The sequence below is a fragment of the Passer domesticus genome, chromosome 7 (genome assembly GCF_036417665.1).
Source record: "Passer domesticus isolate bPasDom1 chromosome 7, bPasDom1.hap1, whole genome shotgun sequence".
NCBI classification, from domain to species: domain Eukaryota; kingdom Metazoa; phylum Chordata; class Aves; order Passeriformes; family Passeridae; genus Passer; species Passer domesticus.
The window spans coordinates 5,080,946-5,147,740 of NC_087480.1; the positions used below are offsets into that span (position 1 = coordinate 5,080,946).

The following is a 66,795-nucleotide window of genomic DNA, read 5'->3' on the forward strand; positions in this document are numbered from 1 at the left end:
AGAAAAGCACCTTTTACAAAGTACAGCTGGAAGCCTGCAGACCATGAAGTCAAGTTTAAAACTTTCAGCCCATGATGTTTAAAACCTTCAACCCATGAAGTTTAAAACCTTCAGCCCATGAAGTAAAGTTTTAATCCAGACTACAGCCTGAATTAGGAATTAAAACCACCTCAGGATTCTCATTAGCAAAAGCAAGTCCAAGCAATCCCGCTATTTTTGTCATTCTGTGTCCCCTCACTATTATCAATTTCCTCCTGTTGCTGCTCACTCACAGAGCCTCAGATGGCACAAAGATGGGCAGCACACGGATTTTATTTTATGGCAATATAAATCCCCATTGGAAAAAAAACAGATTTGTGTTTTACCCTTACTGTCAAGTATGACTTTATAATAAAATGCATTCCCAGAGGAATCAGGCAAGAGACAGAAATTATCCCTGTTAATGACACTGGAGAACAGTGGGAGCACTGCTAATTGCCCACGCCTGACATTTGTTTTTGCAGGCGCAGCAGCCGCTGTTTGAACTCCTCCATGAGTTCACCCAGAGCATTGGCACACACGGAGAGCAGCGGCTGCTGCTGCTGCTGCTGCAGGGCTCCAGGTGCCACAAAGCTCCTCCTGGCAAGAGCCACCTGCTAAGGAAGAGCCTGAGGAAAGAAAGCAGGAAGCAGCAGGGTTCTAGATCCCAAGGAGAGGGTTTAGAGCAGCCTTACCTTGGCAGGCAGAGCCGAGCTCAGCGCAGCACAGTGCTCATGAGGAAGTGGAACGTCCCCTGCACCACTGTTTACACGAGCGAGGGGACCTGGGTGACATCACGAGGTGCCACAAAAGGTGCTGCTTTTGCTGCTGCTCGCCTGTGGCTCCAGCCCTGCTCCCAGCCCTGCCAGCTCAGTCCTGGTCAGCTGTCCCCGCAATGACCCCAGAATGGGGTTACGTGCCTTTGTCCCAGGTGTTTTCTGTCCTGTGGCTCTGCTGGGCTGGCTTGGCACCCGCTGGGAAGATTCCAAGTGGAGTTGGGTGCAGGGCACCCCTTCCTCCTCTCCAACTCTTCCTCCCCTCCAGCTCTTCCTCCTCTCCAAGCACAGCTCTGAGCAGACCATGGAAACGCTCCCAAGGTTTCTGCCCTCCTGCCTGGCAGCTCAGCCCTGCTGTCCCCTCCTGACCCTGGGGCTGAGGACCTGCTGGGTGCTCTGCTCCAGCTCAGTCCTCCTGCAGATGAGCTCTGACTTCCCAATGGCTTTTTTTAGCACAGTGGGAGCCTTGCCTGACATTTCTCCTGAACTAAATAAGTCCCCAGCTCGGTTTACACTCATTGGATCTCCCTGCCAAGGGTGGCACTTCTGACATTGCTTCAAGGGATGGGCACAGATCCAGCCTCACTTTATCCCAGGGGATAAATACAGGGCTGGGGCTACAGCTTTACCCCCTCAGAGGATCTCACTGTTTGGAGTTTTAGAAAGCCACCAGGAATCTGCCCTGCTTTGCCTCTCTGGGATCTGCTCTCAGCACTCCACTGTCACCAGTTGAACTCTGCTGTGGTCTGAGAGTGTGAAATCAAACTCCACAGCAGCTCCTACCTGACATGGGGACAATGTAAGTGCTGATGTCTGACAGCTCAGAAACCTCAGAAACCCAAAACTGATGGCTCATCCAGGTAATTCCACATGAGCACCCCCTAAAGTGGGTGCTGTGCTTTCTAGACAGTCTCGCTTCCTCACTTGTCAAAGGAGGTTGGTAGGAGCTGGGAGCTTGCCAGGTGTTTATTTTAAAATTATTTATTTGGACCCTGTGAAAAGCAATAGTGAGGTTTTGGCCAGTGCTGCAGTGTTTATCAGCACATCCTGTTTAGCTGATTTTTTTTTTCCTCAGCAATGGAAACATATTTGTTGGAATTTATCCAATCACAAAATTGTCTTTCACATGAAATCACTGCACTCTGCAGCCTGGCAAGCTGAGAATTTGGGAACAGCAGTTCCCTGACTGACCCCACCAGCATCTGAGGAAAACAAATATTCAGAGAATCACAGAATCATGGAATGGTTTGGAAGGGAAAGGACTTTAAAGCTTATCTTGTTCCACCCCCTGCCATGGCAGGGACACCTTCCACTATCCCAGGCTGCTCCAAGCCTTGTCCAACCTGGCCTGGGGCACTGCCAGGGATCCAGGGGCAGCCACAGCTGCTCTGGGATCCTGTGCCAGGGTCTCCCAACGTCATTGTCAGCACTTCTGCAGATGCTCTTCTCTGCATGAATCTCCATCTAGGACAGGCTTGACTGATCTGAGCAAAAGCCACAACCCATGTGAAAAAAGGAGAGGGAAAAGATGCAGCTGCTGTTCCTGCCTTTCCCCATGGCCATAAATTGCTCTGGTTTGGGGCAGGTTGTTGCATGAGAGTTTTGGGACCATGTAGGAAATTTTAAAGTGCAACTCATTGCACCTGCAGAATATACTGCTGAATTTCTTCTTCCTTAAAGTACAGTTGCAGAGGATCAGAGCCCTGTTTACTGGGGTGGTTTATCAGTTATCCTGCAGACAAGGGCTCAGGAAGTGGCTTTTTCTGCTGATAAACCAGAACTGCCTGGAGATTTTGCAGACAGTTATGCTAGGTCTGATGGAATTTCCCTACAGGGCTCTTTGCCCTTATTCTGAGGGTAAAACTTTGGTTTGTGTAGAGTAAAGGCTGTTTCTCCTCTTGGTTATGACTTCCCAGAAATATTCATTACCATAATTACCTGGATTAAGGGAGAGCTTGGATCCTGCAAGGCCACCTGGACTTCAGTATCATCATCATGTGACACATAATTGAGCAATACCATGGTTTTTAACCCAAAAAAATAGCTCCATCTTTGCCTGTTTGCTGTTCAGAAGCTGGGTTTGATGTACAACAATCCCAAATGGAAGTTTCCATGCCTTTTCCATGCTTCTCTTTCCTTTCCAAGTTTCTTTCCCAAATCCAAAATTAAGTGGCTGCTCTGTGGCTTTTTTGTGGTTTAGTCCATAGAACTGTAACTGGTTTTTTAGAGGTTTTCCACATCTATAAGGGGAGAAATCAAATAAGGGAAAAACCCCCCCATAAAACAGATTACAGCCCTTCAGTGGGAACCAGAGGAAAAGCAGCTGCATTTCTAAATTATTATTGAGATAGGTATGTAATTTATGAAAATATATTATTTAGCATGTAGAAAACATCAATATAGTACATCGTGTAGTATTATTAATATAGCAATATTCATAATAGTGCATAATTATTTAAATTTTCCTAAAATCACAGAAACCCAGGATGTTTGGAAGGGAAGTGACCTCAAAGTCAATTCAGCTCCACCCCATTCCATGGGCAGGGACAGCTTCCACTAGTCCAGGTTGCTCCAAGCCCCATCCAACCTGGCTTTGGACACTTCCAAGGATGGGGCATCCAATAAATAATAATAATAATAGATGGAGCAGCCAATAAATAACATCAATATTTAGATTTCATGCCAAATTTTTTTTTTTTTTTGCTATCAAGTCAAGCCTTTGGAGTGTAGAAAAGCAGACATTCAACAAAAGATCACACCAAGAAATTTATCTAACTTTGGTCAAAAGCTGTACTCTGACAAGGAGAAAATCAATAATTGCATCCTGATTCAGTGATTCTTCCTATAGGGAATATAAAGTATTATTTAAAGGTGAATAAAATGTATATGTGGAGGTTAAATTACATAACGGTGTTGTTTACTTTAATATATCAGATAACAGAAAGAGGAACAGAGAATGACAAACATTTCAAAATTCTTCCCTTTTATTTCTGTTTTTTTCCTCAAACTGTTAACAATTTTTTTTTTCTTGCAACAAAGAGGAGCAGGAGGCACAAGGAAAAAGTCAGAACGGGCTGTTCTGGGAGAAATAACTTCTAATTACCTGCATTTTCTGGCCACTGAAATATCATTGCTCATTAGTGCCTCTCTCTGTGCTGTTACAGAGCTTCAATTGCACCGTGTCGTTAACGATTTCCTCTGCCCCCAGTACAGACACACACGTTCCTCCTGTCCAAAAGAGAGGCCGATTCTGTTCCAAAGAAATGGATTTTTAATTCAAACCAGCTCTTTTCCTAACAGAGCTGCCCGGTAGCTGTGTCTCAGCCCATCCCATGTCCCACGACAGCCGTTCCCTCCCGTGGGCGCTGGGAATGGGGATAAGGAACGAGCTGAAAACAGCAAAGGTTTCTACAGGAACCAAAATATTCCCCCCTGACAGCAGAAAGAGAAAGGAGATCTTGGAATGCCGGTGGCCAAACCCTTGGAAGGTCGCCCTGGGTTTTATTCAGAGAAGCTGGGATCCCTGGAGCTGGAGGGGAGTCTGAGGAGCTTTTCCAGTGGGAGAGCCAGGGTTTGGCAGTGCTGGCCACAAGGATTTGCCCATCAGAACCATTGCTCTTTGTCAGAGTCATTTACTTCCTAAATTCTGGGTTTTTAGCAGAAACTGAAAAGGAGAAAATGTGTCTTCCCCTCTAACCAACCAGAGCCTCTGAGAAGTATTTTCCATGCAGCTGATGCTAAAAATAATCATTGGTTTTCTTTGCTGAAACTTCTCCTTCATCCCTTGCAGCTCAGAATCCCTTGACAGACAGATTCCAGCAGCCTTTTTGGAGGGGATAAATGAAAATTTTGAGGGAGAGGGACCTGGGGAGGAAGATGAACTCTTAGTTTTGCCTGTGGTAGTCTTAATTTCTTTGCCCAGTTTAATTTCTTTACAAAAGTTGTGTTCCCAAGGGGGTCTTTGTAGTGGTGAGTTCCCCTGGAGCAGCTGCCACAAGCTGGCACATGAAATTCCTCTTCCTTACGTGCACAGGGAATTGAGCTCACTGTTTGTGTTCCTTCTGGAGCTTTATGCTAAAGCCATTGCTCTTGTTTTCCTGGGGGAGAATCATCAGCACAATCTGGTGAGGTACAGCTAAGTGTAAAGGTTATAATTTGTGAATTTAGAGCTTCCAGCAAAAAGAACTACTTGTTTTGGAACATCAGCCTCAGGGAACCAACTCAGCCTGGAAGTATCTCCTGGATCTCTGTCACCTCTGGCCCACAGGTGACTCACCCTCTGCAGAGGCAGGACAAGTCTGAGAGTCGTGGTGTGAGCTTGGACACATCCCAAACCATCCTGGGATTCCATGACCCAAAAGCCAGTGTCCCAAATATTGTCTGTGACACTGGTGCAGCCTCCCCATGAGGCTGCAAAGAGAAGGGTGAGAATTTTCATGAGAACTGGAAGGCAAACCCAATTAACTCCGTGGGGAATTCCCGAGACTGGAAAATCCCCTCCCAACAAATATGATCAACCCCAGTCATGTTCTTCATCACATTTTCTTCATGAGGCTCTGCTTCCCCTTTCACTTCGTATGGAAACACCACCAAAGACTCCAGCAAAGAGAGAACTTGTTTGCATTTAAAATTAGGAGACTTTTAGATGAGATACTGGGGAGAAATCCTTCTCTGTGAGGATGGGCAGGCCCTGGCACAGGTTGCCCAGAGAAGCTGTGGCTGCCCCATCCCTGGAGGTGTCCAAGGCCAGGTTGGACTCATTCTTGGCAGGTTTTTCATGGAATCACAAGACTGTTTGGGCTGGAGGAGACCTTAAATCTCATCTCATTCCAACCCCCTGCCATGAGCAGGGACACCTTCCACCTAGACTAGGTTGCTCAAATCCCTGTCCAACCTGGATTTGGAAGCAGTCAGTGCCATGCAGGACACGTGTGGGGTGTGTTACAAACATGAACACAGGCTTAGGCCTGGCCCTAAGATATAAATCTGGTCAGAGAAAAAAATTAATTCTGCACCATCCACAGCTGACAGCAAGAAATCAACAGCAGCAGTTGTGTCTCAAGTCTGCTCTGGGTGCTCCTGGCTGGGGAGGGACTCCAAGGAAAATGATTCCTGTGAGAAAACAGCCTCATGAAACATTTTATCATTTCAATAAGATTAGAAAGACTGGCAGCACGTTCAAATCACAACAGCTACGGCCCACATTTCACTGGCTGATTGGAATAATGAAAAGCCACGAGATGGCTTTGCTCTATCTCTGCTTCCCAGGATTCTAAACGAGCAGGACAAAGTCCTGGGAGCTGGTTTGACTTCCTTGCCCAACAGCAGAGGTGCACTGATGCGTGCAGATGTTGATGGAACAGCTTGATTTTAGCTCTTCCTGAGAAACATTGGCTCAGCACCATCTGCTTGGGGGTTTTTGGCTTATAAAGCTCTTTTGTCAGCTCAGTCCTGCTCCAAGTGCCTGGATGGGTCTGGGCTCTGCTGAAGCTGAGCCCCACCAGTCACAAACTCCAACTTTTTACCCTCCAGAGCTACAGCTGAACACCTCTAGTTCAGCAAGTTCTCAGCAACAGCAAAGGAGAGCTGGGAAGGAGCTGTGCCATCCCACAAGGTGGGTTTGTCTCCTGGAGCCGGTGGGAGGAGCAGAGCAGGAGCCAGCAGCTCCTGGAGCTTTCTTCCCATTTTGGAACACACTGTCCTTCGCTCACATCCCACAAGGATGTAAATCCAGCTGAGTGTTGGAAAGGATGAGTAAGTCTTTACTCTCACAGAGTTCCTTTGGATAGAGGAGTCAAGATTTCCTTGGCAGCCAAAATTCACTGGCCCTGTTGGATTTTGCTTCTTGTTTTGACGGTTTCTCCAGCAGCTCTGTGTTTAGGTTCACTCCTTGTTTCTATTTTCTCTTTCAAATCTGTCTTTCACTCCTCAGTTTTCTCTGACACCTGGGGAGGAAATGCAGCACAATCATGTCTAAGCTGTGTTTGCAGAATCCCAGTCTTGCAGAAAGAACCCTTCAGATTCTGGGATCAAGCAACAGTTAAGCTACACCCTATTTCTCCAATGTTTTTCCTTAATGTTTTGCTTTTTAATTTCATTTTCTATCCATAATGTGGATTGCATCAAACTACCATTTCCTTGGATAGTGTTTCTGAACAGGGGGTATCAGTTGCTATAAGGGATTTACTCTAAATGGATATTTTTAATAATGTTTTCCCAGATTCAGGAGTTGGGAGAAGAAATATTTGTTGCCTTTGAGTCAGTCTGAATTGATTTTCCCCCATATTCCAGCTGTAGTCAGAGGGGGAAAGCACAGCTTCCAGGTCCACTCCCCTTGAACCAGTACCACAAATTTACTGGGGCAAAATCCCTTTTTTTTTAGGGGCATTTTCTGCAGACACATCCCACAAACAATTTGCAGTTTAGATGAGATACCTCCTCAAAGCACCAGATCCCTGGAGTCCTCCCTCCCACAAAAAAAATAATATCCCACCAACTTTCAATGGGTTTTCATTGGATTGGAATTCTCAAATCTTGCTGCTTTTAAATGAGAACCTCTGAGAATCCATTTGGAAGTTTGAGAAGAGCCATTTGGGATTGGGATAACTCTTTCACCTTTAAGATCTGTCGAGAAAATGGAGCACAGGGGAGGCTCCACACGTAGAACATTCCCGTGAGAAGTGAGAGAGAAAAACCATTCAGAATTGGCTTCTTAAATCAACTAATTTTAGACTAAAAGCAAAGTTCCTTCTTTCCCTTCCTCCCTGAAATCAGTGGAAAAATCCACAACAGTCCTATGATTCCCTCATAAATCAGGCCATAGATAATCCCAGTTAGCACTGGGCTCTGACTGGGAAATCATAATGATTTGTGAATTAGAACTGGACTTTTCCCTTTCTCATTTCAGGCTGAGTTATTGGGGTTTGGGTTTTTTGTTTGGGTCTGGTCTGGTTTTTTTTGTTTGCTGAGTTTACATAAAACTTTGGGGTTGAGTTTTTTCCTGTCTTGTCTTCATAAGCAGAACCCAGGTGTTTCCCAGACTCGTCAGTAACTCTCAGGTTCCTCTTCCACCTCGATATCAGCCCCATCTCTGCTTTTCCCAGGGTGTATCAGCATTTTGTGTCTGGAAAAGAAACCTTTGTAGCCACCACTTGACCAAACACCTCGCCTGGAAGAGCTGCAGCTCATAAATTCATTTTGCAATCGTTTTATTCTGAGAATTCTTGTACAGGTGGAGGAGGAAAAAAAAAAAAACAAAACAAACTGCTGGTTTGTGGTCGAGACATCAGTGAAATTGTGTAACAGTGTCAAGATGCAAAGACCAGCTCTGCTAATTCCTTTTTCTTCTTTTCTTTCTAGCTGGAAGGAGAACTGAAGCCTGGAAGAAACACTGGGCAGTCGCTGGATCAGGGATTTTGAATTAGCCTCATTAGCATGCATTAATTAGATTTCTGCAGAGCCAGAGACAGCAGGCTTCAGGAAAACGATATCCTGCCTTTTGTCAGCAGCCTCACAGATGCCCCGGAGGAAGGGGAGCTGTGCCTTCCCTGGGGACAGCAGCTCCGGGGCACAGGGACATTCCAGAGGGAGCCCCAGCGGATGAGCAGCTGCACCAGCTGGGGATGCTCAGGCAGCCCAGACAGCAAGAAGTGCTGGAAGATGCTGCCGTGGGAGAGGTGTAGGAAAGGGATAATCCTGTCCTGAGCAGCCCTGGGCTGGCAGGTGGCAGCAGGGACACGGTGTCACCACGGCCCCTGAGCAGTGACAGACACAGGGTCAGGCGCAGGTGAAGTCAGGTGGAAGCTGCAGGCAGGAAATGCCCATTATTTGCTGGAAAGTTGCTTTTTCTCTTGCCAAAACCACCCTTAAGAATCCCAAGTCCTTTGTCCAGCTTCAGCCTGGGAGTGTCCTTGCTGAGGACAAGGTCACCAGGGAAGACAGCAAAGGATTCCCCACAGAGGTCTCCAAAAGCAGCTTGGAGGGGAAACTGCTTTTTTCTAAAGAGAATAAACTTGGGCAAAAAAGAGACTGAGACTGGCACAGGGGTCTGCCTGAATTCCCTGGGGTTTCCCATTCCCTCGGGAAATACTCCCTTTGGAGTGGCAAGCTGGAAATTCTGTCCGTTTATATAAATTTGGCTGTTCCTCCCCACTGCTCATCCTGATGGGTTTGACTGGAGTGTGACAGCCTTGGCCAGAACCCAAGGGCTAATCCCATGGGATCCAAATCCCACATCCCATGGGATCCAAATCCCACAAATCCCTGTGCTGCAGCTGCTGCAGCACCTTGTGAACCTCAGAGTGCTCAGCACTGAGCAGGAGCTGCAGAAGCACACAGAGTAGGAGGTGTGGAGACATTTCTGCAGCTTTGTGGGCATTTCTGCAGCTCAGAGCCTGTTCTGGTTTCGTGCAGCTGTGGCTAAACTGCCATTAGCTCCCCAGGTCTGTGGGCCACTGAGCTGTGACAGAAGTGTTTGTACATTAGATAAAGATTCTGATTAATGATCTGAGCATCTCGTCGCCTCTCACGAGCTCAGCCTGCCCGGAAAGGCTGTGGGGTGAGCTCTGTTCCAAGCACAGGACCAAGAAACAGCAAGGGCTAAGATATTCCTTAATTCTTCTTCTAATTCCTCATGTAGGGCTTGGTCCCTTTGTCCCCTGTCACTGCTGGTTTGGAGCTGCCTGTCCTGATGAGACCTGTCTGCCAGAGGCCTGTCTGCCACGGGCCAGACCACAGCCCCCAGAACATCCTCATGGATTTTAGGGTCTTTTAACCTTCCCAAAGACCACAACAATCCCAAATTCCTCCCTCTGGAACAGCAGCAGGTTCTCAATCTGTTCTCTGCCCCATCCAGAGAGGGAAGCAGGGATGGATCCCGAGCTCTCCCAAACTTCAGTCCCTGGCCCCATCCCCAGGCACCTCCTGCCCTGGGCCTGGAGGAGCCCAGCTGGGACCTGCTGGAGGGCAAGGACCAGCCCTGGCCCCACAGGACACATTCCCAGCCTGGAATAGCACTCAGGGTGGTGGTGAGGAGAGGAAAGAGCCTCAGTTGTGCAGATGGGACATGGGTTTGCAGGAAAAGGAAGGAGGGTTTTTAGGAGACTGCTGGAAGGAAGGAAGTTTGTGTGGGAGAAACTCTTCTTGTGGAAAACTCTGGAAGCTGCAGAGCTCCCCAGACCCCAGTCTGCCAACAGGGCTAGTCAGCAGCTGTTCCATACAAACCTTTGCAACCTCAACACCCCTAAATGGTCCTGAGCAGCCTCTCCTGGAGCTCCATGTCCCCTTCCCTGCCTTGGGCACACTCAGCTCTGACCCTGCCTCCAGCACAGACCTTTCACAGGTAATTTCCCTCTGGGATGAGCCCTTGGATGCACATTTTAATTTATTTCCAGCCTGGGTTTTGATCCTGACTCTTGGAGGAAGTTTTGGGGTTTTGTTGTAGCCTTGTCTCCAATCCTGGCTCAGTTTGCTTTGATTCTGGAATTCCTGGTTGGACCCTGGCTGGGATTGCTGATGGGCTGAGCTGCCCCTCCAGGAGGGTTTAGGGAGGGCTGGGGGTGTTCCCTGTGCTGGGGTTTTCCCAGGATCCCAGGTTCCTGCTCTTTTGGGATCAACCACCCTCCTGCTCAGCCCAAGGCTGCCCCCAAATCCCCGAGGGTGCCTGGACCTGCTGCCTCCTAAAGAAAGTGCTTGGAGCAAATAATGGATTCCAAGGCTGGTGTTAGAGGGGGAAATTTTAGGATTTGGAGTGGATGCAGGGCTTGACGAGGTGTTGGTTCTTCCCACGTGTTCCCAGGGAAAAGGAAAATATCTTAAGATTTCAGCTCCTTAATTTCCCTTTTCTTGAGCTGCCAAAATCCTTTCAGGCTCTCTCCTGGCACATTTGGCATGAAAGTCAAAGCAGGACCCCTTCTCCTTCAATCCAGGGCCCATTTTATTATTTTTTTTCCCCTTTTAAGCATGAAACCCCCAATAATGCAGTGATGTGGCTCTCCCTTCTTCTCTGCCACCCATTTCTCCCTTCCCTGGAGTTCATCCCAAATTCAGAAAATTGTATTTCCAGGGTAAATAATTTCTCTGACAATGATTTTTAGCTTCTTGGGCTGCCTTGCTGTTTTACGTTTATTTTTCAGCTCCAAGCTCTGTCTAAATAGACTTTCCCTTGCTGAAAATGTGCCTTCAGAGCAGGAAGGAACTTGACTTTGTGAAGATTTATGGCCCTTTTAACCTCATTATGGGACTATTTGTAACAATCAGCTTCAGTTCCACTTGAGATAGTAAAATTTCTGTAAGCCCTTGTTTGCCTCAGGCTGGAAGGTATCAGCTACTGAAAAGCAATGAAATGAAGGAATTTATCCACATAAAACATTGCAAATGTGCTGTTAAAAGCTGGATTCTGTCTTGAGTTTTTAATGCAGGAGTCTAAAGATGTGGAGTTGGGAATAAAATGGAGGTGGAGAAGTAATAGAAGAAAATGTTAATTGCTAAAAATACCAAACCCAACCAAATAATCACAAAAACCCCTCCACCTGAAGTAGTTTTAAATGAACTTTTAATGTTTTCTAGCTGAAATGAAAACAAGATGAAAAGGTGTAGGGAAAGAAAAGTTGTTATTAAGAGGATTTGAGAGGAGGAAAAGATGTTTTATTGAAACAAAGAACCTGAGGAACTTTTGATACAAAGCACTTTCACCACTTTTGGTCTGACACTCTTCCATCCAACCTGAATTTATTTGAGCAGCAAATACAAACCTGAGGGGGTTTAAGGAAAGACTTCCCTCAGCAAGTGCTTCATTTTTCCCTTTTTCCTTCTTCTCTGCAGCTGCTGGTTTATCTTTAATTAAAAATAGATTTAGAGGTGTGCTGATAACGGGTGCAGATAATGGGATGCTTTCCAACCCAGGAGAGTCCATGACACAATTCATTTCCCAGGATTTATCTGGGACATCCAATGTCATTATCAATGCTTTCAATTTAGAATTAAATAACTTTCCAAATGGTGTGAAAGTGGTGAGGAGACAGAGTTTTCTTCTGTAAACCTCAAGGGAGAAATAACTTTGCTTGGGCTGACAGTTTAACAGGTGTGTTTGGTGTGTTGGTTTGGGTTTGTTGGGGTTTTTTTTTGTAATTTTAACCACTTCTTTAAAGCTGCATCTGCTTTGAAGGTCAGAGTGTCCATGGGAAATGGGATCATTTTCAGGCTGTGTCTGCCTGGATGCTCCTGATTTATTGTGGAATTATGAAGATAGCAAAGGTTCAGCCTTTGCATGCCCATAAACTGTTTTTAATTGTTTGAAAAATCTGTTACAACAACCAAGGGAATTTGGGTTTGCTTTGAGGGCAAGGACAGTCTGGATGAGGGGATTCATGAGGAGAATCACAGCACCTGTATTTTTAGGGTCTCACACTAACTCCCAGCATTTCTGCCTCTGGGATTGTGGCTCTGCTGTCTCAGTGCCAGGGGTGACTCTGAGTTGCAGCTTTGAAGAGATTTGATATCTGTGAGCAATTTCTCATGGGAGGGGGATGGAAAATGGGCCCAGCTGGGGCTTGTTCCACACCTGAGCCTCATCCTCAGGTCAGAACCAGATGGGGACAGCAGGAGAAGAGGAGTTTGTGTGATAGGAGTGGTTAATAATTGGATTTAAGGTAGCTCTGGGTGGTTTTTTTGTGCTCTGACCACCTTCCTGTGGATTCTCTCAGTGCCATTTGAGGGGAGGGTTTGCTCCACACCCTGAGGAAGTACAGCAGTGTTGTTGGGGGGAAATTTTCTTTCTGAAGGGATATTTTAGAGGTTATTTGGACAAACAGAGCTGCCTGGGGCAATAAACCCACAGCAAACACTGGTGCCAGGGAGTAGCTGGTGGCACAGGGTGAGCTGAAGGGGTTCTCACCTCCACTTTGAGCTGCTTTGAAAGTTCCTTTTCTTGCCTGGAGCGTTTTCCTCTGGCTGTGGGATGGCAGCAGGTGCCTCAGCACTGCTTGTGCCAGGTCTCTGTGGGAATAATGGAAAACAAACTTTGCAGGCTGAAGGTGCTGGGTGTGTCCAGCCTGGGGGAGAGAAGCTCCAGGGAGAGCTCAGAGCCCCTTGCAGTGCCTGAAAGAGCTCCAGGAGAGCTGGAGAGGGACTGGGGACAAAGGATGGAGGGACAGGACACGGGGAATGGCTCTGGGCTGAAGAAGGGCAGGGATGGATGGGATATTGGGAAGGAATTCCTGGCTGTGAGGGGGACAAGGTGCTGGCACAGGATCCCAGAGCAGCTGTGGCTGCCCCTGGATCCCTGGAAGTGCCCAAGGCCAGGCTGGACAGGGCTTGGAGCAGCCTGGGACAGTGGAAGATGTCCCTGCCATGGCAGGGGTGGCACTGGATGGGCTTTGAAGTCCCTTCATCCCAAACCATTCCAGGATTCTCTAACTCTAATCCTTCCCCTTGCAGTAGCTTGGAAGAGATAAAGCAAGGATTTATTCCCCCGTGCCTAAATCTCTCCCTTTCCCTTAGAAAAATGCAATCCATCCCTTATTTCCCCCCTTTAATTAATTAGTGCCCTTACCCCTGACACTGCTGAGCTTCCTGCTGGGGCTGTGGCTGTTTGAATCCCGGTGGGATTTGGGTAGGATCCCCTGGCAGATAACTCAGATCTGGCTCTGTCTGCAGCTCAGGGCACTGCAGTGGCAAGAGCCACTCCTGGCACAGGAATAACAAACCTGTCATCAAAGGAATCTGTCAGTACGGAATAAAGATGATGTCCCAGGGGAGCAGGACCCTCAGAGCAGCTGGAGAGGGAGAAATGTGAATAAACAGCAGAGGATTTGCAGCATCTCAGGCTGCCTTGGATAAGCAGCTTTTGCATGAGCTGGTTTTGAAGAACCCTCATGATTTTTTTTTCCTTATCTTCCCTCTGCTTACAGAGCTCATGTGGATGCTGTTCCTACACAATACCCTCAGGTTGTGGTTTGTTGTTTGGGGTTTTTTTCTGCCAGGGGATGAAGGCAGCTCTCTCTGCTGTTTTCCTGGTTCCTGTGAGCTCCAAGGAGATTTTTTGTGTTCCACGGCTGCCCTCTGGTGCTCTCTACACCCGGAGCAGGTCCCTGGCTGTCACTCAGCACATTTTCATAGGGATTTCATGGCCTGCAGCTACAGAGGGCTTGTTTCATGTTGCTTCTCTCGTGCAGTTACTGCATTTGAAAGTATAATTTAAGACTTTAATGGACAGCACTTAATGAAAAGAGCCCCTAATGTTATAACCATTTTGTTATAACAGATCTTTTTTTCCATAAAATGTGGTTTCTTCCAACTACATTTGTGTTCTTCACTAAATGCCTCTCAGTTTCTGCACCCCTTTCCTTCTGATTTAACATTTCTTTTTCATTTCTGTCCTCTTTTTTATACATATAACACTTTTGTGATGCACTGAACTTCACACAGGAAAAAGCCCCACAAGAAGTGGCCCTTTTCTTTAATTATGCAGCAATTAAAACTCTGTTCCCTTGAGTGGGATGATGCTTTTGGTTTAGAAAGCCAAGCAATCAAATTAAGGAATTTGGGAGCACCTTGGATTTGCCCTTTCAAGGTGACTGAAATGAGAAGCAAAAAACCTGTGAAATTCAAGGCTTAAAAGTGAGATTTTCGTCTCTGAGTGCACATCTTTACCTAACTGTGAATAAATAATATTTTTTTCAGAAGAGTGGGAAAATAAAGACTGTAAAGAGCATATTCCAGATTTTCTAAGCCCCAGAGAAGAACTGATGGTGTGGATGGAATTATTCATCACTGGAGAAAACTCTCCTTGTACTCAGAACCCAAATCATGACATGGGTAAAATTGAGGAGCATCCTTTGGCACCTTCAGGGGTCAGACTTTTACAAAAAATGCCTTAAAAAAGGAAAGTTCAGTGGGGTTTTGAGATCTGTCCTTTGGGAGTGGGAGCAGGGATTTGTGCCTGCCTTTTGGAGAGTCCTGAAAACCCCAGGATGTTGAGAACCAGGTCTCAGCACAGCACTTTCCACCCTGAAAAGGTTAATTAATGAACCCAAGTCCTAATGACAGGGAGGGCAGAGCTCCCAGTCCCTCCCAGCCTGTGGAGTTTATTGACACAGAATTCCTGCAGCAGGAGCGGGACAGGGGACATGGCACTTGTGCCTGCTGGGAATTGAGGCAAACAAAGCCCCAGTGCTCCCACAGAGCCCTGGCCACCTTCCAGGCCCCTGGTGGGAAAAAATATCGATTGAAACTCGCCAAAACTCCTTTCTGGCATTGCTGAAAGGGGTCTCAAACAGCCCTGGTTTCTAAGGTTTAATGTAAATTTCTTGTTTCAGTCTGTAATTGTGAATTAAACGTGCTGCACTTTGGAGAAGAGGAGTTTGGTTTGCAGCAAAGCACAGAACACATCCCTGAAAATTCCCTGCCTTTCCAGGGCTGGGACTGGTGCCACCCTCACCTGCAGACTGCAGGAGGGAGGGGGAGATCAGAAACTCTGAGTAATCACCTCCTGAAGCTTTGCTGAGCAGAACGCAGGATAAAATCCTTGGGGAGGGGAGCTGGCAGGAGCTGGGGTGAGGGAGAGCCCCTTCTCCCTGGGAACCCCTCCCTGGATGCTGCTGAGTCCCAGAGAGCTGCAGGGGGATGAGTTTGGGTGGGACTGGGTGTCAGTCACTCCCTGACCCACCCTTGGCTGTCAGAGCTCTCCTGATGGATCCAGGAGGTCCAGATGGATCCCGAGGAGTTTGGAGCTGGCACAGCTCTGGGGCTGCTCAGCAAGCTGGCCCAGGAAGGCTCCAGGAGAAGGATTATGCAGAAAATGGGATCTGGGGATGCTGCCTGGGCCCTGAGTGATTCCAGAGCAGCTCAGAGTAAATCAGCAGTTTCAAACCCGAGTAAATCAGCAGCTGCCCTCCCCAGCAGTCTGCTCTGTGCAGTCTGGGCTCTCCATCAGTCTCATGAGCAGGGGTGTTGTAAACCTGTAGTAGCAGCAGTTCAGCAGAGTTCTGCTCGGCAGAGCTGTGCCAGGCTCTCACTGCCTCGTGCCTGGCAATTATTTAGGGGTTGTGTCTGTGACAAGCAGTGCTGGGAGGTTTCTGCCTGCCCCACAGCCCCCCAAAAGCAGCTGCCCTTGGCTGAGCTTTGGCACAGGCTCTGGTGTGGTTTTGATTCCTGCCCCGTGAGCCCTGCACAGGGGAGCAGGATGGGCTGCTGGGCTCTGGGTGCTTTTTGGGCTGAGAAATGTCTGTGTAGGAGGTGATATCATCAGTGGCTCTGGCCCTGCAGCTCTGCCCTTTGCGTGGTGCCTGGGAGAGGCACTTTCAGCCTGTGATGGATGGGCTGACGATGGCAAAGTGACTCACGCTGGTTTAACTTATTTTGCATTTTATGCTTTGTTTAGGGTTTTTCTTCCCTATCTGTCCTACATCACCTTCCTCTTCTGCCCTGTTATATTTGTTTTCTAGCCAGCTCTGTCCTTCCCTCTAGCTCTTAGAGGTTTCCTTTTGATTTATCTCTTTATTTTTACCCTTCATGTCTTTCCCCCAGTTGTCTGCACATCCTCTTTTCATCTCTCTCCGTTATTCCTTGCATCTTCCATTCCCTTGGGATCACAGAAGGACTTTGAACTGTCTCCTCTATTTTTTTAATTAGGTAAAGCCTTCAGCCCAGCCTAGCTGATCCCACCCTCTGATTTTCCCACAGGGTATCACATTTAACGGGTAAAACCATGCTCAGGGTAGGCTGAGGAGATGGTTGGGGAGCAGCAGGTGCCAGGCAACATCCAGGTGGATTTCCAGGGGCAGGTGGATGCTGGAAAGGTAGAACCAGGGCTGCTCATACCTATAAAAGTGCCCCAGGGCTCTGTGAGCAGGACCTGAGGCGACTGCTGGGCTGTGCTCAAACCAAATGAATTTGAGCAGCCGTGTGGGTGGTTTTTCTTCTTTTCTGGGTATTTCTAAGCAATCAGTACAAATTCCAGTCCTCCAATTAACAGAGAAAATCTAGATTATTTAAAGGGAAATCAGGTTTTTGTCAGCAATCTGCCCTGGCCTTTCCTCTGTCCATCAGTGTGACCACAAACAATAACTGCTTTAACATCAGGGACTACAGCAGCGAAGATTAATTAACAGTATTTCTGCAAGATTGCCTTGGAAATAAATCCTCATTTACTCTCTTGCTCTACATCTTCACCAGAAAGATTTCCATTTCTCCTCTTGCATTAGGAAGCACAAGTGTTAAGTGATGTGTGGATCTAGAGCCAGTGGGAGCAGACCAAGAATTTGCAGCTCCCAAAAGGAAGGATTTTCACATTGGGTTTTCACCTTAGAAGGGTTTTTACTTTTAGCCCAGGCTTAAAAAGAAGTTGTTCTTGAGTGTTTGGCAGCAGCTTTGCTGCAGAAGTCAGTAATCAGGTATTTAAATAATGCCCTTTCCCCTTTGCCAGCTTTTCCTGCTTAAAAAGAGTTGCTATGGGAATCCCAACTGGCCATAGGATTAGAGTTTGACTATGAATCAAGAAACAAAGGGAACTGGATGAAAAGTCTTTTTTATCTGAGTACACATCTTCAGCAGTGATCACTTGTAATCAAAATTCCTGCCCGATTTCCTGCTGCAGAGCCCAGGCTGGCTGCAGGACAAGCAGAGCTCACAGAAGTGATTTTTGGTCGCCATGGAGCTGGGAATAAACAACCTTTTTCTTAGGATGGCCTCCAAAACACCACTGGGGCTTGCTGGCTAACACACAGTTCAACCCCTGAATTATTTGCATCCCTTTGTGTTTCAATTCATCCTGGGTTTCCTTAGTTAAAATGTTGATTTTCATGTGGGGATGGAGCTTCCTTCCTTTTTCAGGAGCAGAAATCTGCACTTGCCACCAGCTTTTTTTTTTTCCCTGAGGAATTAAGTGGCAGCCTTTGAGCCCACTTGTTTTTAGCCGTGTGGAATGTTGGGATGTTGAGCTCCAGTGTTACAAAAACACCTGGACAGGTGGAGGTTTGGGAGGAACAAAATGATGAAAAAAACAGTTATAACTGAGGAGGGAGGATTTCTTTCCCCTGGTGTGAGACTGCAGCTGGGCTCTGCTGCTCCATGCAGAGCAAGATGTGACCTTGAGCTGCCCAATCTTCCTGGATGTGATAAACCCCCCTTAGGGGGCTTAGAGGGTGTTACAAAGCTGAGCCACAGCTTTCACCAGCTCCAGGAGGTGTCTGCAGGCTTCTCCCAGAGCCCAAAAATGAGCTGAATTCTTCCTGGGAATGCATCCCTCAAACTGGGACAGGCTCAGTTCATCCAGTGTGTGTCACTGATCCAGACAGACACCACGCTCTGGCTCTGGGCTTTATCCAGAGCTTATTGCAAAAGGGAAAAAAAGAAAGAGGGGGGGAAAATGAGTAAAAATATGCTTGATATGTTTTCCTAAGAGAGCGCTGTGGAATAGGATCTTTCACTTCAAACCCTGCAAGGAAAGGAAGTAAATTTGATCTCTGCTCCTTGCCTAGAGCCCTTGGGTTGCTTTCTGGAGCAGTCAAGTGAGACAAAGCCAGGAAAAATAGATCCTGTTGAAGCCATTGGTCTCCCCCTGCTCCAGCTGCAAGTGCCTGTTCAGCCTCAGCAGAGGAGATTTTCCTGCTGGAGCTGTGAAACTGAGCTGGTTTTATGGGGAAGTGCTTTAAATCTCCCGTGTTATCCATTTTCCCCCTGAAATACTGAGCAGAAGAGCAAAGGGAAAGAGCAGCCCAGGAGAGGTGTGAAAACCCTGCTGCTGGAAAAGTGCCTGTTTGCTCTGGGCCCTCGTGGTGCTGACTGGGATTTCCTGTTTGGGGCAGGGACGGAGCTCTGGGGTGATCTCTGGAACCAGATAAAGGTTCTGCTCTCATCTCTCAGGGTGAGGCAGCACTCAGGGTGCTCTGCAGGACTCAGGAGAGGGCACAGGCTGCTGCTTCCCTGGAGGAAAGCATCAGGCACATGGATCAGAGGATGTGCTCCCCTTATAGGATCCCAGGGGATTCATGGGGCCCTAAAGCCCACCCTGTTCCATGGGCAGGGACCCCTTCCAAAGCCTGGGAGCAGCCAGGGAGCCCCTTTGGCTGGGATTGGGGTTTTAGCAGCTCTCAGCTCCCAAACAACTCCTGTCAGAGTGGAAACTCTTGGATTCCCCCTAAATACAGACAGAGATGTAAAGGTTGCACAGAGCTCCCACACACGAGATGAGATGCTGAGCTCAAGGGGAATTCCAGCCCTTCCCCACTCCACACACCACAGGTTTCTCTGCCTAATCAGGATTTTTTCCACCTCTTTGCAATTTAGATGCACTCCTAGCACTCCCCTTGTACCAAGATTCCTTTTTGAGCCGTGGCACTTCAGTGTGTCCCTTCCTGTGAGTGTTCCCATGGCTGGTTGTCCTGCAGCACATTTCTTGGGGCCAGGCTCCGTGGGATCCCTGCCAACTCTAATCTGCAGCTCAAGTGACTTGGCACCCAATTCCCACAAAGCCCCTCGGCATCCTACACCTCCAAACACATCCCAGATACTCAGATTTATCTTTCCCTGATTAGGGCTCGTCTGTTGGGGAGTTTCTGCAGATGTTTCTTTATTTAAACCGTGCTGGATGAAGGGAAGGAAGGAGAGAGAGACCTCTGAGGAGGAAGGAGAGATTTCACAGCATCCTTTGCTCTGCAGCAACTCCAGTGCCAGGAATAAATGTCCATTGCTCATAATTCTTTTTGTCTCATTTGTTCTTCCCTCCAAAAAAAAACCCCAAACAGGAATTCCCTGCTTCCTCCCTTCCTAATTAAATCTCCCTGCCTATAACCAAGGAGGTCTATCCATGTGGTCAAACGATGGTTGGATCAGCTCAGCAGGAAATTTGGTAGGAAAATTCAGCTTCAGCAGCTTAGCAGGGTTTATTTTTAGGGCCCGTGAGCTCGTTGAACTCTGGGATGCAAAGTGCCAGACTCCCATTGTTGTCAGATGGCTCCTGTCCCACCAGGCTGGGTCAAACCTGTGACTCACAGGAGAGGGGGAATGGCTTTGCAAACCACCTGGGATTTTTTTTTTCCTCCCCCAGTCTCAGATGTTGGCGATAAAACCTCCAGTTTAAGACAATAAAACTTGTTTGCAGAACACGTTCCCAGGTTTTTCTGATTAAAAATAAAAAGGTCCTGCTTGTAATCAAACCCCCGTGGCAGTGTTTGAAAAGCACCTGAGGTTTTGGGGCTGGGGGCTCCTGCAGATGTTGGGGCTGCTCTGCTTGAGGCTGGCCAGGTGTGAGCCAAGCCCCGAGTGGAAACAACAGGGCTGTGTGAGCTCAGCCCTGCTCCCTGGCCAGAAATCCTGGATTTATTAAACCTGGAGCTGTGCTGAGGCAGGATGAGGTTCAGGTGTGAGCTGCCGGGCACCTGGCCAGCTTGGCAAGGGGAGGTGACCCCTGTGGAAGATTCAGGTCCATGAGTTATTTGGGGAGATTTATGATCTAGTTCTGACACACAGCCTCCCTCCTCTCCCTCAGCCTTCATGCTTCCAAATCATGGAATTGTTTAGGTTGGAAAAGACACCTGAGATTGAGTCCAGCCATTAACCCAGCACGACCATAAAGCATGCTCCCAAATCCTCACCCTCCTTCACAGGACAAGCTACTCCTCCTACAATCCCATGGAATAGTTCCTGGAAATGCTCATGGAGTTATCCTGGACTCCTTCCTGCTTCCCTTTCTGCCCTTGTGGCTCTTCCAGCACTGTGTGGGACACAAGCAAGGATGTGATTCCAGGCCATCCTCCATAGGGATGGGAAAAGCATGCAGCATTTCTGGTGAAGTTTTGGGAACAGACAAGTGCAGGTGTGATTTTCAATCCCCAAACACCCAAAGTGCTCTGCAGTTTTAACATCAGTCCCAGTCTGGCTCAAGGCTGTGGCAAGTCAAGGACTTCTCAGGAATTCAGACACTTATTCTCACTGCTGGACTGGGGTTATCCTGATTATTTTTTCCCTTTTTGCCTTGTGACTGATTCCCTCAATCTGCCCTGCTATGTCTACCAGGAATCCAGAGATAACTGTCCCTCCTCAGCTGCTGGCTCCCAATAACCAAAGGATGTTTTTAGCAGTATTTTTCATTTCTTTCCCAAGGGCACAGTGCTCCATTAGTGGAAAGACTCTGCTGTTGTGAGAGCTGGAGTGCAAACCCAAACAGGTTCAGCTGATGAAACAGAAATGAGAGTAAGGGGTGAAATCACGTGGGAATCACCCTTCAATTCTGATTTAAACCACAGGTCTCCAAGGTTGAGGTGGCTTTGAAGGGCTGGTGGTGTCAGCCAGGCAGTTTCAATGTTCAGGAGTTGTATTCAGGACTTAATGTGGAAATAAAAGTCCACCTTCAGCACCCCCCTGGTGTTTGTCCTGGAGAGGGGCTCTGTGGGGCTGCAAAGTTGGCTTAGAAGTTCCCCTTGTCCTCCCTCCATGGGCACCTTCTCTGTGCCAGCACAGGGATGGATGGGATAAAGCTGTTCCCAGGAACCTGGTTCATAGATCCAGGATAAAAAAAAAAACCTCATTCTGGGGGAGGTGGTGGAAATTAGAATTCTGTTTAATTTTAATTTATTTTGCTGAGATCTGGGGGACAATATGCTCTCCCAAGCAGGTGTTGTACAGCTCAAGGCAATATGGAGAGGAGAAAATGAGGCAGCCTCCCAAATCAATGTCATTGTCCTCCCCTCCTCAAAAAACAGAGGGACAAATGTTCTGTGAGCCCTGGATTTAGAAAGTATCAATGAAGGAGTTGTGTTTAAAGGGGGAATTGGAGGATAAGTATTTGGGAAGGAGTGGCTGTGGCAGGACAGTGTTTTACAGGTGTCTCCTCATCCTCAATCCTGCCTGTGATCCCTCACTGCTCTGCCAGTTTGGAATGATGAGGTAATAGATGGAAAAAGACAGGAATCTGAACTGCCAAAAAGTCACTTTTATGCCTAAATTATGACAAATTTCCCCAGTATTCTCCTTTCCCTTGGATCAGGATGTTCCATCATCCGTGTCATCTCACAAGTGGGAATGGGGTTGGAAAATGCCAAATTATTCTCCTGAGTAACCCTGGGGGAAGGAGCTTTTCAAATGAAATCATTTGCAAGGCAAAATCTGGAGGTGAGTGCAGGAATTTCAGTGGGATCCTCTGGGCCCCTGTCTGTGGCCTCCAGCTGTCCCTGTGCCAGGGGGAAAACAGCAACCCTGAGCCAGAAAGAGAAAATTCCTCCTCCAGGTATTCCAGGATGTGATTGTTGGACTTAGGACTGAAATTTGTCCTTTAATAAACCTGAACCTTTTTCCTGCCCAAACCTGAAAATGAGGCAAGGTCTCAAATCCCTTCCTGGGCCTGTCAGGCAGTTCCAGGCCAGGCTTAATCCTGGTTTTAAGAGGACTTTTTGCTCATTTGCTGGAAATTTGGGCTCTGATGGCTCCACAGTTGTGTGAGCGAATCTCAGCTCCACTGTGACCTGGAGCTCTGAGTGGTGCTGATCATGTTATAAATAACAAAATATCCCCTGGAGCTGCACAACCAACACCTGGCCCTGCTGGGTGATGACCTGGGCTTATCCCAGGCTTATTTTGGGGGGTTTTCTTTAGTCCAGGCTTTCAGTGTGTAATAGACAGTTACAGAGCAGCCAGAATTCATCATGCTAATAGTGCCACAGTGCCACTAAAACAGGTTGTTTTTTTTTTTTTTCTTTGTGTGACCTATGTAAATTTTGTAAATTATCTCCCATCTCTTTATCTGTGCAGCAGGAGATCTGAGACACCTCTTGCACAGCACTTTCCTCAGCTCCCTAATGCAGCTAATATTGATTTAGGACATAAAACAACACCTCCCCTGGGAGTCAGCTGCTAATTCAGTGTCATCCATGAGGTTCTCAGGCTCCCTGAGTGAGATTTCAACCCTCCCTGGAGCTGAGAGGGCTTTTATTCCATGGCACTTCCAGGGGTAACACAAAGGCCAGCTTTGGAAGCAGCACAGCCCTTCCAGGGGTCAAAAGATATTTTTAAGGTTAATTTTATTCTGCTAGCAGTGTGTCATCCTGTGCAGGAAAGATGAGAACTTGGGGAAATATAAATTAAAATGGTTCAGTGCAACTGCTTGGTTTTTTTTCTGTGTGTTGTGGTCTTAGAAGTGATCTCAGGAATGAGTTCCAAGAAATTATTCCATGACTGCAGAGGTGATTTGGGTTAATGATGGAAGAAATGGGGGGATTTGTACAAACCAAGGAAAAGGCAAGACCAGTTTCCATGCTGAGGGTTTCCAGGAAAATCTCCATGTGTGCTGGATGTACCCAGGATTTGAGAGGGCTACAGAGAAAGTGAAATTTAAATATTATTCCAGCTAACACTATGTATTTATGTAAGTCAGGGTAAATGAGAACACTCACACGTTCTGTTTTTGCAGAAAAAACTTTCCTTTTTCATTATCCACACACATCCACAGAGATACAGAAAAGAGCAAACAGTGCAAAACATGGGCGTTGGTCACTTCTATACAATATTTACATTGCTCAAATCCCTCAGGCAGGGAAAAGCCAGCCCAGGGTTTTCTTAGGAACTGGACAGTTTTCTTGGAAAACATATGCCAAGTGATCCCAAAAAGAAACCACCCCACTCCTTGCTTGTCCCAGTGGTTTAGGGGTGTGAAGGTCCTGGTGCTTTGCATGGAAATTAAATTTAAGGATTAAAATCAAGGACAGCCAGCAGTGTTAAATGTTAGTCTTAAGTGATGTTAAAGTGTTAGCTTGAAGTGTTGTTTTCCAGAGGGAAAAAACAGGAACAGCTCCATGTTTTGTTGTGAAATGTGAACATTTTATAGGGCTTAAAATCACTGTTTTAAATCACGGAATGGTTTGGGTTGGAATTGGCCTTAAAGACCTGGGCAGGGACACCTCCCACTATCCCAGGTTGCTCCAAGCCCCATCCAGCCTGGCCTGGGACACTTCAGGGATTTCACATCAGGCAGAACGAGCCTTTAAACACAGCCAGGTCCTGACAGAGCAAACAGGAAAGGGAGAACATTCCCATGGTTGGAATCTGTACCCAGAGAAAAGGAGTTTGAGCACTCTTGTGGGAAGCAAAGATGTCCTGGGTAGATCTTCCTCACCTGCTTGAACCTCCCACAAACCTGAATTTCTCCAAGTGGCTTCTCCATGGCACAGAATTTCAGGGAGATGCAGGAGATATGTACAAATGTCACAACAGCATGAGAGGGAATGGCCCCAGGTTGTGCCAGGGGACGTTTAGATCGGATATCAGGAAAAATTCTTTCACCAAAAGGGTTGTCAAGTACTGAAACAGCAAAGTGATGGAGTGTCCATCCCTGGAAGAGTTCAGAAAATGTGTGGATGTGACACTTGGGGACATGGATTTGTGGTGAACATGGTAGGGCTGGGTTGATGGTTGGACTTGATGATCTTGGAGGTCTTTCCAACCTTAATTCCATGATTCTAGGGGTGATTTATGGTCCTTGGAGTGTCAGAGGGCACACACACAGCTCAGACCAGCCTGGGCTCTGGGGTCAGCCTGGGGGCAGCATTCAGAAATAAAAATTACAGCTTTCCTGGAATTACAGCAAAAACAAGGCTTGGGCTGCTAATCCTTGGAGAACAGCTCTGCCTCTCTCTTCAGTTAATGCTGAGCACCAAAACCTGCTTAGTGGAGTGAGGGCTGCTTTGTTCCTGCCCCCAATTCCTGCCCCAAGAGCTCTGTGGACACACCAAAGCTTTGGGGCTGCCCCAAAGGACACCTTCACAGGAGAATTTCCTGCCTGGACAGCAAACCTTCCCACTGGGAATGGCATGGAATGTCTGGGGAGCTCTGCAGGGCCACAGCTCCTGAGGAGGCTGTCAGAGGTGCTGGGTCTCTCCGGCACAGGGAAATTCCTTCTGGGTCATCCATTTATTTTTGCTGGGTGAGGAGTGGAGCCTCCCTCCCTCATCCATGGAGAACTTCAGGGAGAACCACCAAAAAAACTTCTCAGGGTTAGTTTTAGAGGTATTTCAAGGCTGGATCCGTGCAGGGAGCAGGGACAGGAGGAGAGCCTGGCTGATGTGCATGTGCAGCACAGGAACTTTCCCTCCCTCTGGCTCATCCAAGAGCTAATCCATGACTTTTATACCTGATTTGTGCTGCCTCTTTGCCCTTGTGGTTCACAGAGGTGGCTCTGGGTAGTTTGCACTGATTGTGCAAAGCTGGTGGAGATTTTCACAAGATTTACCCAAGACCTGGCACCTTTCACCCATTGTAGGGCCCGTGGTGGCACCGAGAGGAGCTTCCCTGGGACTGTAGAACAAAGCCCTGCTTCCCCCTGTGGATTGGCACAGAATTTCACAGGTGTGGGCAGCCCAGGGTGGGTTTGGGCTGGGCAGAGGGCCCAGGAGCCTTTTGGAGCTGCAGCTTTTCCAGCTGGGCAATGGGTTGCAAAGCTGGTGAATGAATGTTGTGGGAGGACTGGGGAATGGGAACAGGGAGCTGGCTGGGAGCAGGGAAATCCATGATTAATGTTTGTTTAGGATCTCTGGGTCCTGTCTCAGCCTCAGCTGAAGGCAGTGACGTTTAATTAATTTGATTTTGTTTTTAAACTTGAAGTTGTGGTGTTGTCTTTGCTGACAGCAGCCCTCTGTCAGGGGGAGGAACACTCAGCTGCCCCTCAGCCAGAAAAGCTGGGAATCCACTTTTCTGCCACCCTCTCCTCCCAGCTTGGCTTTGCTGACATCTGAAAAATGACTTTTCCTCTCTCTGAATACATAATTGGTTATTTATCCACAAACCATGGAGTGTGTACTCGGTGTACCTGACCTAGAAAAAACCAGATTAGTCAAGACCTGTCCCAGCAGATGTGAGTGTCAGTCATTATGTGATCTCCATATAATTTATGAGGTCTTAAATTACAAAATAATGGATCTTTTCAGTTGGCATTTTGGCACGGGATGATAGGATTACATTTTATGTGAGAGTATCCACCACAGCTCTTGCCACATAAAACTGCAAACAGAAATTTGTAAGCATTGGCACTGGTTTGGCTCCCAAAAAGACACCCATTATGCTGGGATTACAGGCAGGCCATGGATGTGGGGCCTGGAGCTTGTCCAGTCCCAGGCAGTTCTTTCCCTCCTCTCTTTCCTTCAGAAGCCCAGACAGTGGTTTCTAGCCTGGATTTTTCTTTCTTCCCTTGGATTTTACCAGAGGAAGGGCTGTGGAGCACACCCAGAGCAGAAGGCGTCTCAGGACTCTGGAAATGAGAGATTCTGCAGCCACCAGGCATGAGAACAGCCCTGTCCCACAAAGCTCCCAAACCCCACAAACTCTAGAATCTCTTCTTGCTTTGCAAGTGTAAAGCAGTAGCTTTAAAATAAGATTTCCAAGCTGGCAGTTGGATGTTTCCTGCTGAGAACAAGCTGAGGGTAAACAGGTTTCTCATCTCTGTAAATCTGAATTAAGCAGGGCTTTGCCTCAGAGAAGAGCATTTTCTTATGTTCCAGATATTTTTCTTGCAAGGAGGGAGATGTTTTTAGGCACAGGGTGGGATTCTTGGGGCTGTCCTGTGCAGGGCCAGAAGTTGGACTTCCAGGATTCTTGTGGGTCACTTCCACCTTGGGATATTCTGCGGTTCTAAATGCACCCTCAGTTTTTTAGTGAATTCTTCTCAGTCTCGTTCCTTCTCTCTCCCACCCCTAGAAATGAAACTCGTTAGTGAATTCTTCCTGCTCTTTTTCCTTCCCTCTCTCATCCCTAAAAAATGCACTTGTGTCTCATGAAGTCCAGTTCCTGGCAGGGTTTGGGATGGGGTGCCCCATTTCTCACAGAGTCTGGGGTGTGTCAGAGCTGCTGATGGTTCCCAACCCTCCTCTCTGCCATGGGATGAAGGATTTGCTCCTCAGGGAGAACTCTGCCTGTAGGGAGCCTGGCAAATCCCTCTTTGCCTTTTGATCTGAAGGGAACAACTTCTCTGAAATGCACACATTTCATGGCGAGGGTTGAGATGGGCTGAACAGCCAAAGGAAATATGGATTTTAAAATTCTCTGTGGAGAGTTTGGGTGCAGGAGGAAAGGGGCACAGGCAGGAAAAGTGACAAGGCACTGGTTAAATGGCAAATATTGCTGCTTCCTAAAGCCCAGCTCATCCCCTGGGCTGGAGGTGAACCTTTCCCAGCTGCTGACAAATTCCCTGTCATTGCCTGTCCCTTGTCCTGCCACACTGACCTCATTCCACCAACTTTCTTCAATGATCTCTCCCTGTTTTCACATTCTTCTGCTCCAAAGTGCAATTGTGTGTGGGTTTAATCTCCAGAACAGCCTCCCAAGCCAGTCCTGTGTGCAGGTTTCCAGTAAATGTTGCTGTAACTCGGAGCTGAAATAGAATATTTTGGCTGCTCTCATGTTCTCTGTCTATAATGAGTTGATCATATGCTTTTCTCCAGTAAGTGACATTTTAGGGCTGAAATAGAATCATTTTTGGGGTCTTTCAACCTTGGTTAGCCACTGACTTTTTTATTCAAAGTGAATGCAGTGCTAAATAAATATTCCCTTGGAAGCATTAACATTTTACAGCTGAATTCTTCTCACATTTAAACCTCTGTTGTTTTAAATGATCACATTTGAGGTCCTGCTCTCATATCTCATGAGGCTTCATCAGAGAGACTTAAAATAGAGTTGACTGGAAAACATCTGCTCAATTAATAATTTGTCTCTTTTTTTAGCAATAATTCCCTAGAAGTAGCTTTGCCATGGTAATGTAGCTAACAAGTTGTAACTTTATATTTTTTCAAATGAAATTGTTCTCCTCATTTCTGTGTCTTACACTTAAGAATGAACCAGCCTGGGAAGGGCTGTAGAGCTTCAAACACGAGCCAAGAGCTGGAGAAAGGAACCAGGTGGTAAAATGCAACACATACAAATAATTAATTTTCCATATATTTCTGTAATCTATAAAAAGAAAGGTAATAAATTAATTGGAAAACAAGACAATATTGCTGTAACCAGCTAAGAAAAGAGTGCAGCAAATTGGTTTTTGAGTTACCTTGAGGCCCTAAAAACCCATTAAGCAATCACAGATCCTCCCTCAGTTGGGTGCTGTGACACCACTTGTCCATATTTCAGTGGGGTCAGCATTTCTGGGCTTCACCTGCCTCAGCTTCTGGATGGGAGCTTTGCCCTTGGAAGAACTCTGGGGTTCCAGGCCCTTCTCCAGCTGACTTTACAGTCCAGCCCTTCCCAGAAATAGTAATTTAATCCTCTGGGATATAAAAGCCCAGGTGCAACAGATCATTAATGAGCTCTTTACTCCTCCCCAGATGTGGCATTAAAAATAATCAAATAAATTAAATGACAGCTTAATCTGATAAAAATGAAACTTCATCTTTCAAAACTGTAGTAATAATTATCTTTTTTTTCTTATTATCTTTTCTGTCACCAAGCAACTCTTTTGCCTAATTGCTAAACAATTATTTACACTTCAAAGCTCTCCATAAATTCCAGTCTCTAGGAAAACCAGGCTCTGCACTCTGGCAGTGGAGTAAGGAAAAGCCACAAGCTTTTATTATGCCTTTGTAAGCAAACATACATATTGTGGGAAGTTACTGAGTTAACATATGACGATGAGGATGCACCTGCAGAAGGCAGAAATATTGGCAGTAATCTCTAAAAAAATGAAATTTTCTATTTCCCAACTGGTCCCATGTCAACTGCTGAGGGGAAAAAATGCCAAATGTTGGCATCTTCTGGTTAAAGAAGCTGTTCTGTTCCCTCCTGAGTTGATGCATGTGTTGTAGCCTATCCATAATCTCCAAAGGGAGATCCATTGGGATTTTCATGCTTTGTGTTCACCTGTGGAACGTGGTGGGACCATCCCAGTGCGAGGATCCGTCGTCCCCCAGCAGCTTTTCTTCATTAACCCCACGTGTGAGCCCCCGTTTTCTGGAGCTGCTCTTTGCCACGTGCTGTTAATCAGGAGTTAATGGGGGGTAACTCCCTGTGTAAACATCTCCCTAGAAATGGGATTCAGATGTGGGATCTCCCCCGTTGGTGATGGCCTGGTCACTGATCTCATCCTGCGGCGCCGGCAGCGCCGTCTTTGTGAGCGGCATCTCTGTCTTGAAGAGAGAATCCATTTTGATCTGGGTTTTGATGTTGAAGGACTTCTGGAAGGACTCGGAGGTGAAGTAGTAGATGAAGGGGTCAAAGCAGCAGTTGAGGGTGGCGATACACAACGTGATGGGATACATGGTCCTGGCAAACCTCTCCAGGGAGCAGTTGGCGATGGCCTGGGAGCGCACGAGCGCGTACAGGAACAGGATGGAGTTGTAGGGGACAAAGCACACGACGAAAATGGCCACGTGCACAATGATCATCTTCAGCACTTTCTCCTTGTTCGTCCCAATCTGGGACAGGGTGGCCGGCTTCCGTAAAGTCCGGAGAACCAGCGAGGAGCACGTGAGGTTGAGCAGCAGAGGGATGATGAATCCCACCACCTCAATAAATATGGTGATCTTGGACAGGTAGGTTTTCCAGATCCTTTTGGAGAACCCTTCGAAACAGGTGGTGCTGGTGTTGGACACGTTGGTCGTGGAGAACAGCGAGGCCGAAATTCCGCCGCTGAGGACCAGGATCCAAACGCCGGCGCAGACGATGGCGGAATTCCTCCTGGTGCGGATGGTGCGGGAGCGGAAGGGATACACGATGGCCAGGAAGCGATCCACGCTGATGCAGGTGAGGAACAACATGCTCCCGTAGATGTTGGTGAGGAACGCCGTGCCCGAGATCTTGCACAGGCTGTCCCCGAAGGGCCAGTGCCTGTTGAAGTTGTAAAAAATCTTGAAGGGCAAAGTGAAGACAAAAAGCAAGTCTGAAACCGCCAGGTTGGTCATGAAAATGGCCGTCTCGCTCCGCATCTTCATCCGGAAGAGGAAAACGAAGAGGGAGGCGCAGTTTGTGATCAAGCCAAGGATGAAGACCACGCTGTACACGGCTCCGTACAGGTTGTACTTGAAGGAATCATCTGTCAGGCAGGTATGGTTGTTGCTGTGGTTTCCCATGCCAAGTCTGGGATGGGCTTCCAAAGGCCTTCAAAGTCTACTTCAGTGACATCCATAAAATAAGGCAGGGAGCTCGTCCCTTCCCGAAGGAACACATTCCAGGGAGGTGGCTGGACTCCTTCCTAGCGCATCTCCCTCATGGATCCTTTCATCCTAAAGGAGAGAGACAGAGCTGCCATCAGTCTTGAACCAAAGTGGCTGTGCAAGAGAAATTCCCAAATTAATGGATGTGCAAACAAGAGCAGGAACTAGTTTTCAAGCTAGTCTTTACAAATTCCACTATTATTGGGGTTTTTCCCAGTTGGAGACGGAATTTATTGAATCTGGCCTTTCCTTCCACCACTCCCTCATCCTCCTGTTTGAAGGAGAGTGATCTGAGCAGCCAGGTCTATGGAAGGTGTCCCTGTCCATGGCAGGGTGTGGAACAATGGCTTTAAGGTCCTTTCCAACTCAAACAGTTCTGTGATAATTCCAACATTTCCCTTGGAAAGGTTTTTCTTTAAAATCTGAGATGGAATTGGCCCATTATATTTGGAAAGAAATTTAACAGAATTAAACATATGAAATTTTGCCCTAAACCTGTAACAGGAGGAGAAAAGCTGAAAGTTGTAATGTTTGCTTTAAACTGTGCACAAAGGCGAGTTCTGGATTTTCAACCTTTTTTGATGCAAAGTATTAAAAAACCCACCAAAATCTATGATAAAGAAGAGCTGCTTTGCCTTTTTTCCCCAGTTGAAAATAGGAACATCCTTACAGATGTTTTCCAAAGTGGAAAACTGTTGTAGTTCAGAAATATTTACCAAAAACACTTCCCAAAGCCATGTTTCCTTTTTTTCCCCTGCTTTAAAATGTCTGCAAATATGGTATTACTTCCAAAAGGAATTTTTTTGCAAGTGTAAAACTTTCCCAAGAAAGATTCCCCTAAGCTGTACCAACAGCTGCTTTTCATTCCTACTCTTTGTCGAGGTTTGGAATGTGAAATTTGGGAAATGTCATGGACTACACTCTTGTAAGACTTTGTCCCAACTCAACAAGCTTTGGAGACAGGTGAAGTGAGCATGTTTTTTTACTTGGACATAGGTGCTTCCTGAACTCCCTGGATCATCTCTCCTGGCTATTTTAAGTATTTTTAATGCCTGTGGGAATAATTCCTTGGAAATTCTCCTCGAGGAAAGTCCCTCTGGAGCAGGAGGGTTTGTGAGTTGGATCATGAGCTCAGCACTTCTTGGAAATGTGGAGCAAAGTTGGGTCACGAAGGGAAAGACCTTTTCCTTACAAACTCCAGCCAACCAAATAAGGACTAGTTTGGAATCTCCTCGTAATCTAAGAAATTTAGGAGCTACAACTGGGAGTAGTTTGGAGGCGAAACCCTTGTGAAGAGTGGGATCCTTTCCAGAGTGAACCCCTGACAGAGGAGTTTCAGCTCCAAACCTGTCACTGAGTTGTGTTAAAGGTTGCAATGGCAACATATAAACAAATAAAATGGAAAACAAATCATGTTTTCGAGACGATTTGGGATGCAAATTATCAAAATCAGATGTTTTCCGTATGTTTTCATCCTGGGAGTTCTCGCATGCAAGCTGACAGCCTTGCTGGTAAAATGGCAAGTGTTGGGAAAGCTGGGATAGCCACGGCTTTGCCAGGTGGAAGGGGCAAATTCCTCACCTGGGAATGCCTGGAGAACCACAGGATTCCCAAAATCTGGTGCTGTGACCCCGGGAGCAGGCAGCACCTCACCTTTGCACCTGGCAAAGTAGTGAGAAAGGAGGATGCCCAGATCTGCCTCCTCAGATGACTCCATCCTTTGGACATCCAAAAAGATGAACTGGAACTTGGAGGTCTCTCCTGTGGAGAAGGTTTCCTCCTAAATTCATAGTTAAATGAGCTTTATTGAGAAACAAGCTAAAAAACCAATATCAAACATTTAAATTTATGGGAAGAACAGGCGCAAAATCTTAAACGTGGGATTGAACTCACTTTCTTTGGATCTGGGGTAAAAGGAAAAAAGGAAAGATCTTGCCTGAAAGTTCAAATGCCTTTAAACAAGAGCAAAGTTGGATTGGAAAGCTCACATGAACTCCAACAGGAATAGCTGAGCTTTGGCTTAACCTTCAGCCCAAAGCACTCAATCCTTGGCTTGGAGCTCCCTCCCAGTGCAGACACTCCCTGTTATCTCCATCAGGAGTTTTGTTTATGGAATGTGACTCCCTGGGTGGGTGAACCCCAGGTGTGCCCCACTCTCCTGGTCCAGGGTCCACTCTGGGTCCTGCTGGGGAGATCTCAGAGGGGTTGGGTGTCCTTGGGAACAGCCTGGGAGCCCAGTGGAAACCTCACTTTCCAGCCTGGCCTGGATTTGGGCAGTTCCTCAAGAGCCAGGTTTGCAAGGTGCCTTTGGAACTCTCACCTTTGCTCCTGACCAAGTGCTGCCAGCAGCCTGACACAGATACTCCTCACACAGGAAAAAGGATGCTCCATCTCCTGACTCTTTTCTCCCTGCTCTGCTCCAGACAGCCCCAAGGTCAAATCCCGTTTTTTCCAGTGTCTAATCTCTGGGAATTGCCTGCCAGCAATTGTCTAGTTAACTTATGGGCTTTAAAATACAGCCTGCCTTGTTTACCTATGGAACCCTGAGGTGTTTAAACAAGCTGACAAGTGGCTTTGAAATCCAGCCATGTGCTTTAAATTCTGTAGGACGAGTCCACAGATTGAGTTTTCCGAGTGAAAAATTCCCTTTCCTTCCTTTCCACTATGGATTAAAGCAGTGGGATGTCTTCATGGACACCACGGTCACTACTGCTGTTGCCTTGCTGGGAAAAATAAAGCAATATATTTTTTAAAAACTCAGTAAATACAGGATGACAAAGTAGTGGTTTTTTTTCTATTTCAGGCAGGGCAAAGCTTTAAATCCTATATTTCAACTGGAGGCTGGTCCAGGAGGGGAGGAATGTAATGGAATAAACCCCCTGTTTAGTGTGATAAAATTCAGAATATTCTCTCTCCTAGCAGGGATGGTATCAGCAAACCTCCAGCAGCCATCCCTCACAAAACCCTGTAACTCAGAGCAAGGTTCAGCAGAGTAGCTCCAGGCTTTGCTCTTTTACAGTACAAATATCCCATCCTCCATGGACTGAAAAGAGAGGAAAACTTGGTGTTACTTCCTATGGTGCCTGAGTATCCTGTTTACAATTCCTGTATTTCCTCCTCCCAGCACCCCAAGACACCTCCAAACTGCCAGACTGCAGCTCCATCCAGAGGAGCTGTTTGTTAGAACAGCAATTACTGCAGGGGAAGAACAAATTTAAAACCAGCCCCTGTCATTCCATTATCCCATTCTTCCTGCTCCACACTGATCCTGTTCTCCACATGTGCAGCAAGCTGAGGTCAGAAAAACACCAGCGTGGAGTTTGGGGCTGGCATTTTTGGCATCATCACATTTTCTTTTAGTCATGTGAGATGTCAGATGAGTGGAACTTTATCAGTCTGGACGTGAAGGACACCCTGTGTGTTCATCTGAGCTCTGGGTTTGGGGGGTCTGGCACAGCCCTGATGGGAAAACCTCCCAGAGCTGAAGGATCTTTGCTGGATTATCACGGTGTGTACTCAGGTTATCTCTTAGATCTTGAGAAACAAAGGTTTATAGGTAGAGAAGGCAAAACCTGCAGGACAGTGGGGTTTGGGGAGGTTTGTCTGGGTTTTCTGTCAGGTCGTGGCACCACTCCTTGTGTTTTGATAGAATCTCAGCCTCCAGCCTTGGAAATAAATCGGGATTTTCCTGGGGCACAGCAAGAGCTTTATTTCTGCCTTCTCCTGACAAGAATTCCATTCACTCCAGGGTTTGCAGCTCCCTGTTCCTCACCCCTTGCTACAACGTCTGCGGGATGGGTAACTCACTCCCACCACGGAGCCCAGGGTTACAGCTTTACAACAAACTCAGCTCTGCAGCTTCTTGGCGTTTATTTCCTTCCTTTGTTCCACTTTAATTAGGCAGAAGGTACAAATAAGGGGTTTTTTTTTGTGGGGAGATGTTTGGGGTTTTGGCAGATTTTTGCAGAGATGATAATTCTGTGTAAGTCTGTAGGACTTGGGTTCTTTCAGACTGGTGACTATAGATAAAATAAGATTAAGTGCAATTGTTTGAATAGATAAAATCAAAACTGTTATATATTTTTTAAAAAACAAAACCTTCTTCTATCTGAAAAACTGAACATCTCAGTTCCTGCAATGGAAGTTCCACTTAACTTCTACCTTCTTTTTTCAGTAAAAGTTGGTTTTGTTCGGGAAGAGCTCTGAGAGTGTGAACTGGCAGCAGCTTTAAGGACAAACCTCCAGTCTGGGGCAATCTGGTGGCTGATTTTTCCCTGTTGGAGGTTGCCAGGGCAGGAGCTGGTACTGCACAGCGATGTTTTCCCAGCGCCAGCAGCGTGGGTTTATGGAAAGCTGGAGCAGGTGATGCTGGGTCTGGCTCCTCCAGAGCAAGGTGTAGGGATGGGAAATAGCTTGGGACACCAATTTTGGGGTTGGGCTCAGCTCGCTGAGCGGCCGTGAGTGCTCCATCCTCCCCGGAGCTCCTGGCACATCCCCAGTTTTCCTCCCCGGTGCAGCAGGAGCGAGGGAAGGCCGGGATTAGAGGGTGGGAAGCGGAGCAGCTGCCTGTAAACAAAGCTCCATTGAGGATCCGAAGCGCTGGGAAGGAGAAAACGCTTTAATCTCTTTCATTTCCTAATCCTAAGTGATGTACTGGAGAACAGTGGGGAGAGAGCAGACACAAGTGGGACTTTGAAGTCCACGGAGGTTTGTGGAGCTTCAAAGGGCCATTCTTGCCGGGGGAATGGGGACGTTTGCGGGTGATTAGCCTAAAAAACAGGGCAGGAAGGCTCTTATTCATGGCTTTGACACTTATTGTGCTCAGTGTCGCCGGACCTGGCGGTCCCCAGCCCTCGCTGCCACATCGAATCCTGTACCTGCGGGAAGCTGGGGTTGGGAGCCTCGCTTCAGCCAGGTTCCAGCAGGTGGTTTTTCGGAGAAAAACCCGAAATGTGGGGTTGCTTGGGGAGGCACCGCCTGTCCCCGAGGCGGGAGTGAGCGCAGGGATGGAGGGAGCCGGCGGGCGCTGCTGTGCCCTGCTCTGAGCTCCTGGGACCCTCACAGCCCCCCCGAGCTCAGCAGCCCCTCTCTCCTGTGCAGCAGGACCCCGATTTAATTCTTGGGATGGAGCAGGGAAGGAAACCTGAGCCTCTCAGCCCGAACCCTAAAGGCGCTCTCCTCTTCTCTTCCCTCATTTTTTCCCCCTCTCTTTTAATTGCTCAGCACCGCCGTTGTCTCCTCGCTGTCCTCCGAGACTTACAAAGCATTTCCTGCTCGTGGTGCCTTCCCTGGGCTGTATCTGTTTTGGATTGAGCTAATTAAAATGTTTCCTTCAGCAGAGATTCGCGAGCTGCCTTACCCCACATCCAGCCACTGATCCTCGGGGCATGACTCTCCTTTTGTTTGCACTGAGAATGTCTCTCTCCATTTACATCACCCTTTAACCCTTGGCGTGCTCTGCCTCTCCCCATCCCCTGCAGCCCCCGGAGGGGCTGGGCCGCAGCCAGGAAACGATGGGATTCACCCCAAACTTCTCGGCGAGGTTTGCATTATTTAACACTTGTAAGAGCGGCTTTTTTTGCCCGGCCTTTGGTGCTGGAATGCTGCTTGTTTGGAGCCCCAGGGATTGCTGGATAATGGCAGCGCTGGCTTCAATAGAGAAGATTTAGATGCAAAGAAAAGCTGATGAAGTGCTGAAAAGCAAAGTTACCCTGTCTGACCAGGTTGTTTTCACCCAGGAATAATGTTTGTGGTAAAGGTTGCCGTGTCCTTGATGTAGCTCTGGTTCATTACAAAGTGTGGCTAATGAAAAAAAAAAAAAAAAAGGAAAAAAAAAACCAACATAAAAAATAAGAGACTCCTGTTTCCCTGAGCCACTGGGGACTCCAACAACAGGCCTGGGTTTATTTGCTCACAGCTCCGAAAGGTTCCCAGTCAGCAGCCTGCCCAACAAGCTGCCTTTCTTCGCTTTCCCTGACACAATTTCCAGTGGTTCCTCGGCCATCCCTTGGCTTTTTGGCTCCTTGTTGCCTTTCCTCGGCTCCTCCGAGCCACGCAGAGCCCTCCTGTCACCCCATCCTCATCCCCCTGGGCTGCATCCTCTGCACTCCCTCTGCCGGAATGGGAGAGCTGAACCTTCTCCTCCCATTGTCCAGAAATTATGGGCTTTTTCTGCCTTGCCTTGCCCCAAGAAGGTGCCAGCACAGCAGCACAAACACCAGTTTCACCCTGGCAAGGTGGCCTGGCTGGAGGGGCTGGCTGGATTCCTTTGGGTGCTGGGCCAGTCCTCCCATGGCTCTGGACAAAATCCGTGTTTGGGACCTTGAGGGATCTGTGCCCTGCATTTATTTACTGCAGGGAGCTCATCTAACAGGGCTTTTTTTTTTTTTTTTTTTTTTCTCTTAAATTGCTTTATCCTGAGGGGAAAAGGGGAAATTTTGAGGATTGTAGAATCCCAGGATGGATTGGGTTGGAAGGGAACTTAAAGCCTATCCTGTTCAATCCCTGCCATGGGCAGAGACACCTTCCACCTCCACACCTTCTCCAACCTGGCTTTTTCTGTAAAGTGGCAAAATAACTAAGAAATTACTCCACAATGCAGAAATATCCAATCTCAGCTGGTCAGCAAAGCTTCTGCAGTGAAACTTCTTAGAAATCAGATTTCTAATTATAAGATGAGGGCAAGGCAATGACATTTTGGCATCGTGCAAGGGCTGGATGCTGCTTTTCCTGCTAAATATGGTTATATCCATCTGTAAAATGTGCTGGGGAGGAAGAGGGTGAGTTGTCTGCAGGTTCAAGAAAGGAAAATGGGAATATTATGAAAGGAAAAGAAGAGGTCTGCTGTGGCTGTGTCTTTACAGCATCACAGGGTCTCTCAGCCTGATGAGCTCATGTTTTGACCAGAGAAAGGATCTGCTCTGCTGCCAGAACACACCTTTGTCTCAGGGCTCAGGGACTGATGAATGTCCCTTCATTTCACTTGCCAGGATAAAGAGATCTTCCTTTTCCTACCTACCAAACACATTACAAATAATCCAGCAAATTTTCCTGCAGCCAGGGTCAGCTCAGGCTGGTCTGGCTCCGGAGCAGGGTGGATCTTTACCCCTTTTATGGGGCTGAACTGGGAGCTGGTGCAGGAGGAAGCCTTGCAGAGCCACTGTCTGCTCTGGGAATAAAGAGCTCCTCTTTTCAGGGAGAGAATTTCCCTTCTGTGCAAAGTGGTGGCTCCCCTTCCCCGGGACTAAATCGGATCCTTATTTAGGGAGGAGGAGCAACGCGTGGAGGAGCAGAGTGAGGCTCTGCACGCAGGCTTGACCTGGAAAGACCTGCTGAGGGTGGCTGAGTGCTCCAGGAGCCATCCCCACCCTGCCCTGCCGGCTCCTTTGGGATCCTGGAGCACCAGTGCAGCCACACAGGCTGACCAGCAACGCCCAGCCATGGGGAAACAGAGCCCCAAATCCCAAACATGCTGTAAGCAGGGCGAGGGGCACGGATGGATCATGGATGTGGCATCCACCCAGATGGCTCCAAGTGCCACAGTGACAGAATCCCAAATTGCTTTGCCACGTCCCCTCCAACAGAGCAACAGGGCACCCTGTCCCCAGGATCTGGCCCAAGCTCTGGATAAAACTGCTTTAATTCCTGCTCCTGTGCTCCAGCCATGAGGTCACTGCTGGAGGACTGATCCATCTTCCAGCTGGGAGAGCATCCTCTCCCTGCCCAGGGAATGTTCCCATCCCTCCTCCTCAGCCAGCCCAGGTGCAGCTTTGCAGTTTCGTGCCTCATTGCAATGCCCTAAGTGAAGCTGAGTGCAGAACTGGGGCGTTTCTTGGGTTTGTCTGTGTGGAGCTGAGCTCTTGACCCTGGAATTTGGAAGACTTCGATTTTTATCAGTTGAGGAGGATTCTCATTTTTAGCCTCAAAGGATTCCAGTGAAATGTTTGCTCAGCCTCCTCTCCCACCCCCTTCCTCCCTCCTCTGTCTTTCAGGACTTTCTTTTAAAATGCAGAGGCTTTGAACCCCCCAAAGTACCAGGGTTTCCTGCCTGTTTTGTTTTTAGGGAATGCTCCTAAGGGCAAGAAGATGGAAAAGTACTACAAGGGGGGAATGTCCTTATCACCGAGCTGTGAACTTTGCACTTCCCATCCTCTGGATTTGACTGTTCTGTTCCTATAGGGCAGCAATACAAAAACCACACACAATTGTCTCCTCTCAAACAATGATTTGGGAATGTCATTAAAACCTCCAAACTCTTCCTGCAAATTTTTCTGCCATGTGCTTATATTGTGTTAAATCCTCTCTCTTCCAAACAGCAGAATCTTTAAATGTTCATAGTTCATTTTACTTCAGACACCCTGTTTTTTTTAGAGCTGTATTTGAATTTTCCTCATAGAATTTTGCAGCTTTAAGGGAGTAATTTTAGTCATGAATGGAGGCTGAAGCGAAAAATCAAATTTTTAAAGTTTTCCGTATAATATTTATAACTTAATTCCTATTTTTTTTAATATAGCTTGTGGGAGCCAGCCCTCCATTAAACGAAGGTGAATGCCACATTTCTATCCAACCCATTACAAGCCTGAAGTGTCTTTATGACACTGACTTCAAGTACAAAAGGAAGCTGTAACCAAGGCATCCTTTTCACAAACACACAACAAACAACAGGGCAGGAAAGTCCTAAACTTGTCACCTGCAGTGCCAAAACGGGAATCTCGATGGCAATGGAGAGTTTCGCCGGGAGTCAGAACCATTTCCATGCAATCTGCAGGAGCAACTCCAGAATTACTTTCCCAAAACTTGGAGCTCCTCTTTCTGCCTTTAAGCAGCCATGGCAGGGCTGGAGCAGGAGGAAGGGGAGTCTCCAGAGCAGGAAAACAGTGAAACCCGGCGGGATTCATCCCTCGCATCCATCCGAGCCTCCAGACCCCCACCCGGAGCTGCCCTGAAACCCGGCCGCTTTTCCTGCCCCGGGAACGGGGGGAACTCACCGGCACCGCCACCATTCCCACGGCTCGGGGCTTCCTCGGGATCCCTCCCTGACAGTCCTTTGTGTCCCTGGCCCACGGGCCGCGTTATTCCCCCGCGGAAATCCCACTTTGTGCGAGTTCAGCCGCTCATCGCCAAACTCCGCGCTGCTGCCCGGCCTTTGTTCCGAGCGGGATCGGGGCTGCCCAGCGCCGCTGCCACCGTGTCTGGGCAAAACGGGACGCAAGAATGGGCCCAATGTCTGGGCAGGGGCTGTGGGCAGGGGGAACTCCTGGGGGTCTCCATAGGAAACGCTTTCCATTGGGCAGGGATGTGTTATTAGCGCCGGAGCCCGCCCCGCCCCGGCTCTCCGCTGGGTCCCTCTCGCGGGGCTCTATCCATGGATTCCCTTCCAGAGCCTCTCCCAGCTCGGAATTAGCAGCTTAAGGACAGCCCGACAATGAGCAGCGCGGATTTCCTGAGCAATTAGCCGGGGGACCCGGCCTGGGAGAGCGTGCCCGATGGGAACGAGCAGGGAAAAGCTCCTCACTGCTCGGATTTTCCTTCCCGCGGCCGTAATTGTTTTGCCTTCCAATTAAAAAAAAAGTGAGGAACGGAGGGGGGAGCTGAGAGTGGGGAGAGCACTGGGTAAGATTAGGAAGCTGCAGAGTTGCAAAGTTGGAAATAAAATAGCAAACATTTCCCTGGGCAGATTTAGAAAGGCGCTGTTTGTTAGGCTGGGGGTTGTTGTTTTGTTTTAAATCTTCTCGGAGGAGCTGACTGGAACAGAGCCTTGCCCCGAATCGCTGGGCTCCTGCTGGAAAGCCGGTCAGCTTTCCTTCTCCATAATTACAAATACTCAGGGAAGCGTGGCTGCATCTGCCCGGGGGCTGCCCCCGAGAGCCGCGCGGGGAATCTGCCCAAAAACTGCTTCTTTCCCCCTCTTACCTTCGCTATCAGCCCTTCAGGTGGGGACGAGGCTCTTCTGGCAGCAGCAGCAAGGAGGCGGACGGTTCATTTTATTCCCTTTTCAGCCCTCTGTGCCTCCACGGGGCTGAAACGCCGGGGCTGCCGCTGAAGCCCAGCCTCCCCCCTAACGCGTCTCGCTCGCATTGTGTTTGTCTCTCCTCTTCCTCCGCTCTCCTTGGCTCTTCCCACAGGCAGCCAAGGCCAGTAAACAACTCATTGTGAGGCTGCGGTGGATGTGACTCCCCGGGCTGGTGGCCACCGTGGCTGGGTCGCCTCTGCAGCGCGGCCGGCTGCTGCCACCACGGGCTTTTATCCCTCCATGCAAATAACTTCCTGAATATCTCATGTAACAGCCCGGCAGCTCCGGGTGCTCAGCCCCAGCCTCCGCGAGCCCCCGCTTCCACGGAACGCAAAAAACAGGAGCGTGGGTTCGGAGTGAGAAGGGCGGCGGTGCAGATGTTTCCTGCTCCCGATGGGCAAAGGTCCATTTTTATTTGTTTAGTAAAAATAGAGGCAGGAAAGTGTGGGGGAATGGTGGCGGCGTGGCCGAAGGCATCGCTGTCCCTGAGTGTGGGGTGGCAGAAGGCTCAGGGTGGAAAACCCTCCAATATCACCAGTGAATTTACACAGAACCCAGTTTCGTGGCTGGTGGGCATTTTCAGGCGGCTGCATGGGAATGCTGATCCCTGGGGAGATGCGGCTGCTTTTCACACCCATTCTCATGCGACGGTGAGAGCTCTCAGTGGGAACCCATTGACCAACATTCGAAAGCTTTTTTTTAGGGGAAGAAGGATGCCAGGATGCTCTGACACAGATTAGGATGAGCTCCGTGAAACCTTTTCTCAGATTAACATCTTGAGTCTGACCTTCAAATCTGCCCGGTCTGGACAAACCCATTAGACAGGAGAGTGATGGACCCTTAAAGATTAAATGCAGCATAAATCTTAACCCAAAACTTCTGTGCCTCTTAGAGAATTTAGGCAGAATGTGGTGATTTGTGCCAACTTTGCTGCTGCTGGAACGGACCCAGGCAGCTGTGCCTGGCTGGGATGTTTGCTTTCTCTCCGGAGTTATTGGTTTAATTAAACTCTCCTGACAAAAGTCTTCAGCTGTTGGGAACTTGAAGGCCTGGAAGAACAACTCCTTGAAATGTTACAGGAGATTGGAAATGGGATTTATGCCCTTTGTGAAGTTCATCCTTCTAAACCACTGTAGTGATTCCAGCTTTGTATCCATCCGTGGTTGCCACTAAATCCAGAAGTTGTAGTGAGCAGGTTGTTCAGTCACCACTCAGTTTAGGGTTTGGGTTTTTTTCTTCTTTTATAAGAAGCATTTTTTCTGCTACAGCCAGAACTAGAAGCTGGAAAAGTGCAATCTGTAGGTTGAGCCATAATGGTGTTCTCTAACCTGTAGAGATCACATAAAAAAAAAAAAAAAGAAAATTCCAATTTTGTCCCTATGGAACATAAAATTTTTGGTATTGATGAGAAAGAAAACATCTCCAGAGCAATATATTCCTGCTGCCCTCCAAGGCATTCAAAGTAATCCATGGATGCCTTTATCCTTCTCCTAAACAGGCCAAATGTTGTGCTATCAACCCACTCCGTGTATTTTTATTTAAATAAAAAAGTACAAACATTTCCAACACAGTGCCCTTAATAGAGGTTTATTTGCCAAACATGAAGAAAGGAGGAGGCTGCCTCTCTTCTTGGTTCCAGTTACAGAAGAGTGTTTGCTTTAAAATGGAAAAACAAGGAACAGACTCTGGGCTCTTCATCTCTGCACAACCCGTTTGGTGTCCCCACCCTGATCCCATGGTGCTCGTCCTAGACTTGGGACAGGGTGGGATTTAGTGAACCCTCCTTGTTAAAACATTGGCAGGACATCAATAATCTGGAGTTATTTTGGAAAACAAGGGAAACTGGGCTGTTATCTTGTTGGAAAGTGTGGCTGCTGAGAAGGCACAATGTTTGGAAGCAGAAGTTTTGCCCCCCTCTTTGCAGAATTTGCTGCCCGTGCACAGAAACCCCATGGAAATGACACTTCTGGGCTGTCTCTGGTTGTGTCAGGGCTGGAGTGACTTTGGGACTGGGATGTGCAATTCCCATTGATTTCAGCCAGCCAGGAACACCTGAATTTATGGGATAATTTTGCCCGGAAAACGAGCATATTGCATTTCCCGGTGATTAACACTTAATTCTTCTGCTGTCAAACCTGATGAGTATTTTCAGTCAATTGAGGCTTTCTTGTGCCAATTTTCCTACTTCAGGGCACTTAGGAGCCCTCCAAGGAGCCAAAGAGCAGAACCCAAATCCAGCTGGCATTTGGAGGCCACTGGAATATACATGACCAGGGCATTAATTTTGTTCCTTTATTGCTCCTTCCTTTCCTGCTCTTTCCTGCCCCAGCAGAACTCGTTTGTCATTTGGGCCTTAAATATTGCATGGCTTTGGTTCATCCTGAGGCTTCCATGGAGCCTTGCATCCACAGAATCCATGAACAGGCTGCTGTGGCACAAATGGAGCACCCAGGGGTGGCTTGGTGGCATCTGAGTGGTTTGGGAACCCTGCCTGGGGAAGGGGGTGCCCCCATGAACCCAAAACATCAACTTTGTGCCTCAAATGGTTGTATTTGGAATTTTTTGCCTGTCTGCAATGCATTCATGATATCCTGTCTCGTTCTCTCATCCTGTGGCACAGCTTCTAAAGGTCTCACACTTTTAAAGTATCAGCTTTAGGACCACAACTCCTGTGGAATAATGTTCAGTGTCTGGGTGACCCCAAAGGATCATTATTGGGGTGATTAAACCAACAGGTTTGATTGTGTTTGAACAGGGTGTTTCATTGAGGGTTTTTCCAGGAAAACTAAAGGAAAAGATCAGTAATAGTGGCATTTTTCTGGGGGAAAAGAGAAAAAACATCACTTTACAGAAACTAAGGTTGGTGATGGAAAAAAAATTAAAGGAAATTCCTGAACAGAACCAGATTGGCTGGGGCTTGGAGCAACCTGGGATAGTGGAAGGCATCCCTTCCCATGGCAGGGTGAGATTAAAGTTCCCTTCAGCCCAAACCACTCCACGATTCTGTGATTCTCTAAATCATTAATGCTGCAGAATTCCTAATGTTCCACGGTTTGTCAGGGCTTCCACCTGAAACATTTTCTGAAAAGTTTTATAACACAGCAATCAAAAATCTCTTTGGAATCAAATGGAAGTGCAAAGCACCATCTTTTTTCAATTTTGGGGGTTTTTTTAATAAGCATTTAGAAGAATTTTTAAATAATTTTAAGTGCTGTAGAAAGATGGCAGAGAATAAAAACAAAAGGGAAGCGCTCATTTGAAGCCGTCCCCTTGCAATTTTAAAAAGGCCTCATTTAAAAATCTGGGTTTGTTTATTTACCAGCACTTAACGTTCCATTACTTTCCTATCCAACAGAACTTTTTGCCAATAGATGCCAGGATATTTCTTCTCCAAATGTTTAGACCTTTCTGTATTTAATGCACTTAAGCAAAGGCAGGATCATGAGCTGCTGAAATTGGGGAAAAGGTAAAGTAAAAATTTGTGCTCTTTGCTGGGTCAGGTGGCACCAAGGCCTGGACTTGAATATCCCTCCAAACCTCCCATATTGTCCTCAGCCTTTGTTTTTATTTTATCCCTAATAAGCCAGGAGAGTCATCCCTGCAGACAGAGTCTTTCCGTCTCCAGCACTGATTGCTCCTTTGCTTTCCATGTCCTGCAGGAATTTCAGCTGGCTCTTCCAAGGTTGTCTAAGTAGTTTCAGAGCCTTTAATTCCTCTTGTTGATGGAGAAGGGATTCATTTTGCAGACTTCTCTCTCATTCTTCATCTTTCCCATAACATGGAGCAATTTCCAAGCACGACCACATCAAGCCCATGGTGTCTCCCTGCAGAAATCACATCCAGGAAAGAAATTCCTGGTTATTCTCTTCTCCAGAAACTCCCCATGTCTGTATTTTCTGTGGGATCTGGCTTTGTTGGCTCCTTTTCCCCAGCTCTGCCGGGACAGATCCCGGTGGGAATGGACACTGCTGTTTTGACAGGAGGATCCAGCTACTCCGAAATCTTATCCCCGGCAAAGGGAGCAGGTGTTTTCCAGCAGAGCCCGTCTGCTCCAGCTGGCCAGAGCCTGATTCCCAGGCTGTGACATCACTCCTGCCTGACGGTGCCCAAAGGGACACCAAAACACTTCCCTTGTTCTTCCCCTCCTGCAGAGTGGGGTTTTAATGAAAATTGGGAGAAGTGGAGTTGGTTTATTGGGTTTTTTCCTGAATCCTGGTGACTGCTCCTATTCCAGATGTGGTGGAGCCAGGTTTTTAGGCAGGGACAGTGGGTTGGAAGGTGATGCTGCCCATGGCACAGGGGTTGCCCTGGATGATCCTTGGGGTCCCTCCAAGCCCAGCTGTCAGTGCCAGCAGGAGGTCCCATATCCACATCTCATCCCCCACAGCTCCCCTGGGCTGAGGCTGTGGGATGGCCCTACCTGGAACATGACATCAGCAAGTGCTGCTGTTTTCCTAGAGAAAAATTAGTGTTTTATCACAAAAAAAAACCCTGGCAAATGTGGAGAGCCAGACTGGTGAGAAGAGCCACCACAGGGCAGAAATGGAGGGAGAAGACACCAACAGAGTTCATGCCCAGGGCTGGCTGCTGTTCCTAGGCAGAAGCACGGAGGGAGGTTAAATTTCAACAAATCCCGAGGACAAGAGAAATCAGGGAATTTATTCTGTGTTCTGACAGCAAAACCTCCCAGTTTAAGAGGGCTGGGAGCACCCCAAACAATCGAGGGCACAGCCAGGCAGGAGCACAATTCTGCTGGGCATGAATAGAAGGAAGAAGCAGCTGAATATCAGGAAATGTTTGGAACAATGCAGAGATTGGGCTTCGCTGGAGGCTCCCAAGGGAAGTGGTAAAAGCCACAAGGGCTGAATAATGGAAAACCAGACAAAACCATGGTGTGTATGTCATGGAGAGAAATCCTTCAGCACAGGCCTGGGGAATTGTCAGTCCGCAGGGAGCACAGCAGTGCTGTTGTGTTAATAAAATCTTTAAGTTTGAGTCACAGATTGGAGATTCCTTGTGAAGGAGGGAGGTGGGGAGGCCCTGGCACAGACTGCTCAGAGCAGCTTTGGCTGCCCCATCCCTGGAAATGTCCAAGGCCAGGCTGGAGCAACCTGGGACAGTGGCAGGTGTCCCTGCTGATGGCAAGGGGTGGGACTGGATGAGCTTTAAGGTCCTTCCCACCCAAACCAGTCTGGGATTCTGTCTCTTAACTCCAAAAATGAAGCAGTTTGCAGCCCAGGGCCCATAGGGAACTGTGTGCTTGTGCCCAGCTGGGCTCAAATGACCAAACTGTGCCTCACTTGTAGGACTTGGATTAGCAAAGCTCATTAGCAGAGCTAATCTTGCCCAGCCTGAGCTTTGCTGGTGCACAAACTCCCAGTGTTATGCAAATCCAAGCAGGTTTATTTGTGTTATGCCACCACTGTTTCTCTCCCGCTCTCCAGTTGTTGCTGGGACTTTGGCCTCCCCTCAGCCTCACTAATGGCAATTAAGCTCTTGGCAAAGCAGTCAAGGCTGTCTGCTCTGGGTTTGCTCCATATCCCTGAAAGATACAGAGAAGCATTTCCTTGTGAACGGCCCCAAAATGCCTCCAAAGTGCCCATCAGGGAGTCCTCACACCCAAACCCTGGTACACCAGGACCTGACCTTCTTCCTCCCAACCCTCCCTTCTCCAGCCTGTAATAAACACTTGGCATCCACTGGAAGTCCAGCCTGAAGTTCAGGTTCATCCCAAAGCTTGTAGTTCATGACCCAAAATTCCTGCCCAGGCTGACTGGTGTCCCACAGGATCTCCTGACAGGAGATGTGTATTTCTTCAGGACCACCAGGTTGGAAATGGAGCACCAAGCAAAGAAATCCAGGGGATAAACCAAATAAAAGCTGCTTTGCTAAAAATATTTTGACTCCTGAGGGAAGAAGATCTTCACCATGGCAGGGAAAGGCCTCCCTGTCCAGGAGCTCCCTAGATAAGGATGGAATTCCTTGTATAACCTTTCCCTTTGTTACCAGAGCTTTGTTTTAAAGAGGAAAGCAACCCCAACAGGGCAATGCCTCTATTTTTGTCCTTTTACCTTTCCTCCTGATGTCCTTCCAAGCCTGGGCAAGGCGTGGCTGCCCCGTCACACCCCTGTAGCAATGGGGAGCAAAGACACACAGACCTCCTTGTTGCTCCAAAGAGGATCATTTATTGAAACAAACTGAGTCTTTTTGTACCCTAATCTTAACCAAACTTAACCAAATTTAACTGAAACAAGCACTCACTGGCTGCCTGCCACTGTGGTGTTGTTGTTTTTGTGTCCCTTTATCCAGTCAGGTCCACAGGTCTCCCATGGTGCCTCAGGTTTTAACTTTTATATTTTTCATGTATTTGTAATCCTGCAGTTCTTTAGTGTATAACTCTAAACTCCATGTACAGTGTTAGCTACTGTTCTCCCATTTTGGGCAGACACAACAATTCCTCTCCAGGCCTGGCAATCAAGGACACCTCGCTGCCTCAGGCCTTAGAGATGGAAACAAAAGTGAGTTGGGGGGAGCAAACTTGGGGTAAATGACTTCATTAACTGAAGCTGTAATTGGGACATTAACCCCTGATATGCAAATGGACCAAACTTGTAAAAGTGTGAAAAGCTGTGACCCATCATCCATTTTTGGGTGTAGCCCCTCGGGGGCTTTGTCTGCCTGAAATGTACCTGAAGGCTCTTCAATAAATATAACTGCTTTTTATTCCTTTAATTTTGTCTGCCCTCTGCTTTTGGGTAGCCCCAAAAAGGCATCACCCCAACCAACACACAAGGCAATAATGAGCTGAATCCTTCCCAGAGTGCTTTCTGGGGAAGAACAGTGAAAAAGATCCTTAGTCTTATTTCCCACACATCCCCACTCTGGGGAACAGCTCTCCATGAAACGTGAGACCCTCTCTCATAATTCATGGGCTTCCCATTTTATCCCCACTAAGTGACCAGGGAAGGACAACTGCACCTCCTGTGACTTGGAGCCAGTACAGGATTTTCTCCTGGGTTCCTGTCTTCCCTCCTTCACTGTCTTGCTTTTCCTCTGGGAAAGGATTTACCCAAAGCAAGGATTTTACTCGACATGTAATAGTGGTTGTATCAAAAGAAGTGAATAGACTGAAGGAAATCAACCCCTCTAGCTTTACAGAGTCTGATTGAAGTCTTTCCTGCTGGTTTCTTGTTTCTGGCAATGCAATTTCATGAATTATTAATCATGCTGGACTCCCCCAAGCCAAACTGGCTGTGGAATGGGAGATAATAGGATGCTTTTCTTGTTAAAAACAGCACCTGCAGCCCAACTTCCATGGGACCTGCTGCCCTGGAGTGTGTCCTCTGGGCTTGAGGATCCTTTCATCCATCCCTTTCCCATCCCTGCCCTGTCACAGACACAGATCTGCCCAGCAAGAAGAAATCTGGGAGGATTGTCCCTGTTTTCAGCAGGACAATGACACAGCCATGGCCAAACATTTGCTGAGGCTTTGATGGAGCTACTCTGGATCTGTTGGAAGAGGCTTGGATTAACCTCATGCAGCCAAAAAGCCAAATGGCCAAATTCCAGACTTCTCCACCCTGGGCCTGCCTGTGCTGGGAGGGGTTGGGAAGGTCAGGGAAGTGCCTGGTGGGCTCCAAGAGGCCGTGGCTGGTCCCCAGTTGGACTCAAGGTGGGTTTGGAGCAGGATGGGATGTGGAGGAGCAGGATGTGCTGAGTCCTGTCAGTGCTGAGGGCAGAGCTGAGGGCAGATCCCAGCCCAGGAGCCCCCAGGAGCTGCAGATGGAGTTTCCTCTCAGGGCTGGAATCCAATGAGCTCCCAGTCACAGCAGCACCTTCCAGCAGCTCCCACTCCATGCCTGGGGGCATCCAGCTCTGGCTGCTCTGGGATCCAGGACGGGAAGCACAAACCATCACACCCAAAGGGAAGCACCAGAGGAGTTCAGGGAGACAGAAAAAACAGCCTGGAATGTGTCCAGGTCCTTGGGGTGGTCACCCCATCTCCTGCAAAAGGACCAAGAGTGGCCTTTGTCCCAGTGCTGTGTCCCCTGGGAGAGGTGCAGGGAACTGGGACCAGTGCTTGAGGCGTTCCTGGGTGCTGGGCCAGCTCCAGCCCCAGCTCCAGCCCCAGCTCCAGCCCCAGTTCCAGCTCCAGCCCCAGCCCATGCAGAGCAGCTTTCCACAGTGGCACAGAGAGGTTTTCCCTTGGGAGCTCTGGCAGTGGCTGCACTCAGCTGTAGCTCACAATCAATGTTCCCATGAGAACTCAAGGTGACTTTTCGGACCGTTCCGAGCAGGTCCTATATTTATCCTCACCCTGACACATCTTTAAATAGCACGGACACATGGCAGGTCCCTGGTCAGAGAGTTCACCACTGCCAGCTCCCCTGAGCGGGGTCCCTTGGAGCACTTTGTAAAGGAGCAGATCCTCCCAAAACACAGTTTTGATCCCACATTTTTCTGACCAGCAGGAATTGCCAGAGCCTCTCCCTTCTCTGTTAAGTCATTGTTACACCTCTTCTGTAAACATTCTTTCCCCTCTTTCTGTTCTCTTTCGCATTCCCAAAACACCCCTCCTGCCATTGTCCAAAATCCTACTGAGCTTCTCACAAACTCCCAGAATCGCTGAGGTTGGGAAAGCTTGGGAAAGCCTTCCAAGGCCATGGAATCCAAGCTGTGCCTGATCCCCCCTTGTCACCAGCCCAGAGCTCTGAGTGCCACCTCCAGGTGTTCCTTGGACACCCCCAAGGGATGGGGACTCCAAACCTCCCTTCCAATGTTTCACAACCCTTTCCATGGAGAAATTCCCGCTGATCTCCAACCTGAGCTCACCCTGGCCCAGCCTGAGGCCGTTCCCTCTCCTCCTGTCCCCGTTCCCTGGGAGCAGAGCCTCCCCTGCTTCCCCCCTCCTGTCAGGAGCTGTGCAGAGCCACAAGGTCCCCCCTGAGCCTCCTTTTCTCCAGCCCTGCCCCTGCCCAGCTCTGGAGTTAAACTTTCCCCTGGTTCCAGGAGAACACATGGTTTTGCTTAGCTCTGCCGAAGGAATTCCGAGCCGAAAGTCGAGGATGTGGCTCTGCCAAGGTAAAGTAACCTCTGCTGTGAACTTGGACAATCAAAGCTCGGCCCTGTTTGTTTTCCTACGTATGGATTTACCAGCTGCTGCTCTCTGACATTCCCTGATGTTTTCTTTATCCCAATCCAGACGTCATTGCTGGGTTTGTCATCCCTCGTGCAGCGGGTAGCCAGGTATCCCAGGAGGCCTCTCCTCCACCCAGGGATCCAGCAGGGAATCCCAATTTACTCTTTGGACCAAAGTTACTGGCAGGGGAACAGGTACAAGCAGCGTTTTACACACTCAGCCCCCAGAGAAAGGCTTGCAGAAATCTTAACAGAAGATGTGGAAAATGCCAGCTGATCCTGGAAAAACTGATGGGTATTTTATATTAATTTTTCTAAAATGTTTGCTTTGAGAAATTTATTTCCTTGGAGATTTCTGGGTTGGATTAGAGAAAACAAGGGGAAACCTGACTGTAAAAGTGTGTATTTTCTCTTGTGAGACATCTGACTATTCCTTGGGATTCATTTTGTTCTATTCTGAGGGAAAGCTTAGCTCAAGGAGCACATCCTGGAGCTGCCACAACCACAGCTTGAAGCTTGTCATTGGCAGGTGGGCATTTGTGTTCCCAGAGTTTAGGATACCTCCCAAAGGCTCCCTGGCTTGCTGTGTGTCCCTTGTCCCTGCCAGGGGATGGTGTCACTTTATCCACACCCACATCCATGGATTGGCCACACTGGATAAGGACAACTGGCAACTCTTTGTGCTTTTGGGATTCAAACCAACAGCTCCCCACACACCTTACACTGAAATATTGAGGTTTGAGCCTCAATTATCCAATTTGCACAGCCTGGGCAAGAGCTCAGGTGTGGTAGCATCCCCCTGGAAAAGGATAAGAAAGATTTTATAAAAAATATTTGTGTTTTACAGAGCTGCCTTGACGCAAATGAGGGTTCAGGACCATTTTCTTGGCTTGTGCAAGTTGCTTCTACCAATGACAATGACTTCACACAGTGTCATTCAGAATTTGAGCTCAGCCTGGTGTCTGAGAGAGCAGTGGAATCGATTTAGGCTGCAAACAGAGCCCTCCAAAGTTCAGAAATGCCACAGTTTCAATTGTGTGATGGATTTTTGCACCACAAAATGTATTTTCTGTATATTTTCCCTATATTTTTTCATCTAGTTTTCTCCACAAGCTGCCACTCTGTTTGGGTGCACAGGATGAAAAACAGAGCTTGAAAACCTTGCAAAGTCTTTGTAAAAAAAGTTTCTCCAGTTGAGAGCTTTTTATAACTCGCCAGGTGTCAAAGGGCTCCTCAAGTGACACCAATGCAGATTCTTGGGTCAATTTGAGAAAATGACATTTTGAACAAAATCTGGGAGCTGTTATCAGTGACCCTTAGAGTGCAGAGAAAAAGAGGTTTGAGATGTGGGTCCCAGCTCTCCCTGCTGATTTCAGTGACTGTTCCTGTCACTCCTGGAGATATCTGAAACATTAAATACAAGGAGCACGTCCAGGGTCCCTGGAGCCCCAGGGAAGCATCGGGAGCAGCCTGGCTGAACCCAGCTCCTCACCTGGAAAACCTCAGCCTGTGCTCCTGGCGCGTGGCTTGTCTTTGTTCCAGAGATCCACAGCAAAAAAAAAAAAAAAAAAAAATGCATCTGGCACCAAGCCTGGTATAGCCTCAGGGCCAGAATCCAGGGAAAAGCATCTTCAGGGAGCAGAGCTGGGGAAAGGAGCCTCTGAGGGAGTGGGATGTAATTCCCAGCTCCAGACAGAGCTGCCTTCAGCCTGGCAGAAGCACAGGGGACAACGCCTGTGTCCCTATTTTCTGAAGGGAGGCTGGAAACTGGGAATGGAGAAAGGAATTTTCTGCTCCTTTTCTCCCAGGGAGAATTTCCTGGGGAAGAGCCAGAAGGGAATCCTACATAAACCAGCACAAATGAGATAAAAACCCTACAGAGAGAGCCATGGAACACAAATACAGCAAAATCTCTGCCCACCAGAGCTCCCCATGGCACGACCAGGAGCAGATAGGCTGGTGGCTGCCCTTTGTCCCCAGGCTTTCCCTCAGCCCAAACCCCTTTGGGTTTGTTTATTTGGGTGAGTTTTCCTAAATCTGGAAGGGTTCTGGAGCTATATTGAGCACTGAGGCTGCTCTGGCTCAGGGCTGAGCTCCACAAACACCAGGGCACGGAGAAGTGGCCGGGCAAAGGCTCAGCCCTCCGACCTGAGGGGTAAAAATAACCCGAGCAGAGTCTGGGAGATGAAAGCACCCACAGCACGTCCCCAAACACAAACCCTTTAATGAGGTCGAGCCACTGGGGCTGGCCCAGCCATTTTAGGGGCTCTGGTGGCCAGGGTCCCCATGAATAGAGCACTTGTGGAAGGCCTCCTGTGCCACAAGAGGGGAGACGGCGCAGGGGAGAACAAGGCTCAATGAAAGCTTTTAGAAAGCTCTGCTTTTCCAGGCCACGTTTAACATTTAAACTGCTGCGAACTTGATACCTCCACATTCAAACACATTTCATGACAGCAGCACACAGAAAAAAAGGGAGAAAAACCTGTTTGGCTAGATTTTCAGGTAAACTTAGACTTCTCCAGGAGCTTTTTTCCTGGCTTTTTATATTAGTGGAAGGCAGGTAATTGAACACATTTTTACAGGCTCACAGCGGTGTGATGAGATTGCTCATGATGAGAAAGACACTGAGGGGCTGGAGCATGTCCAGGGATGGGAATGGAGCTGGGAAGGGTCTGGAGCTCCAGGAGGGGCTGAGGGAGCTGGAAAGGGGCTCAGCCTGGAGAAAAGGAGGCTCAGGGGGGCCCTTGTGGCTCTGCACAGCTCCTGACAGGAGGGGACAGCCGGAGGGGTCGGGCTGTGCTCCCAGGGAACAGGGACAGGAGGAGAGGGAACGGCCTCAAGTTGCATCAGGGAAGATTTAATTTGGATATTTGGGAAATTTCTTCATGGGAAGGGTGGTCAGGCATTGGAATAGGTTGACCAGGGTGTCACCTTCCCTGGAAGAGTTAAAAAGATGCGTGGATGTGTCACTCTGGGACATGGTTTAGTAGCAAAGTGGCAGTTTTGGATTAACAGGTAGACTGGATGATCTTTTCCAACCTTAGTGCTCCCATGGTTCTCTGGTTCCCGGGAGATTTGTGTTCATTTGCATGCTTGCATTTGCAAACAGGTTTGTGTTAGAGACAAACACTGCAGCTGTTCCCAGGGCCATGATGAGGTCCTGGCCCTGCCAGGTGTTCCTGTGTCCCCTGGCAGTGCCACGGCAGGAGCTGAGGCAGCTCATCCTGTGCTAATTAACTGATGGCTAACGAAGCAGGGGAGGCTGTTCCGTGCCAGCCCTGCTGTGTTCCCACTCTGAGGGACTCTCTCCAGCCCTGGTGTCCCTGCAGAGGCAGGACAAGCTGTGAGCACCCCTGGACCTCACCCAGGAGCCCAGGTCACGTCCTGCTCTGGCAGCCTCCCCAGCCCCCAGAGTTTGTTGGGTGTTGCCATGGAGAGCAGGAGCTCTTCCTGCCTTTCCTCTGGCTGCTTTTCCAGCCCGTGCCGAGGGCAGGGAGCACAAACCGTGCAGGCAGGCACGGAATGGCTGGAGAGAGGACAGGCTGTGCTGCTCTCCTCACCCAGCAGTGTCATCACCCACCTACAGCCCACAGGTGCCTTTGGGATGATAAATAGCCCTTGGTGGCTTTCCTGGTTTAGTGGTGGGGGTGTCCAGGTGTCTCAGAGCTGCCAGGAGCAGCCTGGAGCCTGTGGAGGAGGAGGACACGCAGCGGAGACAAGAGGTGCTACCTGCCCTTCAATTCCATAAATTGCTGTTGCCTGAGAAAAAGGGGAGATGCAGGTTGGACATCAGAAGGAATTTCTCAATGGAAAAGGTGGTCAGGAATTGGCAGGGGCTGCCCAGGGAGGTTTGGAGTCCCATCTCTGGTGTCCAGGGAAGGCCTGGATGTGGCACTCAGTGCTCTGGGCTGTGACAAGGTGGGGATTGGGCACAGTTTGGCCTCGGTGATCCTGGAGGGCTTCTCCAACCTCAGTGACTCTGTGAATGTTGGAATGGGCCCACAATGCCACGTGGATGCTCAGTAAATTCCTGCTCTCTGGGGCCAGGGGCAGTGGGAGATGTCACCTTCTCATCCCTGCAAGAAGCTCCACCTTGCACAACAGGCAGTGGAAGGAGAGTAAAACTCTCCCTGCAGAGCTGCCAGGGGCTCTGCTGGGTTCTTTCAGTGCTTGGACATGGTCAGGCAGGAGTTTGGCAAAGGAAGGGCTGGAGCCAGGTGTAGCTGTGGCACCACAGGAGCATCCCTAAGCCTGATGCTGCTGGGCTGGGATTCAGAGCAGCCTGAGAGGGGCTCTGGCAGGTGCAGCTCTGCAGCCATGTGGGAAATTTGGGAATGACTGAGGCAGGAGTGATGGAATGGTGGGGGACAGCCCTTCCCTGACCTTGCTCCAGTGAAAACCCAAGCCATGGATCAGGGGTTTAAATCAACCTGGTCTGGTTGAAGATTCCCTGCCCACAGCAGGGAGCTGGAATGAGATGCTCTGGAAGATCCCTTCCAGCCCTGGGGACCTGCAGCAGGGTGTGGAGGAGCAGGACACAGCCCTGGCTCCCTCATCCCAGCCTGAGGAGCTCCTGCTGCTCTTGGCAGCTCCCAGCTCTGCCAGGATTTTGGGAAGTGCTGGATCAGCTGTGGGTGGGACTCACCTGTGCTATAAATAGCTGTCCTCTGCCAGAGCAGCACTTGGGCTCAGAGTCAGCAAAACATTCCAGCACGTGCTCACTCACACCCAACCCTTGGCAGAAGTTGAGCATTTGCTTATTTTCAAGCCTGCACTTCTAAATTTTGGGGGCCAGCGTGGTGCTGCCATGGGATGGCCGAGCTGGATGTCAGTTATGCTGGGTTTTGTTGACTACCTGGAGCTCCAGGGAATGCTGCCTTCAGGTCTAGCACTTTAAAAGAACAACAAATAGTCTAAAGCTGAATATATGGAAATAAACATTCCCACAAGTCATCTGCTGTTAATTTAAAGTCAAATCAATTCATTTTAATCCAAAAGCAGCAGAGCAGCTTTCAGCCTCTGAAGACCATTGAATATTACACTTGATATCATCAGTAAAAAGGATTGCAGGGCATGTTTTATTTCACCAAGAGCACCGAGTGCTTTGCCAAACTCTGTCTCCTGAGGGTCACTGCAAATGTGTTCTCCTGCTTTTCATACAATGTGATTGTGCAACTCTTTAACTATTCCTGCAATTCTAGCTTGGAGGCTTCTCTAATGCAAGTGTGGATCTTGGTCTCACAGATTTATCTCCCCCTAAATAAATGAATTAGGAACAACCTTCCTTACTGGGCCTGAAGGGGCTCCAGGAGAGCTGGAGAGGGACTTTCCCTGGAGGGACAGGACAGGGGGAAATGGTTTTAGGATGAAGAAAGTGAGATTTAAGTGGGATATCTAGAAGAAATTCCAGGCTGTGCGGATGGAGAGACCCTGGCACAGAGAATCTGTGGCTGCCCCTGGATCCCTGGAAGTGTCCAAGGCCAGGCTGGATGGGGCTTGGAGCAACCTGGGATAATGGAACATGTCCCTGCCCATAGAAGGGGGTTTGAAATGAAAAATCTTTCAGGTCACTCCACATCCAAATCATTCCATGATTCCATAAGCTCACATGTGCCATGCTGCCACAGGAGATTTTGACCTGAAACACGGGAAGCAATCACTTCAGAGAAGGTGCAAGGTGAGGAGCTCACCTAAATCCCTCAGACAAGATGGACTGTGCCAAGACTGTGTTAAATTAAATCAGGAAACAGCAAATGGACATTGCTTGATTTAGACCTTCATTTGCCTTTTCTTCTGCCTCACTTGAGGAGAGACCTTGATGGGAAGCAGGAACATTGGGCAGCTGCCTCCGAGCCCTGGGTGCCTTTGCCATGTTTGATCCCCTGCAGCTGCTCGGGGTGAGTTCATTTATCTCCTTAAAGGAGGAATTCCTATGTTCACAGGGTAATTAGCAGCCTGATGGAAGCATGGAGAGAGCAGAAACCCAAATATTTAGGCAGAGCCATAAAGCACTTCCCAGAGCCGGCCCCGCAGCTGCAGCAAGCGCTGGTGGTTTTCGGCTGATACATTTGTCCTAAGGGATAAATTGCTGGAATAGCTTGAAGGGAGCATTGCCTGGTGCTCGCACGTCACTGTGCAGGGCAGAGCTGCACTGACAACCACCAACGGGGCGCTCTGGCCTCACTGAGCTGTTCCCAGTCACTTGTTGTTGTCCTGGTGTTGGGTCCCTGGAGGAATGACGGATGTGGTGGAGCCGTGCCAGAGCACAGCAGCTTGGCTGGGACCAGGGACAGCCCTCTGGGGGCAGAGAGCTCTCAGATTTTGGGTGGCTGTAGGTGTCTCCCCATGGATGTACTCCAGGGCTGGGGATGACTCCATGCCTCCTCCTCTGGCACATGGATGCTCATCCTGCCCGTGGCAGCGGAGCAGGTGCCAGCTCAGCTCACGCACTCCGGATTTAATAAAGATCCATAGTGCTGCTGCTGAAAACTCTGAATCAGTCCTGTCCTGCTTGATCTCTCCCTCCCTTTCAGCCCTCCCAGCTAATAATGGGCACATGGAAGTGATTAAGGGAGCCTCGTGTGGCTGTTCCTTGTTGTTTGTGCTCCCTCAACGTGAGCTTTATCTCCCAGCACGAGGGGGACGTGTTTGGCACGTTGGACCCGCCAGCTTTGCCAGCTGCAGGGAGAGCACCAGCTCCTCCCCACGCTCCTGGAGCAGGGAATTTCTGATTTTCTCCTGGTGATGAATGTGTGGCTTTAACAACCAAGATAAGCTCAGTCTTTGCCTGCTCTGTGCAGTCTTTGTGTCGCTTCTCCTTTGCTGAGCAATGCCTGAGGTGGGTTTCATCTTGAGCACGTTCTTGTGACCCTCCATGTCCTGCCACCCATCAGCAAGTCCAGGTGGATCCATGTCAAATGCCAAAATTGGGGACAGAGGGGGAAAATAAAAGAAAATCTTAGAAAAACTTTCCATGTCCGTTAAGAAATCTCGTTTTCTTTGACACACATTTACTAGAAAGTTGGAGCTCGGCTCCAAGTTCTGTCCAGCTGGCAGCCAGTTCACAAAGTCATCCAAAAATTGTTTGGAAACCCTGTTATTTACAACAGTAACCATTAACACACCCAATGAGCTAAAAAATAATTCACATATGGGTGAAAATAAATGCAGGGCATGCGTCTGTTTTGCAGAAATTAAAGGAAATTAAGAATCATTGAATCACAGAATGATTTGGGTTGGAAGGGAACTTGAAGCTCATCTTGTTCCACCCCCGGCCATGGGCAGGGACACCTTCCACTATCCCAGGCTGCTCCAAGCACTGTCCAACCTGGCCTTGTAAGACTGGAAATGTTGAATTATTAAGATGGTGATGAATTCTGCTGGGAGGTTGGATGGGTCTCACACAGTTTCAGATCTTGGTTAAGTTCTGCCAATCCTTTTCCTTTTCTACCTTCTTTTGACCCAACTTACTCCAAACCCTTCTCAGCTGAAGAACAGCCCCCTGGAAGGGCTGCTGGCATGGCTGGATTTTCTTGGGCTTGTTTGCATAACTTTGGATGTGCTCTTTAGGTCTGGAGAGCTTGTTTTGATCTTTGTTTGAATAATACTTGGAGTGTTGATCCATGACGTGGTTTCCTACAGCCTCCAAAGAGGTACAAGATAATAAAAAAGATATTGTTTGGTTTAGGGGTTTCTTTAATTAATTCTTTAATTTCTGTCTTTAACCCAGCACTGCCACAGCCACCACTAAACCGTGTCCCCAAGTGCCACATGTCTTCTAAATACACAAAGGGCATTTTGTGGCAATTATAATATAACTTAAATGATTTGGTTTATCTTTCTTTGTGGCTGGAAGTCTGGGAGCTTTTGGGCATTTCCTAAACCCATTAATTTATGGGAAGAACACCACTGAGTGATTGGGAGCTGGGGAAAATCCTCTCAATGTGAAAAGCCAAACCTAAATGCAGAGACTGAAGCAAACATTCATGTGCTGGCAAAACAAAATGGTTCTGTTTTCCTTTCTAATTCCTGCATTTCTGGGAAATAAGTGAGGAATTGTCAGTTAATAATGCATTAAAATGGTAGCAGAGATTAAAGCACAGAGTACCAGGGGCCATCACATCCATCCTCTCTCCCTGTTCTGGGCTTTCCACCTTGGAATTGTGAAAACTCCCCATTTCCACCTCCATTTCCTTGGAGTCTAACCAAGCACAGCTTCACCTCCTGGGAATGTTCTGGGGGCTCTCCCTCCAGGGCTGCACCTTCTAAGAAACACAAGGAAATCTGGGAGGACCCCATAGGATGGGAAGAAGAGATGACCCAGCTTCTCAGCACAAAAGGGGCACACACGTTGTACAAAGAGGCACGCAGGTGTGTGGGGACTAATGGGATCTCCCCAGCAAAAACCCCTTTTCCTGTCTGTTGGACCACAAAACCCAGGCAGCAGAAACACCTGGTGCTCCAGGGGCTGTTTTTCAGGTTGATGAAACAGGAAAGGAGCAGTTGTGCCATGAAGACAACACAGCCCAGCAGCACCCAGGTCTGCACACTCCTCTTCAGTTCCACTCCTTGTGCAAAATCAGCCTTAAAATGGGCTGAAGTTGTACATTTGTTTGGAAATAATTAATGGCAGAGAAATGCACTCAGCAGAGAGTTCTGGTCTGATCCTTGGGCTCTTCCACATGATCTGCCCTCATCCACAAAGTACAGGAGCTGGTGCCTTTGGAATATTCCCTTGGGATTGCCTGGAGTGCTCCTGTCCAAGGCAGAGCCATGGCTCATTTGCTGGGCCAGCAATGAGCCACAAAGATATTTTTCATGAATAAAAAAATTCCCAATTCCATATCAGCATAAGATTTAGTCCCTCTCCTTGCTCTGAGAGACTGTTTGTCTGTTTGGAAGGAAGTGATCAGGTATTCTGGAAATTCAATTAATTCCCTGGGTCACAGGGTAGTCCTAAGACAAGGAGTTAAACTTGTTTCCTTTTCCCTTGTTTTTAAGCTCATTTTCATTGTGTCCAGAGCATAGCTGAGATAAGCTCTGCAGTAAACACACATCAGGACCACATTCTGCAAGGAAACATATTTTTGTCCTTTTTTTCCCCTTAAACCAGGACTTTAACTGGATCCTTGTCTAATTCTCAAGGTCATTGTTAAATATTTTAAATACTTGGTGAAATGCCAAACTATTTTCATTGCCTGAAGTTTTCTCCTTGGAGAATGCTTGCAGACAAGGAAATGTGTCATCTTCAGCAGTTGTGTCAAAGAGAAACCTGCCTTGACAAGCATTTTTGTGACTCGGGAACTTGTTTTATTTATATTGAGTAGGGCTCAATATTTATATTATATAAAGTTTTATTTATATTGAGTAGGACCAAGTGTCTTGGCATGTATTTAATCACCAGCAGCAGCATTTAATTTAATTTAATTTTATGTAGTTAATCTCTGCAGCAGGACTGTGGTTATTATAGGTTTTATTTATTAAGGAAAATGGTTTTATTGCTGTGCTTTTTATTAAATCTGGGCTGAAACCATCACCAGGCTTTAGAAGGGCCTGAATGAGGCAGGGGAAGGCCTGATGGTCCCTCCTGCTTCAGGCACATTCCCTCCCCAGGAACATCCATGGGGCTGGGGAAGGCAAGTGGGACAAATGGAGAGAAAAGTGGATTTTTCCTTTCTTCACATCCAGTTGTGGGAAATCATTTTGTGCTGAAAGCCTCTCCAGGCAGGGCAAGAGCTCCTTGGTGGTTTGGGTCAGGCCTAATCTACACTGGAATAATAATGCCTGAGCAAGGTTTGGTCTTGCCACAGCTTGGTTTTATCTTTTCCCAATTTTATCCTGGGAAAAAGGGAATTAAGATCTTTCTGTGGCACCCATCCACCATCACTTTCCTTGGGGAAGGACTGAGGGAGCTTAAATGAGGTTGGAGTTGGCACCAGGCCTGTGTTCTTGACTGAGTGTGGAGATTGATCAGAAATGCTCAGAGGATGAATTTATCATTGGTCTGATTGGGAATTCTGATTTGATTGGAGGAAGGAGCAAACAGAACTTTCCAAAGCTGGATTATGAACAGGTAACACATTTGTGTTCCTTTTGTGAAAGCAAGGGAGAATTATCAGTCAGGAAAAAAATTAACTGGACTAAAACCAGTCATTTTTATTTCCTTCCAAGCCCTAATTTTGATTTCTGCAGGTGATTTACAGTGAAACTCCAAAGCCTCCGGAAGCATTGGCATTATCCCTGTTACAGGGCTGGGCTGGGCTTCATTGCCCCTGGCTTTTCCATGAACAAAGCTGGTCAGGCATGGCACAGCTGTGCATGTGGCATTTGGGGACATGGGGCAGGGCTGGCTTGGCAGTGCTGAGGGAATGCTTGGAGTTCACTATCTCAGAGGGCTTTTCCAGTTTGAATGATTCCATGAGCCTGGGCTGGGGTTTAGAGGGCAATGTGCCTCATCCTAAAGGGCCACTGGCTGTGGGGACAATGTGGGGACAGTTTTCTCCCAAGTGTGGACATTTCTGGTTGACTCTGTGACAGTGAAAAGGGCACTGAGAGGGGCAGGACGTGGTGTGGGTCTGACATCTGCCACTGTCACCAGCAGAGTGGCCTCTGATGAGGCAGGGACTTGGAGGGGTCTGTTGATAATTGAATAGCAACAGCAATCATCTTGAGGGATTTAATGAAAAAGGTTACAAAACATGGCTTGCTTTCTAGGGAAAACAAAGATCTTTTATTTTGCAACTAATTAATCCCTTCTTTCCCCCTTTGTGGCTTTTTCCCCCTTCCCAGGAAAGAAGAGAGTAGAAATTGGGATTAATTTCTTTCATTTCTTTGTCCTTAGGGAAAATTTAGGGAGACCATAATTCACGTGAGCACATCCCATAGAATGAGGAGAGAAGAGTGAGGGGAGAGGGTGAGATTCCCAAGATTCAGCAGGTGGAGCTATCACCCAGACCCACAGGAGGTTGGAGTGATGCTTTTTGGGGCTCTTGGCAGTTTTGGGATATTGATGTGGCTACAGACTGGCACAGCTTTAGGAGAGAGGCAAAAGGTGGTGCCTAAAAACCTGACTGATAAAAAACCTGACTGGATAAAAACCTGACTGCCCCAAAACCTGACTGGATAAAAACCTGTCTGCCTAAAAACCTGCTCTGACCAGCACTAGGGATGGTTCTGGGAGGTGTCAGTGGGGATATTATTTCTTTATGATCTCTTCTCTGGCCCCCTCAATATTTGTTTTACACAGCTGCCTCCAACATCTGCTTTTCATCTCTGCTCTCTGTCCATGTAGGTATTCAAAAATGCCTTCCTTCTTCCAGCTGCTTTCTGTGCCTCCTGCCTTGTCAATGAAACGTGCAGAAAATTGAATTCAAAAATCACTTTAAAACAGGTTATTGAGTCTTTTACACTCAAATTATTAAAGAAGTAATGTCAGCTGCTTTCCACACAAGGGAAGGTGGGAAAAAGAGCAGGATGAGCCTGAAATTTTTCAGGAATCTGAAAGGAGGCTGAAGCCATTCTGTAGTTCCAATTTGAGGAGTTTTCCCACCTTTCTAGTGGATGGATTTTAAGCCGTTTCCCAACCCTTCCTCTGAGCACTTGGAGCAATCAGATCCCAAGCTGTGCTTCAGCCTTTGAGCCCAGGATCCACCTCTGGAGCACTGGGATTCCTGGGAGAGCAGATCCCTGTGGCCAAGCATCCAGCCCTGGTGTCAGAAATCCCAATTCCTCGGGTTTTGGCACCAATTAAAATGTCTCTGAGCCCTGGCACAGCAGGTCCTGGCAGCTTCACCCCGCTGGGAGGGGGGTGTTGCACGACTGGGGGTTTGCAGTTATTCCATCTCACTTTCAGCCTGAAATGCTCTCCCTCCTCCCTCCTCCCCGGGGCACGCGGGGTTGTTGCTCTTGGATTAAGGAGCTGCAGCTCCGAGGCTTTTCTCAAAAGCAAATACAACTTTTGACCTCAGTGAGGAGCAGATTTTGCCTGGATCCAAGGCTAGCAGCTCCACGAGGCTCCTGATGCCTCCTCCCTCTCATTCTCACTGCAGCCTCCTTGGAGAACAACCTTTTTCTTCGCAGAAAATCCCTCTGCTTTTGATGTTTTTCCATTCTTTTTTATTTATCTCCTTGGGCAGAGCTCGCCCTTGGAATAACACCCCTCCACACTGCAGTGCCTGCATGTTCCTGGGGCTGAGCTTCTCCTGCATCTTGGATCAGCCACAGAACAGGCAAATCTGCAATTCCTTGTGTAGGTGATCAACAGAGAGGTTTGGAGCCCCAAGACTGAAAATTGGGCAGAAAATACTCCCAGTCTCAGGGAGAGTGGCCTGAAGCATAACCCACGTTCCAGCCCAGAGGAAAAATGGGATTTGCATCCCTTCCTCCTTCTCCTTCTCCTTCTCCTTCTCCTTCTCCTTCTCCTTCTCCTTCTCCTTCTCCTTCTCCTTCTCCTTCTCCTTCTCCTTCTCCTTCTCCTTCTCCTTCTCCTTCTCCTCCTCCTCCTCCTCCTCCTCCTCCTCCTGTTTTTCATCCTCCTCCTCTTCCTCAGAGTTATGACAGGCAAACAGCCCATCATAAGGAAAGGAGACTGGAAAAAAGCTGCCAGGTTCTGGCTCTGATGTCTAAAAGTTATAGGGGATTTTAAGAAAAGTAACAAGGAGCAGAATTGGGGCCAGGTGGGATCAAGGTCCGCAAGCCCTGGAGGTCCCCAAAGCAGCCCTGAGTGGAGCCCTGAGGTCAGTGTCCACCTGGATTCACATCCCTGGTTTTGTTTAGCAGGCAGAGGAAAATCTCCTGTGCTTCTGTGTCTTCCTCCATCTGAAAATGTAAACTATGGTAAAGTATCTGCTTGTAGTGTGACCTCTTCACTTGAGTGGGGGTTCTGTTCTGGGGTGAATTCCAGCAAACCACGGTGTTTACAAGGAAAATGCCTTTTTTTGGTGTTCTCATGCCCATTAAAAATCCTTGGGGGAGAAGCTGGGGAGTTTTCATGGCTCACCCAGGGAAATAATAAATATTCCTACTCCATTGTTTTAAAAAAAATAAAAGAAAAAAGAATTTAACTGAAATAAATTTTAAATAATTGTTTGGTACCTCCTTTGGTGGTGCATCTGCTCTGAGTTTTAAACCAGTGAGGTGTTGGGTTTTCCACCCAAACTCAGGTTTGCAGCAAACAGGAACAAACTCAGCCCTGCCAGGGCTTCAAGCTGGCAAGAGATTGGGTGCCCCAGGTCATCATTTTTAAATTCCAGGAGGGATTTAGCCCACTCTGGGGACAGGGCTGTGCTGGACAGACAAAACCCTTCCCGAAGGATTCTGGCTCCCCACCGTGGCAACAGCACGAGCTGGGCTGGGGAATGAGCCAGGGGAGGCAGCCCTGGGTGCTGAGGCTGGAGCTGCACGGAAGGTGATGGATGGGGCTTGGAGCAGCCTGCTCTAGGGGAAGGCACCCTGCCCAGGCACAGGCTTGGGTTAAATGGCCTTTAAAGCCCTTTCCAACAGAACCATTCTCTGGTGGCCACTGGCAAGTGGGAGTCGCAGCCCCTGGGAGGTCCAGCTGCTGTTCCAGGAGCTGCTTCTGCACAGGGCTGGGGAAATGACAGTTCCCGTGAGGGACAGGCAGTCCCACACTTCCCCATGGTCACCCGGCTCTGTAAACAAGCTTCCATGTGCCTGGAGACAGATCAGAGCCCGGGACTCCATCCCTCTGCTCCTCAGCACGCTCAGGGAAAAGCCAAGAGCAATAGATTTATGGAATCCAAACATCACAAATGCAATTTATTTACACTGCTGACGCCAAAAGGAGAAGCAGATGCTTCTGGTTGGGATGCCTGTCCAAATTTCATGAAAACATGGGGGTCAGTGTGAGGGAAAGGAAGGAATCAAAACATTGACTGTGTCACCCCCAGTTACAGTCCTGGTCCATCCCTGTTGCATCCTCGCAGCTGTGTGTGCCTGAACACAAAGCTCAGCTCTTCAGGAGCAGCCTCCAGAGCACACACAATCCCATTTTCCCTAATTCTGCAGTAAAATATCCATCCAGGATGCCTCCTGCAGGTCAGAGGGCTTGTCCTGATTCAAACCACCCTGGGCACAAAGGAGTGGATAACCAGCCCCGGGGGATTTACCTGGAATTGCACCGTGCAAGGGAGAGGTCCCAAAACAAGGTCTGAACAAAGGGGAATTGTGTGGCCACTGAAAGGTGTGTTTGGCAACCAGATGTGGAGCTGGCTGTGACCTCCTGTGGCCCCTTGTGGGATCACAGACTGGTCCCTTGGGAAGACACCTTAAAGCCCATCCAGTGCCACCCCTGCCATGGACAGGGACACCTTCTGCTAGCCCAGGGTGCTCCAAGCCCCATCCAACCTGGCCTTGGACACTTCCAGGGATCCAGGGACAGCCACAATTTCTCTGGGCACCCTGTGCCAGGGCCTCCTCACCCTCACAGGGAAGAATTCCTTCCCAATATCCATCTAACCCTGCCTTCCTCCATCCTAAAGCCATTCCCCTGTCCTGTGCCTGCTTTTCCCCAAGTCTCCAGGCAGTGCCAGAGCAAAGCCGGTTTTCCTTCGGGGTGATTTGGTCCGCCTCTCCCAGCAGAGGGCACGATGTGCAAGCGAGAGCGATCCTGGCGCTCCAGGAGCGATTCCAGGAATGATGCACCAACGGGAACAAGAGCCAAGAGCCCTCAGACGGGACGTGTCGGACACGGCGTGTGGTTGGGGTGGCCAGGGCCACTCACTGCTCCCAGCCGGGGCCAAACACCTTCCTGCGCTGTCGAGAGCGCTTGGTTTCGTTATTAAACACCCCCGGAGGTCCTCTAAGTGGCATTCGGAGAAACGGCTGTGGATTCGAGAAAATGGAGCCAGCGTCTGTTAGAAGAAACCAAATTGCCCCTAATTTTCCGGAATTTTGATCTCAAAGAGCAACATTTCCTGAGAACGTTCAATGTCTTCTAACGTGATTTACTGCAGGGAGGAAACCCATCTCCTCAATTCAGTCGGCTCTGTGGGTGGTGTGAGGTCTAAATCCGAGTGTTTGGATTATCGATGCTTCAGGAAACTCATCTCTAAAAAACGACTAAGTTGTAGGAAAACACCTTCCTGTCCAAGTCTTTCCTTCTCCCTGGATTATTATCAAACTTTCTTTGAAAGAGGTTTCCCAGAAAAAGTAGGAGAAAAATTCCCTTCTTGCCTTAATCATTAAGTAAGGCAAACATGCTGTGTAACATCAGCTCTAATTTTAGGATTTTGGTCATTCCTATGACATGGGAATTTCCCTTTCATGGGCACCCTTATGTATCTGTTCCAAAAAATCTTTTATTTCACCTTTCTGCTTTCATGGTGCTGCTGCAGTGATGCAAGTCCTGGCTGACACTCACTTACAAGCAGTGAAATCTAAATAACTTTTCTTCCAAGAGGCAAAGTTTACACAAATCCAATGTCCTGGGAGAACCTCTTGTGAGAGGGAAATGCCTTCCTTCAGCTGCCCCATGCCAGCTGTGATCTGCCCATCTGTTCTTCCAGATTTCCTTTTGCAAAGATGGCTGCATCTCCCTGCTCCCCAGAAAAGGCTTTTGTGGTCCTGGAGAGGATGGATTGGGGGTTTGGTGCGGGAAATAACTCCAAGGTAAACACAGGTGGTCTGGAGAAGCTGTGGCTGTCCCATCCCTGGAAGTATCCACGGATGGATGGGGCTTGGAGAAACCCAGGATGGTGGAAAGCGTCCCTGGCCATGGCAGGGGGTGGATTAGATCCACCCTTTCCCACCCAAACCATTCCATGATTTTGTGATTCCAAGCTCTTGGCAAAGAGAGTTTCTGAGCTCTTTTGCAGAGAATGGCCTGACCCCACAGCCACAGCTACATCAACCACCAGGAGCCAGCCAAATCGACTCAGGGAATCATATCCAAGTGGAAAATAAAAATAGCTCATCTGCTTTAGCTGAACTGTACAAAAGGCTCTTTATTTCAAGGATTTGGAGTCTTCAGATGAGGATGTGAACAGGGGGAATGGAGGGTCTGTCCTTCACTGCAAAGTGCGTTGGGTGTCCCAGCCATGCAGATCTCTCCAGGACTGGTGTTCTGTTCCAGAATTTCCTTGTGGAACGTCTCCTTCCCTTTCGGCCTGACCACTGCCACAAACCCCAGCTGCTCTCAGGAGGGACACTGGGCCATCAGAGAATCATCCAGGTTGAAGGGATCTCCAAGGTCACCGAGTCTAACCTGAGCTGTTCCATGTGCAGAGGTGGCACCAGCCAAGGGAAAAGCCAAAGGCTGCTCATTCTGCTGGGAAATCACTTCCTCCCTTTCTGGGGGTGTGCACAGGGCAGCTCTTGGCCCTGAGGGACAGCAGGAAGGGCTTCTCCCCACAGCACCCATCAGCAGCACTGCAAAACCACCAGCAGCCCCTGGGTCTTCCCTGGTGGCTTTCTGCTGGCAGGGGGAACTCTTCCATTTATCACTTTGATCATCCTGTGCAGGGTTTTGTTTCCTCTCCATCTGCAAAGGTGATCAGAAGTGGGGCTGAGGGGGACCAGCTGCCAGGAACTGCACCACAGCAAAACTCTGAATCTGCTGAGATAGAGCAGGAGATAGAACAGCCCTGGTGTCACTGGGTTCTCTCTGACCCTCTTAGCCAATCAAGCAGTCAAACGTGGTCTAAATGTTCACTGTAAAAACCTTGCCAATGTGGGTGGTAACAAAATAATAATCTCCTCTAGATCTCTCTAGCAGAACCTCAGCAAAAAATACATAAATAATGTCCAGGCTTTAACAAAATGCATTTTTATTAATTACAGCACTTCAAGTAACATTTCATCTCTCCTGGGAGTCTCTCACTTCAGGCTTCAGGAGCAAGAACAGCTTATCACAGTGCATCAAGTTATTAGGACATCCTTCCTGCTGACGGGATCAGCTTTGATTGGGAATGTTCATCCAAGGCTTTAATTGACTTGATTACATTTCTGCTCTGCTTTTACTGATCTCCAGCCCTTGGCAGAGCTTCCTTTTGAGTCTCCTGAGAAGCAAAGTCAGCACTCAGCACTTGCTGCTGGTGCTGCAGCCACAAGTTGGGGATGGCAGAAAGATCTGGGAATGGCACAAGGATTTGGGAAAGGCAGAATCATCTGGGGATGGCAAAATGATCTGGGGGTAGAAGAAAGATCTGAGGATGACAGAACATCTGGCAGAAGTTCAGTCTCTCCTCACCACAGCCTGTACCTGGAGTCCCATGTGAAGTCAGGAGGATTTGGAAGTGCCCACGGCCATATGTGCGTTGGGCAGCGTCAGAGGTATCTGGAACACTTTGTGCTTTGCTGATAAAACCCCAGACTGTTGAGGGAATCCCAGGAATCACCGGCTGGGAACAGCTCTCACACATCCACCCAAGCTCCAGTGTGGTCACAAAGACATTGGTGGCCGTGATCTTCCACACACTGCCAGGGTGGGTGGGACAGCTCTGTTAATGCCAGCAAATCCCTCCCTGCCTCTAAACCCACAGCCATGGCATCACTGGAGATGCCTCTGGATGCAGTACATGGAACCCTCCACACAGGGGGGTTCTCAAACTCCCTCTCCTAGGGCTGAAGAAAACAGCTGCATTCCAGCTTTCCACACTTTTATTTCTGAAGAAGGATATGAGAGAAGCTGTTCCCTGCTTTGCTGTGACAACCTCCCAAGAACAGCTCCAGGAATGTTCCAAGGTCGGGCATCTCAGCCCAGCTCTGTCCCAGGAAC

The 66,795-nt window shown here is 48.3% G+C and overlaps 2 protein-coding genes across 3 annotated transcripts in view; both read right to left on the reverse strand.

The window, feature by feature from the left end:
- The window catches only part of LOC135304286 (putative P2Y purinoceptor 10), an 8,158-nt gene extending 7,322 nt beyond the window's left edge, over positions 1–836 (reverse strand). The window contains exon 1 of the mRNA XM_064426541.1: positions 714–836. The gene's annotated coding sequence lies outside the window, so the exon portion shown is untranslated. The remainder of the gene's footprint in view (positions 1–713) is intronic.
- Positions 837–28,304: 27,468 nt separating this feature from the next.
- On the reverse strand, positions 28,305–40,158 carry LPAR4 (lysophosphatidic acid receptor 4). Of its 2 annotated transcripts, none has more exons than XM_064426538.1 (2): positions 39,824–40,158; positions 28,305–29,980 (listed from the first exon to the last, which is right to left on the reverse strand). In XM_064426538.1, exon 2 carries the CDS (start codon positions 29,825–29,827, stop codon positions 28,781–28,783), a length of 1,047 nt encoding a protein of 348 aa, XP_064282608.1. In that variant the 5' UTR covers positions 29,828–29,980; positions 39,824–40,158; the 3' UTR covers positions 28,305–28,780. The 2 variants fall into 2 exon arrangements, with proteins under 2 accessions (XP_064282608.1, XP_064282610.1); XM_064426540.1 differs by lacking the exon at positions 39,824–40,158 and adding an exon at positions 38,899–39,427.
- Between the last annotated feature and the right edge of the window lie 26,637 nt (positions 40,159–66,795).

Excerpts from the sequence above, each read along its gene's own strand:
- LPAR4 (XM_064426538.1), bottom strand. The coding sequence starts at position 29,827 with ATGGGAAACCACAGCAACAACCATACCTGCCTGACAGATGATTCCTTC.